At 36.2% G+C, this 72089-nt stretch overlaps 2 protein-coding genes, 1 long non-coding RNA gene, 1 other non-coding gene and 3 pseudogenes across 5 annotated transcripts; 4 read left to right on the plus strand and 3 right to left on the minus strand.

The window, feature by feature from the left end:
- Positions 1 to 6644: 6644 nt before the first annotated feature.
- Positions 6645 to 11167, minus strand: LOC113326816 (annotated as a pseudogene).
- A 17290-nt stretch (positions 11168 to 28457) lies between these two features.
- Positions 28458 to 33782, plus strand: LOC113326784 (3-oxoacyl-[acyl-carrier-protein] synthase II, chloroplastic-like). Of its 2 annotated transcripts, none has more exons than XM_026574436.1 (13): positions 28458 to 29364; positions 30237 to 30421; positions 30494 to 30697; positions 31087 to 31197; positions 31281 to 31376; positions 31510 to 31555; positions 31648 to 31727; positions 32024 to 32092; positions 32198 to 32282; positions 32477 to 32631; positions 32715 to 32795; positions 33210 to 33269; positions 33424 to 33782. In XM_026574436.1, exons 1-13 carry the CDS (start codon positions 29034 to 29036, stop codon positions 33538 to 33540), a joined length of 1620 nt encoding a protein of 539 aa, XP_026430221.1. In that variant the 5' UTR covers positions 28458 to 29033; the 3' UTR covers positions 33541 to 33782. The 2 variants fall into 2 exon arrangements, with proteins under 2 accessions (XP_026430221.1, XP_026430220.1); XM_026574435.1 differs by having other exon boundaries at positions 28459 to 29364; positions 30207 to 30421.
- Positions 33783 to 35175: 1393 nt separating this feature from the next.
- Positions 35176 to 36487, plus strand: LOC113326967. Its single transcript, XR_003348642.1, has 2 exons — positions 35176 to 35489; positions 35733 to 36487. It is a non-coding gene; the product is annotated as an uncharacterized LOC113326967 (long non-coding RNA).
- A 5430-nt stretch (positions 36488 to 41917) lies between these two features.
- On the plus strand, positions 41918 to 41990 carry TRNAK-CUU. The gene has a single exon. It is a non-coding gene; the product is annotated as a tRNA-Lys (tRNA).
- A 6280-nt stretch (positions 41991 to 48270) lies between these two features.
- Positions 48271 to 49132, plus strand: LOC113326529 (annotated as a pseudogene).
- A 738-nt stretch (positions 49133 to 49870) lies between these two features.
- LOC113326530 lies at positions 49871 to 52684 on the minus strand (annotated as a pseudogene).
- Positions 52685 to 69556: 16872 nt separating this feature from the next.
- LOC113326531 lies at positions 69557 to 70087 on the minus strand. The gene is made up of 2 exons (XM_026574242.1): positions 69856 to 70087; positions 69557 to 69741 (listed from the first exon to the last, which is right to left on the minus strand). The coding sequence occupies exons 1-2, from the start codon at positions 70085 to 70087 to the stop codon at positions 69557 to 69559; spliced, it is 417 nt and encodes a 138-aa protein (XP_026430027.1).
- Positions 70088 to 72089: the final 2002 nt, after the last annotated feature.

Below are 72089 nucleotides of genomic sequence, written 5' to 3' on the forward strand. Positions count from 1 at the left end.
TTTTTGATGATGAATATTGGTTAAAGAAAATGAAAAAAACAACAACTAGATGAGGCTGTAATTCAACTTGAGAACAAAGAACTGGATGAGTGCCATCCTGTAGAAGATCCTGAAGCTGCAGCTGCTTATAATAGTGATGAAGACAATGAAGATTCAAGTGATGCTGAAAGTGAAAATGCAGTTGAAGGTGCTTATAACCTAAACACTTGAGTTACTGTTTTGTACTTTAGTGCATTTAATATTTATTGATGCATTAGTTATTGTTGTACTAACTGATTCAAGTTATTCTTATGCAGATAATGATGATGCAAGTGATGATGGTGCAGAAGTAAATGACCAAGGTTGAAGACTGACATGGCACTTTAATGTTCTTGCTTTTATGGTTGTAGCATATTATTTTTGGGCTCCCATTATTGTTTTTGTTTTGTTATGGCTTGTTTATATGAGTGATGAAGGTGTAGAACTAACTAGAGATTTTTGTTTTGTACTTGTTTAGGTAAAGATGGTGAAGAAGACCCACAGTATTACAAGGATTTCCAAGATGATAACCCTGTATTTGAGGATGAACTTGGTGAGCTTTTTGATGAGTCGGATTTTGTTAAAACATTATATCCTTCACAAATGATAGTAGGTACTACCTTTCCTGATAAAGATGCAATCAAAAGACATCTTAAGTTATTCTGTGTTAAAAATGAATGTGAATTTAAGGCTCGAAAGAGTGACAAGAAAAGACTTAGGGTTTGGTGTGAAAATAGGTTTGACCATAGAGGAAAGGTTGAGTGTGAGTGGTTTGTGTTTGCTTCAATACTACCAAAGCAGTCTACATTTAAGGTTAGGTCTGTGAACTTAACCCATACTTGCAAGGGAAGGATTGTAGAAGACAAGATTCCCAATAGATCTTCAGACCCTCCATTAGTAGCTGAAGTTATACAAGAGCAGTTGAAGAATGGCTCTGGAAAAGTAATTCCAAGAGCAAGACAAATCATTTGTTGTGTTGAATCTCTAACTATCTCTTTTGCAGCAAGGAAGATAGCATTTGTAGCCCATCTAAATGCATCACATTTTTGGCAGGTAAGGTAAGCTATTCCCTTGTTGTGTTGATTGTTGCATATCTTCAGGTACATTCTGGAATTGCAGGCTAAAGAGAAGCAAAGTTGATGGTGCAGTGGACAACTTTCAAAGCAGTGATCATCTACTCCACAAGCTTGGCAGCTTTTATCTGAAGGTAACAACACCAACTTGGGTTTACAATGGTTAGAAGCATCATCAAACCATTCAAAATAATTGCAGGTAGGTATTGTGCACTTTAAGAACATTTTCCCATAGTTTTCCTTTGTTGTAGATTGAAGCAATGCTCTTACACCATTACAGGGAACATGCTTGCACCTAAAATATAGCCAAGGACACACTTTTGTGTCATGATTACCTTGTTCACACGTAGCACAATGAGTGATGATTTTTTTCATTCTCACCTTATGGTTGTTGTTGTTGCTGCTACTACTACTACCTGGAGAGTCTTTTGCACCTCCACCATTCATTGTTTCTGAGTTTTCTTACCTTATAGTGATCTTTTTTGAGTTGCAGAAACATATGGAAGATCATCTGTATATATACAGGTTGAAGAAGATGGAATTGGGAATAAGACCGTTGGGAGATAAGATCTTATTGTGGGACGCTGATTTTTCTTTTACATGGATGGTTAGATGGATGCCACGTGTTTCTTATTGGCTCGAGTTGAGTCGGTGTTTCAACTCGGCGATTCAAGTAGATTCAGCTCTATTTAGTTCAAAAGGCTTTTTAGACTTTTATTGCGCTGCCACCTAAGCAATAACGGCTGTTAACTGCCGTTTACCGTTTTTTTACCGTTTATTGTATAAAACGGTCAAACCAAGGCCATTTTAGAAAGTAAAAAAATAAACGGGGAAATTTTTTAGCGTAAAGTTAAAGGTAGGGATACTTTATCAAAAAAACCCTTTATAAATTAGGACAAGTAAATTAATAAACGACTGGGCTTTGTAATGAATATGACCAAAAATGAAGAGAAATGAAGAATCCATTTGTGTGTGTTTGAAAACAAAGTATTGTTTGGTTTACCTATATTTGACCTCTCATTGAAATTTTTGTTTCTCTCGTTTATAGTTTTTCTTATTTTCCACTTGCAACGAAATGGAAAGTCTTTGAAAGAGAGTTAATCTGATGAAATGCCTGTCTATGCAATTTATGAGAGAAATGTAGATGAGTCCGTCCTCGTTCCATTACTAGGGGCAGTTCTGCTGCACCATGAAGGGAAATTCTCCATTTAGAAAGCTAAGAAGCTCATGCATGAAACATATATGCTTGCAATAGCATGGATCTAGATAGAGGATGAACGCAGGCTATATAACCAAGTTCAGCCCTCTCATAAGTCTGCCAATGCATTTTACGAGGCTCTTTTGGTGGGTGATCAGAGGAATGCAACTAAGAACTAGATACTGTAATAGCAACGAGACAACAACACTTTGTAACAGACCTCCTCTTATACAAGTGATCAAAAAAAATAAATATAGACGATTCATTGTTTTTGGTTAATTAGCTTTTGAATTGCCTATTTTCCGTCTCGGACATGGTGCCTGGTTTTTGAGACCTACAATGTGTGTGTGCGTTTTTCTTAGAGTGTCTAAATGAACTGTTCTTTAAGAATTTTCAAAAGAAAAAAATGTTAGACGCAGTAAAAAACCTGGCTTGATTGGGGTATACCCAGATTACAATACTACCCTTACCTTTTATAATTCTTATTACCCTAAATTAGTTTTATTTTTTTCATTTCATATTTTCCTCCTCAAACACCTTAACGGCTCTCCTCCATCCCCATCACCGAAACTCGTCGATTAATCCGTCGTAATCGTCGATTCGAAAATTCCGATTAATCTTCAAACATGGAACCACCACGGTGGAAGGCTAGTCGTATGAAATAAGCTAATCGAAAACCCAATGAATATAACCCTGGGTTTGCAAATTTAGTTCAAAGGAAAGAGAAGAAAAAAACCGTCGAAGAAGAAGAAATCAACGCCGCTGAAACCCAAGAAATGGTGCGATTAAGAAAGTAAGGGCCTACTAAAACTCACTCCAGTACTTCAATTTCATTTTTGCATATCAAATTAAGTCAGAAAAATCGAATGTTTGAATTTGCAGTTATTTAGCCGGCAAGGTGTTTGTTCCACGACCTTGCCGACTTTTCATGTTTAGGATTGGTCGGCGAGCTCTTAGGTTGAAGATCTTTTCGTTTGTTTAGCATCTGTAACTTCTTTTACAGGGTCGGCAAGTTATTCAACCTAGGAGCTTGCCGGCGGTAGTTTTTTTTTTGTCGGTGGCTTATAATTCAAATACCATGTCGTTCGTATTTCAATTTTTGAGTATCTCCTGATGCCTTCAATTTTAAAAGTCGGAATGTTATTTCAATACCACCCTGCCGGCTTTATGTTAGCCGCTATTGTTTTGATTATAGACCCTGCCGACTATTGATGTTGAAAATCATGTGTTCATAGTTGTTATAAGCCGGCAGGTTATTTGAATAAGACCCTGTCAACCATTTTTCCGCCGACATGTATTTTAGATATCGAACCTTCCGACCATTGTTCCGCCGGATTGGTTATATATGTCGACCCTGCCGACTTATGAATTTTTTCTTAAATGTTCTTGTTCAGGTTGCAAAAGGCAAAGAAGAAAGATGTTACTCCTCCTTCAAAACCTACTCGTGTTGGTGAGAAACTCTTGATTGCAACACATCGAGGGTCATTCGTTGTGCCGGGGACGCTCAAGATCCGTGTACGGAATGATTCTCCAAAGGAATCCATCTGGTAGAAGAGATGATGATGACGTTGACGTTGATAGAACTCCGGCTGCTGGAGAAGGCAACAATGATGATGATGATGATGGTGATGAAGATATGCTACCTGTTGGAGGAGGTAATGATGGTGATGGTAACGGAGATAAAGATAAGGATAGAGAAGATGAAATTGTTGAAGAGGAAGCGGAAGAAGAAAAAGAAAAAGAAGAAGAAGAAGAAGAAGAAGAAGAAGAAGAAGATGGAGAAGAAACTCAAACTAATGATCAACAAACCCAAGATTCAACTGAAACCGGAAAGAAGAAGAGTGTTATCACTAAACCAGCTGATTCCCACATGCCTCCTAGTCACTTGATGGTTAAACTGAAACCAGGTGAGCCTTTAAAGGGGACCCCGGAATATGGTGGAGATGTTCTTTTTGGATACAAAGACAAGTGGGCATGTGAAATCCAAAATACTGTTGTAAGTAATCTCAAATTTGCTTCTTATTTAAGTGTATCTATCTTAAATTTTCTTCATGTATTTGTATTTCTTTTTTCATTTTGTGTTTTTGGTATTTAGGATCACAAGCATGCCATCTGTCTCTTGAGGAACCAAGCTTCATGTTCAGTGATTAAGAATTGGCCACTTGACAAGGAATGTGACGAGGTGCAAGCGATTGTCAAGAACTCCTGGTTGTGTCCTGCGGTGGAGAGCTCGAATGTTGAGTATGATAGAGCTTCCGTATCTTCATTATGTGAGAGGTTCTACAAAGAGACTGATACAATGTTATTCCCATTCGGAGACATGGAGATAACTCCCGATGATGCTCATCAAATTCTAGGCCTCGAGGTTGAGGGAAAAGCAATTAGTGAGGGGCTTCAATAATGACATTTATTGGGAGGAGATCTTCAAATTGACCAAAGATTTTTTCGGTTAGAATCAGGTTCAGACAGAGTCTATGCTTGTGATGAAGGAAGGTTATCTAAACAAGAAGTTTAATCTGAAGAAGTTGAGGGACACATTCTCTGGGACCAAGAAACTCTATGATAGGGAAGGAAGGGTGGACTTGGTCCGAATCAATGCTACCGCGTCATCTTAGTTTCTATACATTCTGGGAAAATGTATCTTCCCCGACATTTCCGGAAGCTTGGTCGACGCCAGGTATATTCAATTATTGCATCCCTTGGATCAGATGCATGAGTATTCTTGAGGTACTACGGTGGTCTCCTACTTGAACAATGAGTTTACAAAGGCTTCAAGGGCACTCACTGCGCAATTCAATGCAAATCTATGTCTCTTTCAGGTAATTTTAATGTATAAATCATTTATATTTGCAAAATGATCGTAATGTAAGATTCTTACTAAACATTGTGTTTCCATAAGTTTGGATATGTGAGCACTTCCCTGCTTTAATGAAAGCCAAACCCTACGTCAAAGTGAATGAGAATATTGTGATTGATAAGCCGAGAGGACAAAGATACAGTTTTAAGGGTCCTCAGGATAAGGATATGCAGCAGCTACTTATCAACGTGCGAATCACATTGGACAAATTGACTGCGAATGAGGTAACATTTGATCTGTATCGAGCTGCTAGAAATCAAGGTGTAATCCAAAAGAGAGATGATGTTGCATTATACTACGGTCCCTTGTTGTGGACCCAAGAATTTTCAATGTACAATCCACATCGGGTAATGCGGAAATTGGGTTACGTCCAAGAATAAACTCATTTCGGTGTTGAGCCGTTCTTTAAAGTGGTAAGGGATGAGTGCAACACGTCCCAAAAAAGTATTGACGTCCGTTACGCTCCAACGCAAGATAACAATCATTGGAATGGAAGACGTAGCCGTAAAGTCAATACGAGTATTTTCGACGAGGTGACCGAAGGTCATGAAGCTCATGAGAGATACATTCCGTGGTACTTGGGTTGGGCTCGTCCTACTGTGATTAGGTAAATGACTGCTGAACAATTGGCTCGTAAGAGTAAGATGGCAGCGAAAGACCCAACAACAAGTCTTAAGTTCTTTGTAAGTATATTAGAGTTGCTCTTACTGTTTAAGATTACATTATCGAATCATTCTATTAATTGTTTGTTGTTTAATTGAAAATAGAAGGAGCATTTGAAGAGCCTTGTGAGGGTGATGTGTTGCGCAAGAGAAAGATGAGAGCCTTTGTCGATTGAAGAGCAAAGTAAGCACATTGACTTTGCTAGCAATGTGGACAATGAGGATTCCACTGAATTGTTAAAGTAAGATGATGCTGAAATAAAGAGGGAATCACAAGCCAGGAGGGAAGCACAAGCCAGGATGAATGCTGACAAAAAGAGTGGTTGTTCCCGTGGTGGGGAATATATGTAGTATTAGTGGTGGTGCTCCTAAACAGGGACGTGGTCGTGGTGGTGAATGAATGCATTCCTAGTTTATTTCTTTATGTTGAGGTAGACAAATGTTAAGGTTAATGGTTGGAAAAATGTTTTTTAAGGTTTATGAGACATGTTTTTGTATTTTGAACATAAAAAGAATAGTGGTTTTGACTTGTCAAACCTTGGTTTTGACCTGGTCGAATCAAGTCAAAATCAGGTTTTGCACCGGTCAAAACCACTATTTATTTACTTTTTAATCAACTTTTAATTCTTCAGTTCCTCTGTTTTGGAAATCATTCCCCTGCAACAATTTCAGGCAGAATTACAGTGAAATTCTTCAGCTCTTCTTAGGTAAAAACATTCAATGCATATAACCATAAGTTTCTAAGAGACGTAACTTAGGCAATACGTAGTCATTTCATATATTGAATTATAAACACCAAGCATCATTGACAATTATATAAATGTTTCCTAAGTTTTCATAATATAGAAGTTTTGCAGTTGCAGTTGTAATGTGAAGTGTAATAGCAGTAGTAGAAACAATCTTAAAGACACAAGACTGTAGACAAGCTCAACATTCATTACCTACATGCTCAAACAAGTATAGCTTCTTGTTGCTTTATATCTAGCCTTGTAAATAGTGGCACTTACTGCTCATATCTGCGACCTGCAAAACCCATGTACACCATCAGAGAATCCATTGTCAAAAAGAATTGTCTAAGACTGGAGACAAGCTCAACATTCATTACCTACATGCTCAAACAAGTATAGCTTCTTGTTGCTTCATATCCAGCCTTGTAAATAGTGGCACTTACTGCTCATATCTGCGACCTGCAAAACCCATGTACACCATCAGAGAAGCCATTGTCAAAAAGAATTGTATAAGTGAATAACAGCTTTCACTGACACTTAAACTAAAAAAGGCTATCTAAAAAGATTAGTGGTAAAGAAATTTTTTTCCCACTTTCTAGGTGATTTCAGAACTCGAGGACTACTGTTTTTCTTCCATATCTAAGTTTAATAGATATGAAAAAGGTTAACTAAAACGAAAGCTAGCGTAAATTATTTGTTTGTCTGTTTCAAAGTAGCTTCAGAAATGCACATACCTATTTAGCCAAACCAATTGCTTTTAAGATGATAAGGTTCTCTCATTAGTCGTATCCCACTCTTCTTCATCTTCATTACTGTTTACAAGAACAACGCCATCTGTAGAATCAACATCGACCTCAACGCCAATTCCCATCACGGAATATATAAGAATAATAAAAGGGAGCACTTTACATAGAAGCAAAGAAATTGCATGCGATAAGTCTTACAGATGCACCTGTTCATCAAATAGATTTCGACTTCTCAAATAAGAATATCAATAGACCAATATCAAACGAGCGAGGAAACTTCATTTAAAGAAAAAAATCACTACTACTTACCAGAGTCTCCGCAAACTCTTCAACTTTGGCGAAAGATTTCATTCTCATGAAGTCAGCACCAAGCAAGGTGATAAAAACACCAACTGAAGAAAGAAAATGCCACTTATATCGGTTAGATAAACTTCACAAAAGCCTGCAATAAACATATGGATTCATGATATACACTCAGACAACTAAATACCATTGAATTCAGAAGCAACTTGTGGGTAAAATCCAGTTAAATCTCGGAATCAGAAACAAAAAACATTGGATTCAGAACCTTGCGCATGCATGTAGGTAAGAGAATTAATCAAATAATGTTAAGTAAAACTATAAACTACATTTGTACCCCTTCAACTGCAGAAACTGCATTTGTACCCCTTGTGATCTGTAGATATTGGCTTTGAATAACCTCTTTCCTTAGTTTTCTACTATTAGAATTGGGGTTGCTGCCAAAAAGAAATTTTACATCTCTCAAGTGTAAATTCACGAGGTCATTTGCACCAACACAGAATAGATAGTTTCTTTAGTATAAAATCTAAAAACTAAAGAACAATAGTATGTTGGATGCAATAAATCTTAGAGATGAAGTCCCATATAATGTTATGTATATATTGTTTTAAAAAGAAGTACCAAAACGTCAGGACATCGAATAGCTTGATGTCAGTATCCTCTACCAGCCATTTTGCGCCATTCTTCATAAATCCAACATAGCTTGTGTCAAAATCTGTTTTCCACATGAGCTTCCTGAGTTGCAAACAGTAATTGGTTATGAATTGACCTAATTATACAGATGTTACTAAATAAAGCAGGTCACTAAGATCTGAGGAGGATACAGAACGGTGCATGCATAATGTCACAAACTCTGAGGTTCATATTTCAATTGCCAGAAAATAATCCAAGTGAATTTTATCCAAAACTGAACATCTAAATGGAGATATGATAATCTTCTTGTGATCCAACCATGAATGTAACAATTAAACTAGCTCTTCCAATAAAAAGTTCTTGATTTGGGCACGTCAATTGTCTAAGTCATTCACTTTTTCTCGCTGAAGGGAGTACCGAAGTTTTACACCACTAGGTATGTGGATAGTCTTTATAGTTTATACTAAATCCTGGAAAGCAAATGTCATTGAAAACAGTAAGCAGGAAGATAGTAAAGCCTCTTAATCGACTAAAAGGTTTGATATATTACATTATGAATCATGATAGTCACTTTACCAAAATTACATCACAGAATTTTGTATGAAAATTAACATCTTCCAAAATGATGCAGATAATATCGGTAAGTTCCTAGACAACATTGTGATAAGAAAAACTATGAAGTACCTATCGGTGTATAATGTTCTGAAAAGCACGCGCCTAACTCCTTTAGGAATGTGTAAGGATTTCATAACTTCAGCTGTAACACGCAAGAAACTGTTATGAGCTAATTAACCATTGAACTATTAAGATTTCACCAACAATAAAGAAGTACATAAAACTTCACATTAAATGCAAAGAAAATACACTTACAGCTGGTTTAAATTTTTTTTTGCATTTGTTGGCGAACCAAGAAGGTGTCCAAGGTTAAACAACATTTTTAAACTACTAGTTAACAAACAAAAGATGCCGTTTGTAAACGATTTCAGCGTCCTGATTTTTAGGTAACTTTCCAGTTCTATTGTTTTGGATTTGCCACAGGATTTTGGGCTCCAAGGTTGAACAAGAAAGAGACAGTTTCTGCACCATATTCTTGCTAACTCTGGTTTTGATTCAAATCCTAAAGTAGTAGGATTCAAGTCAAAAATTGGCAAATTTTAAGTCAACCAAAGGATGCTTTATCTAATGTTCTGTAATCTAGCCTGCACCCAAAGAATTTTTTACTTTTCACAAACATGTAGAGTGACAATTAATCATGGTAAATTGAATTTACAGAAGTTGATTTGGGTGTCGAAAATTACCGGTTATATTACTGTTCCTTGGAACATCCACTAAGAATACTGGACCTGTGAAACCAACAAACAAGATTGTCAGCAGGGCCAATCAAAATTATCATGATGTTAAAAGCGGAACCCTTTATCAATTAAGTCAATAGCATCAATGATAACAATTTTGTCTCAAGAAAGTACATAAAGAGTGTGAGGGTGGGGTTTATACCATTGAGAACCTCAAGATCAAGTGTATCAACATCAAACCCAGCATCAAAATAATGATCAAAAATATGACCAGGTGCATCAACATGAGTACCTGTATGAGTAGGAAACTTAATCTCGGAATTATTAGCAAGAGATCCATTTTTGATACTAGGAGGTAACCATAAAAATTGACTTAATCCTTCTGTAGATCCCCAAAAAGGCATAGTAGTTCTATAAGTATGGCTAATATCAAGTATTCTTCCTCCTCCCATGTACTTCCCTTCTCCCTGGAACTAATTTTTCATCAACACTATTCCAAGTTTTACATGATTCTGATGGGTAAGCTTTGCAGGAGTCTGATGTTGCTACTACAAATGAAGTGATAAAGGTACATAGTGTACATGGTAACAGCAGAATCACCTGAGGATTGTTACTCTTCATCATTATCTTGTAATTTTGTCTTCGATTGAGCTGAAATATGTTTCACAATTTACACTACTGGCGTGAGAAATAAAATACAATAGTTTTTTTGTTTTTCTTTTGTTTTTTGTTTTTTGTGCGCGATAAAGCTTTATTTTTACCCTTGGAAATAGTCAGCAACACTCCACTTGTTAAGTACTAGACTAGATGGATAGGGATCCAAGGGCACAGCTCCATGATGCCCCCAAATCAAATCAATATATCTTAAATCCTATATAAATTTCAAAAATCTGCGATTCTTTTACAAACCAAAAAGAAATATTTCGAAGCAAATTGTAAGCAAGTTTCAGAAATAAAACATATCAATTATGTCTAATAAGGCTCATAGAGAATGCTCAACTCCAAGAGAATAAGAACCTGGATCTAAAAAAAACCCAGAGGAGAATCAAAATCAAAAAAACATTTTGATTTTGTGAAAGAGATAAGAAGATTAATTAAAGCACCACCAATTGTATACCTCATTATAACATATTCCATAAATCCTACCAAAAATCATCAATCTCATAAAACAACAAAAAAAATTAGAATTAAGTCATAAAAACAAAAGAAAAGCCCTAAAACATGCTAATAAACAATCTCCAAAACCAATAATCAAACATAAATACTCGAATTGAAACTTTGTTGTTTCTTACAAAGTATGATTTGATGAAGATGACTCCCCGAGAGATTCAAAACCCTAACCACACTGTAATAAAGAGGCATACACTAAATCAGTCAAATCAAACTAGGAATTTTAAGAAATATATCGGTTTTAAGAAAACCCTAACCTTATAGTATCGAATAACTCCTCAGCTGCACTTTTTTTGTGATTCAAATCGTCCTCAACAATGGTGTTAGGGTTTTCACTTGAGAAATATTAGATCTACAGATTCAGCATTCTTTTCGTATAGAGACAATAAAAGAAAAGAGATTCAATGGTGGTGGTGAATGAAGGCAGCTTCAGAGCTAGGGTTTGCTGGAGAAAGAACGAAGAAGAAGTGAAGTGAGGAACTGAGGATGAGATTTTATTCGATAATGAAGAAGTGAAGTGATAATAATGTTATGCCGAGTCAGTTTTGATCTGATTGGCTGAATATCTAACTAGACCGAGTTAGCTAAAAAGTGTAGGCAACCACACTAGTTTTCCACACGCGCACAACTGGATATAGTTGCGAATCACAACTGTAGGAAACTGTTGCGAATATTTTGCAACCAAGATTAGCAACAGAAAATTCGCAACAGCTGACAAGCTCTTGCGAATATAAGTTGCTAAACCCCATATTTGGTGTAGTGTAAAATTATGACCTAGCCGACGATAACAAAGACGGCACGCTAATGACCAAATACCGTTCCGAAGGTTATACATAAGAAAATGAACTCCTGATGCCTAAAATCATAATATGGTCGGCAGGGAAAGAAAATTACGACCCTGCCGGCTAAACTTGGTCGGCATATTGGTGAAACAAAAACCCAGCCGGCGTGTCCAAAATTCAAATTTTTGCAAGTACAATTGCATTGATAGACTACCATAACGACCAAATTTGGGTACCATCCTATAAATACGCTAGTTCTCTCTACAAAACACCACACACCTATTTGCATATACTCTCCAAAGCTCATATCATCATACACTTCATCTAACTCTCCCAATACCTCTACATACCACAATGGCATCATTTGATTCAAATGAAGATTTGGCAATCACCAAAGCATGGTACGCGGAAACTCGAGTTGGACATCAGTCCTCCTTAAGGGTGGATGTCGTAACCTTTTGGGATAGGGTACACAACAAATTTAGGCAAGAGTTTGGGAATCCTAATGGAAGAAGTATTCAACAAGTACATGATAGGCACCTAGTCATCGAAAATGCGATACTTTCTTTTTTAGCTATCCAAAAACGGATTTTGAACGCTACCCAGTTCAACTTGTCCATTGAACAATTTTTAAGTATTTTTGTGGTTTATTTTACGTAATCCATGTTGTATGATCTTCCTACTAAACATCACTAACAAAGTAAGTTTGTGTTTTGTTTTTGTAGCATGAAGTCGTAAAAGCGCGCTACTTGGAGGAAAAGACGGAACCATTCGCATTCGATGCAAGCTATCAATTCATGGTATCCAAAATCCTGGAGTATGCCCCGGACTTCATGCAGGACGAAGATGATTGGGATTCCTCCAACGAATATTGATGGTTTAGTGTAGGTTTTGTGGGTAGATCTCTATGTAAACCCTCACGAGACTATAACTCGTCCACTAGGGTCGCCTAGGGGTTCAAAGGCTTGATGCACATGCTAAGTGCATTCGTTGTTCCGTCGACAAGGAGTTATATTTTATGTTTCAATCAATGTAGTAACCAAAATTGCATGAATAAAGTGGACTACATCTTCCCATATTCTGTTTTCTGTTGGGTATAACTAAAGGTTGGCAAGGTTACATTGCCGACTTTTCAACAACCGGGAATGTTAGAAATTATTTGCATGCCGACTATAAGTCAGGCGGCAATGTTATAAATTATTTGCATGCTGACCGTAAGATTGCTGGCCCAAGATGGTCGTCATATTCTTCATTCAAAGACCCTTCCGGCATAAAAATGGTCGGTGTTTTCTTCATCCGCAGACCATGCCGGATGAGCTTAGGCCGCACCTTATTCAAACGTCGACCATGCCGACTAAACTTAGTCGACACCTTATTCAAACGTCGACCTTGCCGACTTGTCACATTTTCAAAACCAAAATTTTTGATCGAAATCGAACTCATAAGACTGATAAAAAGTTTAATCTACTGAATTCATAATTTCAAAATTCTAAGCTAAACTCAATTAATCAACCTAATCAAAAAATTTAGTGTTAATTAAACAAGGGTATATTAGCTATTTAGAAAATATATGGTTAAGGGGTGGCCTATTTCACTTCTAAATGTCTTGGGTTTTGTCTCATTAGGTATACCCAAATTAATCTTGGTATACCCCAATCAAGCCAGGGTAAAAAACTTACCAGGAAAATGAATATTTTTTTAACTTCCCGAGACAAGGGTTAAGCTAGGCCTGCACATCGGCCGGTCGGCCCGGTTTTTAGCATAAACCGAGCCGACCACAGGTCGGTTTTGGAATTTGAAACCGTCACCGAGCCGACCACCCCTCGGATCGGTCAGTCTCGGTTTTTCAGCCGGTTTTTGTCCAGCAGATTCAATTCAACATCTCTTGATTTCATCTCCTCAATTAGTTTACTTAATTTATCTCATCAAACAAACCCAATAGAGATTCATCAATCAATTTACATCTCAATACTTCAGCACACAGATTCATCTATCCAATTAGAAAACACGGTAAAATTAAATTTAAAAAAACATTATTTACTTAACAAACCTAAATCAACACAAAGAAAATCAATTTCATCTAAAGAATAGAGGTTCATTAATACAATTAGAAAAGAATGTAAGATTAAAAAATGAAGAATTTTCTGAACCCTAAAATTGCAGTATTCAAACAATCAATCTCCAACTTTGCCCAATCAAACGTGGCGGTGCTGATGATGGTGGTGTAGCAGGTGCTTGATAGACACATTTTTGTGTCTACTTTGTCCTCAATATCTGTATTGTTGGAACTCTATTTTTGTACTAATATTGTGTTTTTATGTATTTTTAGGAAATAAACATTTTTGGAAAATTCGGCTCGAAAAGTTGATTTTGGCACCCAGAGGAAAAGTGTTATTCGGACTTTCGCTTTTGGATAAGGGGTAACCTAATTACTAAGGGGCACCCCCATTTCACCCCAAGGTATCTGCTATTCGCACCCCATTTCAGGATAGGGGGCATATCATCTTCAACATTCGAATTCGTGTTTTGGCGGGAAAACCATTTTCACTCTTGACAGATTTTCAATCAACAAAATAAAGGTGTTCTAGTGCGATTCAATCGCTGAAAATTAGTGAGAAGTTGTGATTTAACATGGAAAAGATGTTGTGAGTTTTCTCTTAGCTCATATTTAGATAGAAATGGCTAGCCAATTCATGGGCTCAAAACAGGTAAAACACATGCAGAAGAGTTTCTCTACGACTTCTGGAAGATTTTGTGTGTGTTCTGCTCGTGTTTCATGCATCGAGCAACCTGTCGGAGCATGTGTAATCGAATTGGAGCATGCTATACCAGAGAAAACGTGTGAAAAGCTAAAACATGAAAGAAAATATCCGAAAATATTTTCTTTCACTGCCGAGGATTTGTGGAGTTATGGAGGAGATTCGATGCATGCTTAGGGTTTAAATAGAGTCCTTGGAGGTCAGAGAAAGGGTGTCGAGAGTTTTGGGAGCTAGGGAGAGCTAGAGAAGACGAAATCAGAGTTTAACAAAACTCTGTTTCTGCTGCTGCATGAAGATGAACACAAAAAACAATAGACTGTAAAAGACTGTCGTTCTTCAACAGTAACATCGACAGTGGAGTGTGGGTCGTAGTTTCCCAAAGACTACAACATTTCATATGTATCGTTCTTGTGTGACGCTTCCTGTGGGTCGCACATTAGCTGTTTACACCATTTTCTCTTCTTCTCATCATTTGTAAACCATTTTTGAGCCATAATAAATTATTTTGAGAGCATTTATACTATGATGAGCTAACTCCCTCGTAACCAAGGCAATGGAGGAAGCTATTCACGCAAAATAAATGGGTAACTATTTCATTTAATTATATAATTCACCTAATCGCTACTTTTGCAGAGTTTTAAATTGTTTGAATGATTGTCTTAATTATTTGTTATTCAGTTTGATAGGTTATGCTTGGTTTAATCTCTTGATAATCTATGCTTAAGGTTTACAAATAATGTTTGAGAATCTGTATGATTGATAGTGAATTAAATATAAAAGAGGACTTAAGAATTGAATAGAGTTTTGAAATATTTATCATTCAATTTTGCATAATAGTGGAATCTAGTGTCTTGGTTACCTCTCGCACCCATTGTTAATAATTTATGTATATATAATTTTATTAAATCCTTAAATTTAATCTTCACAAGTCCGAGAGTTTGAGCCTCATTACTACAACCCACGAAAAATCCTTAATCATTTTGGCGCCGCCGACGCGGATTTGTGCTTAGGTAGAATTTTTAGGTTATTATTATTTTTTATTATTCCATTTTTTCTTTTTACGTCTCTTTGGTTGTGTCTTTGTATTACAGGTTTGAAGTTGGATACTAAAGACCTTGGAATCAAAGCTTAAAGCTAAAAGAGAAGGAAAAAAGACAAAGCAAAAAAATAAAGAAAAAAGAGAGAAAAAAAAAGAGAATTATTTTTATTTATTTTTTAGAGACTTTCCATTTTTTTTTGTAATTATTATTATTATTTTTTGTATTTCTTTTCATTGGACTTGACTTTGGACAATTTATTTTAAACCCTACGGAAGGGTTATATAAAATTTTTTTCTTTAATATAAACTGTTTGCAGGGAAGGACGACGATTACAATATCGTCTCGGCCCCTCGGGTTCGTACACGACATAGGAGTCGTGGCTCGAGTTGACTTCAACGGTTCATCCCCCGTCTGGCACGCGAGGTAAGTCCATCGAAACACTCGTGAATCTCCTGTAAGCGAGTTACTGTATTCCTTAAGGTGATTCATTGATTGAGGACGAATTTGGACTGTTTTTAAATTCCTAGTAAAGGGCAAGGCCTGGCCAATACAAGATAAGGGTTCGGATTTCATCACCGCTCCCTTCTTGCCCGCTTTAGGAAAACGAAACCAAACGCGAACCTAAGCTTAAAATTTTGACTAGAACGAGACCTATAGGGTAACGAGCTTAGTAGGAAAGTCGTTAGAAAAATATTGGTTACTCTTTTAGCATACTTCGAATTTCATGATGGTTTTTGTAATGAGTTGAATGCATGATTGCGCCGCCTTGTGATAGCGGTGAGGCCTTGGGTATCAAAGCTCCACTGAGCTTCCCTCGCCTCGATTCAACTTACATTAGCTCGGATTGATTCCAGAGGGGTGTGTTCAAATTGTAACGAATTCCTTTTTGAAGGAATAGAAGCTGGTCTAGAAAACAATCTAAGTGGAGCCATCATGCTTTTTGTTTGCTAGATTCTATAGGTTTGATTTGGTCGAGTCAGCCTTGTTTTTGATTGTGTAGAATTCCCTTGCAATTAAGAATGTCGAACTGGTATAATAGAAGCCAATACAATGATTATCGACCTGAATTTGAATATGGACATCATCCTTTTTATGACCATGTTGGGAATAGTGGTTGGGAACGCCATCCTTTGGAAGGATATGGGTCATATCCTGGTGAGCACAATTACTATCCACACATGCATCAGTCTTACGAGCAAGAAGATTATAGTACTAGTTCTTCGTCTCTAGAGGATACAATCAAACTATTGAAAAATAGTCCTTTTTATGATCCCTCTGTTCCTATTCCTCCTTTAGAAGAGTCCCTCAGGAAGTTAGCTGAGATGAATAGTTTAATTATAGACGAAGGAACTACAATAATGAGTGAACCTTCTTTAGAAGACCACCTCAAGCGGATAGCTGAGACGAACGAAAGAATTGCTCGAAATTACTTGAATTGCCAATATAGTGTATCCAATAATACCCTTGAGAATAAAGATAGTTATTTACATAATTAAGATAACAAGGTTAGAATTGGTAGCACTACTTGTTTTGATGAGGTTCGATCTTTTTCATGTTATGATGATGAGGATAGTAGTAATGAAGAAATTTATAGGCATAGTAATGAGGAATCTGTTACTCCCAATGATTTTTTTAATGATAATATTATTTCTAGTTAAAATCCAAATAATTTTAATAATTATTCACCTATTCAAAAGGACGAGGATTTGACTAGAGATACAACCGTTTTAGACGAGGATTATGAAGCCGATAATGGTTTAGAGGAACGAGTTTATTCTGAGAATATTGTTTTAGAGTCTAGCGATTTAGAAATATTAGTCTTAGACGAAGAACATGAACTCGTAGAGATTTTAAATATGAGTGAGGATGCATCACCTGAGTATAATTTACAAGAAGCAATTGACCATTTTCAGGATTCTGATGATCTAGAAATTAGGGAAATTGTAGCTAGTCTATCTAGAGACACCCAAAATTCTAAGTTTGGGGGTGGTTATCATCCATGTGCTTTCACTCTTAGAAAGATCCCTCACTTGGGACTTGACATATGTGCCTCAACCGTTTTACAAGATTACCTTCATACTCGTTTTCCCGAACCTAATGATGTTCAGGAAGAAGTTCAGTCGTTAGAAACCCATCCTCTGGTTGATGTGGTTTTCCCAGGCTATGATACCCAGATTGACTTTGTTTTCCCACCAAATAGTTTTCTTCCAAATGTGGGAACGTTTATATTTCAAATGTGTCGAATATTAAGTTGTGAGACTAAACCTAAATGCTTTAGGAAATTAGAATCGACACATTTGCTTAAGAGTGACCACTACTCTCATTGTGGTCAATTTTGTAAGTCAAATCTTATTGACTTAGAGGATCCTCAGTTATTTAGGTTATTATTGTGCGCTTCTAAGATCATATTTGAGTTTTTCCAGACTCTAGGACCTAATGATTCAGATCCCACCTATGAAGAAACGCAGCCAATGAAAATTTTCTATATAGACCCTTTCGAAGAACCTGAACCTGAACCACAATTAGATATAAATTTCTTAATCAGGAAACTAAGTAAGAGAATGCTAGTCTTGTTCACTTTCTTGGTTCATTGCAGATTTCTTTGGTCAGCTCTATTTAGTTTTGAAGACCCACAGTTATTTCGACTGTTACTTTATGGTTCGAGTTGAATAATCCTTTCCTAAGTCTGGCTGAAGACTTTAAACTTAGCACTTCTTGGGAGGTATCCCATGCTCATGCAACACGGTAATATCTTTCCTTAAGTCTTTCGCTTCAAATGGTAACAGTTTCTCCTTGTTCGTGCTTTTAGTTTCATCTTTAGAACATTGAGGACAATGTTAGATTTAAGTTTGGGGGTATGGGAGAAACTTTTAATTGCAATTAGTAAACTCCAGAGCCTAGAAATTTATGCCTATTAAGGTTTGCACTAACCAATCTAAGTGGATGGGAACATCTTGGTTATAGGAGTTGAGGAACCAATCTGATTAGATGGAAACATCGAAAGAGTCTATTCATAAAAGCACAGAGCTCAGGTGTTAGTAATAACATGATAGTTTCACCATATCTCGTTGAGTCCTTTTCATTTTTTTTTCTTTTTAAACTATGTTTCTCTAAGTGATTAGGTGGGGCACATGATTTAAGTTGTTACCACTGCTAGGGTGAATTAGAGAGACTGAGTTACTAAAAAAAAAGAAAAAAAAGAGACCGGACCAGTTAGACCAATCGTAATAAGTATTAACACTTGGATAGCAATATGCGTGTGTTCTCCCTGTTTCCGTCGCCTAAGCAAGCGTGAAATGCAGGACCCGTGGGAACTATCGTGTAATATGCTGACAAGAAGCATGCGCTTGGATCAAAAAGATCTATTCATGTCGTTAAGTTAAAAAAAAAATGGTTATTGTTATGTGTAGTCAACTGCTGGTTCCCTTGTATTTGCCAGTTTGTTGATCTAGATTTAAGTTATTGACCACTGGTTCCCTTGTATATGCCAGTTGTGTTGATATTAGTCAGACCGGTATCTCAGTCCATTAGGATAGGTTCATTCTGGCAGTGGCCTTCAGACAGATATGTGAAACATCGATCATTTGGTTAACATCAAAACCATCTACATTTTTCTATTTCCATCTCCTTTTTCTATCCATATGATTAGTTTGACTCCGAATATGATGTCCATAGTGCAACTGTCTGAGTAGAGCTCTGTCACTTTATATGAATTTTAGTATGCTTGAGTGTAAACTCGTGTACAACAATTGGAATTTCGCATCAGGGTACTTCCTCCTGTAGTCAGTGATTGTAAGCCAACCAAGGAGATTCTTTAGTGCCTTCCAAGGTTCGTTGTAGATAGCTAGGGTCTGGAGTAAAGGTTTTGTGGGTACACCTCTGGTAAACCCTCCGGAGACAACACTCCGCCACTAGGGCCACCTAGTGGTTTAACGGCTTGCTGCACGTGCTAAGTGTAGCCATTTTACTTTCTAGATTATATTTTCTCGAGGACTAGCAAATAATAAGTTTGTGGGTATTTGATAGACACATTTTTGTGTCTACTTTGTCCTGAATGTCTGTATTGTTAGAACTCTATTTTTGTACTAATATTGTGTTTTTATGTATTTTTAGGAAATAAACATTTTTGGAAAATTCGGCTCGAAAAGTTGATTTTGGCACCCGGAGGAAAAGTGTTATTCGGACTCTCGCTTTTGGATAAGGGGTAACCTAATTACTAAGGGGCACCCCCAGTTCACCCCCAAGGCATCTGCTATTCGCACCTCAGTTCAGGATAGGGGGCATATCATCTTCAACATTCGAATTCGTGTTTTGGCGGGAAAACCATTTTCACTCCTGACAGATTTTCAATCAACAAAATGAAGGTGTTCTAGTGCGATTCAATCGCTGAAAATTGGTGAGAAGTTGTGATTTAACATGGAAAAGCTGTTGTGAGTGTTCTATTAGCTCAAATTTGGATAGAATTGGCTAGCCAATTCACGGGCTCAAAACAGGTAAAACACATGCAGAAGAGTTTCTCTACGACTTCTGGAAGATTTTGTGTGTGTTCTGCTCGTGTTTCATGCATCGAGCAACCTGTTGGAGCATGTGTAATCGAATTGGAGCGTCCTGGACCAGAGGAAACGCGTGAAAAGCTAAAACAGGAAAGAAAATATCCGAAAATATTTTCTTTCACTGTCGAGGATTTGTGGAGTTATGGAGGAGATTCGATGCATGCTTAGGGTTTAAATAGAGTCCTTGGAAGTCAGAGAAAGGGTGTCGAGAGTTTTGGGAGCTAGGGAGAGCTAGAGAAGACGAAATCAGAGTTTAACAAAACTCTGTTTCTGCTGCTGCATGAAGATGAACACGAAGAACAATAGACTGTAAGAGACTGTCGTTCTTCAACAGTAATAGCGGCAGTGGAGTGCGGGTCGTAGTTTCCCAAAAACTACAACATTTCATATGTATCGTTCTTGTGTGACGCTTCCTGTGGGTCGCACATTAGCTGTTTACACCATTTTCTCTTCTTCTCATCATTTGTAAACCATTTTTGAGCCATAATAAATTATTTTGAGAGCATTTATACTATGATGAGCTAACTCCCTCGTAACCAAGGCAATGGAGGAATCTATTCACGCAACATAAATGGGTAACTATTTCATTTAATTATATAATTCACCTAATCGCTGCTTTTGCAGAGTTTTAAATTATTTGAATGATTGTCCTAATTATTTGTTATTCAGTTTGATAGGTTATGCTTGGTTTAATCTCTTGATAATCTATGCTTAAGGTTTACAAATAATGTTTGAGAATCTGTATGATTGATAGTGAATTAAAGATAAAAGAGGACTTAAGAATTGAATAGAGTTTGAAATATTTATCATTCAATTTTGCATAATAGTGGAATCTAGTGTCTTGGTTACCTCTCGCACCCATTGTTAATAATTTTTGTATATATAATTTTATTAAATCTTTAAATTTTAATCTTCACAAGTCCGAAAGTTTGAACCTCATTACTACAACCCACGAAAAATCCTTAATCAGTATTGGTGCTCGCGATGGCGGTGTAACAGGTATTGTTGGTGTAAAAGGTGGTGGTGCATACGTTGTTGATGTTAGGAAACATGAAGAAGAAAAAGCAGTAACTGAAGAAGGAGAAGGTGGTGTGGTGACAGTAAAAAAGAAGAAAAAAAGTAAAAAAGAGGCAGTGAGTGCCGCTTAGACTCTAGGGTTTCTAGTGTTTATACATATATATATATATATATATATATATATATGATAAAATGGAGGGCAGTGATTAAAACATATTATGAAATCAATGGTCAATACTACATACGATTATTTTGGCTCGGCTTGGCCGGCCTTTTGAGTGATACCGTGTGCCGAGCCGAAAATCCAACGGTTCTTACTTCCAATACCGTTGCCGGCCGTTGGATTTTCAGTACACCTCGCTTCGGCACCAGTTTCGGCACGATTGCTCGGCCCGATCGGTTTCCTGTACAGGCCTAGGTTAAGCTGATTACTGTTCAAGAAGAATTTTTTGATAAGTACCTTTTCAGGTTTTACTCCTTCCGTAGTCACAGGTAGTCACACGTAGTCACGTGCTAGTTGTAATAAGTCCAACAAAAGTGGAGAGACAAGCAGCTGAACTTGTTGAGATTTTTGTTTTTTGTTATGTATTTTTCAATAGTTTTTTATCATCACGAATTATATATTTGTTTAGTATCTTTGAGGATCCATTGACGCTATTCTATGATTCTCAATATATTTGTTTATTAATGCAAAATTCAAACTTTAGCTTTAGTGTTTTCATCGTTAATCCTTTGGTTTATATATGAAAATACAGAAATCTATACATATTTCAAATATTTTTACAAATCTATCAAAACTAAGAAATTTGTCCAGTTAACTGTTGGGTGGAGAAGGGGTTTTATCTATTTTGAATTAATAAGGAAGTAACACAAATTAGTATATTATCGAGTTCAAAACTCGTCAGTACCAAATTTTTTACAAATCAAAATAAATAAATAAAATAATTATGAACATTTATGTATGTTCAACGAATTTTTAATGTGGTTTTTCCAAATAGCCAAATAGAATTAGTTACCACTACAAAACAAATTTATCTTCAAACAAATAAAAATATTTATTATTAATTATAAGTGAGATAAATAAGTTACTAGTTCTATCACACACTCGAGTGCTCAAAGAAGATGCACCGTCAATTGGCAGGTTACTATTACGAAGATGTGTAGAAATTATTGTATTGTTTTGTATTTGTTGATAGTGATCCAAGATACTCAGTTTATCTGTACTCCTGGTGTCAGTTTTGCATCTGATGATACATAATGCATATGTGTTGTATCGACATATATTCGCTCTGAAACATACAAATACATCCCGATAATGTTTGATACATAATAGAAAAAAAAATATACAGTCTTCAAAGGCTTAAAGCAAGCTCCAACTTTTAAACCAATTTGGAAAAATAGACTAAGTAATCAAAAAAAAATTTGAATGCAAAATCAATGAAATTTCAATCGACAATCTCAGTTTACAATGCATGAGTATTGTGATAGATAATAGGGATCCTCTAAATATTCATCTAGCTCCTACACATATCTTCTACAGATTAACGGGATATGGGATAGAAGAGAAAGTCAACCATCTAATTGTTATCCAAATTACTAGAACTTTAATATCTTTTCACATTTTGATATAATCAATCATCTCTGACGTAATAATTTATTTGAATTACAATAGTTTTTGGATTCAATGATTCAACCATCATTATCTAACTATGTATTATACTTAAAACTGCATTTAAACATCCGACTATATGCAAATTTCTGTGATGGAGGACAACAATATCAAAATCTTAGTGTTGGTCGATTTTACCTAGTATCGGTCAGTATTACCGACAATGAAGTATAATATGTATCTATGAGGATCGATACCACTGTACAACAAACGACGATATAAGTGTGCACGTGACATTTTAATCTCTACCACTGATTTAATTTGAGAGTTATGTATTGAGGGTAGAGATCTAAACATGGATGATAATAGGTCATACGTTAACTAATCAACCAACCAAATTAACGCAGGGACAAACTGTAATGGCCTAACCCTCCACCGATATTCTCCCCACTTAGACACTACGACTATTCAAAAGTGTGGGTCGGGGTTTTTATGGGAGTCACTATGGTCATTTTGCAATACAACTTTCCAAGAGGTCTCCCATCCCTGGATTAATCCCGTCAGAGCATGCTTAACTGCTGATTTTCTTGCCAACTTTGGAGCAATTATGATGAAAAGTCCTCTGAGTCAAATTGGACCATTCCCCGGCACCAAAATATATTCAAGACCAGATCTCCGACTGAAAAGACCAGTTCTTGACCTAATCCGTACAGCGTACTCTCTCATCACGTTAAATTGGAGTCGACCCTTCTACTAATGAGACCTGTACCTGACCCAACCCGTCCAACGTACTCTTTCACCCTCAAGAGGTGACCAATCATTGGATGTGATACTATTTGTACGCGACCCTCCATCGATACTGTATTTACTTAGCCATTGCGGTTGTTCGACATTGTGGGTCGGGTTTTCAACGCGCATCGCTGCGGTCATCCGAAATTAGCTTCTCAGAAGGTCACTCATCCATGGATTATTTTCGCCCGAGCATGCCTAACTGCAGAGCTTTTTACTAACTCTGGAGCCAATTATGTTATAAATGCCTCAGTGTTATACAAATACAAACCGTTACCAGGGTCGGCCCTGAGATTTTTTTGGTTCAAAGAAGATCCAAAGAATGTTTCCCCTTCATATAAAAGAACTATATGATCAACAATCATGCTTCAAAAAAAAAAACGATCCACAGACAACATCTTTTTTTTTTGCTTAACAATATAAATTTTATTGAAACAAAAAGAGGTTACAAAAATATAGAATTGTTACTTGAAAAGAAAAAACAAAAAGAAACTAAAATAGAAAAGGCATAATTTTTTTGGAGATACACAGAATGGACTCTTATCCAAATCTATAATAAGGCTTATTTGCAACTTCCATATTGTATAAAAATGGTGGTCTTCTTGTGAAAGTAACATATTCTCCTCTTGCCATATCTGCACCTTTCTTAACCATAGAATCTGCAGAGAAATTAACTTCTATGTGGCTGTGTACAAAGTTAATAAATAACAACTTTTCAATAATTTTACTCCATCTTGTGATTGCAAGCCATGGTATATGCCCTGCAGTAAAAGTTGTAATCACTGCTTTTGAGTCTATTCTGAAAATGACTTCCAATTTACCATTCTTGATATCCCATTCTCCAGCACACATTAAAGGCATCAGTTCTGCATAATAGTTAGTTTCCACTCCTAGACCTTCTGCGATAGCCACTATACATTCTCCTTCTGAGTTTCTTCCAACAAAACCATACCCTGAATTACCAGGGTTCCCTTTTGATGCATCATCACAGCATAGAAGAATCTGAGAATTCACTGGGAGATGAAAATAAATTTCTTGGAATTGAAGCAGTTCTTCTAGAGGACATGTTAAAGTGTTTCAGAATCTGCAAGTCATAAGATGAATTTCACATTCTTCCTTTCATTCTTACTTCATTCTCGTGTGTAAGTTTTAGAATTTTAGTCTTGAGTATTTGAACATTGAAGCTTCCATTTTCTTATACACAATTATTTCTCAGAAACCAGAGTTCTCTCAATGTAATGAAGGAAGAAGTCATCCAAATTTCTTTAACTGCAGGACTTTTTTGCTTTGCAAATTTAAAGATATCCTCAAATGATATTGGATTCTTAAAAAAAAACATATCTCCCAACCATTTCCACACAATCTCACTGTAGTTACAGTTCCACAAAATATGTTCTAAGTTTTCTTCAGAATTTCTACAAAAGGGACATCTTGATGCAAGGCTAAAGTTTCTCTTTTTCATGTTATCATCATTGGAGCATATATTCCTTTTTAGTTTCCACACATTACTAGAAATATATGGACGGATAGAATGATTCCATACCTTCTGTGTCCACTGAAGTTTTAGATATTTCCTCCTGATAGACTCTACTGCAGAAGCAACTGTGAATTCACCAGTTATGGTAGGACTCCAAATTCTTCTATCTTCTTGATTATCAGCAACTGTCAGTTCACTTATATCAAACATCACCAATATTTCAGTTAGAATTACCCATTCACCCTCTAGTAAAATGTCTGAGACTTTCATATCTGGAAATTAGATCAAAAAGGAATTTTCAGGGAACAATTCTAACAGAGTTTTATCTTTAATCCATTTTTCTTTCCAAACTGAATATTTTCTCCCTTCCCCACTAACCATCTGGAATGATATAGAACTTCATTTGCTACCCATTGCATACCTGGCCATACAAAGGATTTTTTATAATACTGAATCCAATCACCATTTCTGTCTTGATACTTAGCTTGAAAATATCTTGACATTTCATCATCTCCTTTTAGAATTTTCCAATACAACATCATTAAAAGATCTTTATTAATAATTTCCACTCTTCTCAGACCTAGACCACCTTCATCCATAGGAGAGAAAACAGAATCCCATTTTGATGTAATAACTTTTCTTGAAGAAGGATCACCAGTCCGTAGAAAATTTCTGATGATTCTTTCACATTCCTTGATTATTGTTCTAGGCCACTTATATACTGCCATTGTATATATGGGAAAACTGCATAAAACAAATTTTACAAGAATCAGTCTTTCTTGAAATGAAAGTAATCTTCTTTTCTATCCAGCCAAATTTTCTTGCATCATCTCAACTATACTCCATAAATGAGCTGATTTTATTCTTCCTGTTCCAGCATAACTCCCAAGTACTTGTATGGAAATTTTGAGAGAGGCATGTTACATATTTCTGCCATTTCAAGTTTTCTTGAATCACTTGTACCACCAATAAAGCATTTTCTTTTTTCTAAGCTAATAACTTGACCAGAAGCAGCTTGGTATTCTTGTAAAATCTTCAAAAGTTTTCTCACATTTCTCTTATCAGCATTGCAGAATATAAAAATATCATCTGCAAAAAATATATATGATAAGGATGAATATTCTTTCTTGTAATCATTGGCTGAATTTGATTATCTTGCACCATTCTTGTAAGTGTTCTACTTAGGATATCTTCAGCTATAACAAATAAGAGTGGAGACAAAAGGGTCATCTTGACTCAACCCTCTACTAAATTGGAAATAACCCACATGCCCTCTATCTAATAGAACAGATCTCTTAGATGATTTTAGAAGAGTATGTAGCCATCTAGTAACATTACTTGAGAACCCAAACTTTTGCATTACTTGGAACATGAATTCCCATCTCAGAGAGTCATATGCCTGAGTGATGTCTAGCTTCAAACCCATGTTACCACCTCTTCTCTTGTATTCAAAATCAGTTACTAACTCAGATGCCAAAGCAATCTTTTCTTGAATATTCCCCATTTAATGAAAGCTCCCTGTTGAGGAGGTACCATTTTTGTAATGATTTCAGTTAACCTTTTTGTAATAATTTTTGTGATAGCTTTAAAGCTGAAATTCATCAGTCCAATTGGCCTAAATTGATTAGCTCTTGTAACATTTTTAACCTTTGGAAGAAGTAATAAGAAACTTCAATTTAAACCATTAGGAATGAATCCTCTACTCCACCAAAACTGGATTGCTTTTATGAAATCTTTCCCAATTATCTCCCATACTTCCCCAATCTACAGACAACATCATAGCTGCATAAAGCTGTGTGTGTTAGTTGTTCCATTTTCACTTCCATACTAAAAGGCCAACATACTACTTAACCTTTGATCATTAATGATCCATTGTTTATTATCGCAATCATAAAGGGAAATACATGGATGGTGTCCAAATACTCACATAAGAAGGTGAAGAAAGAAGCCTAAAATTTCAAAACGATACGAATAGTTTTTAGTCCCATATCCATTTTCTAGTCTTGAAGTACATGTAACATGTTGTGTGTCTTTAGAGAAAAAATTCCAGGTCAATTTTTAACTATGTATAGATCTTATCATAACAACAAAATGCTTTATGTCAGCGTGTAGGCAAAGTAGAAATTGATTTATGAGTAACTAAATAGAATAAAAATCCTGAAAAATTGAATGGAATTACGTGCATCAACAAAACCCCTGAAAAATATAATTGTAACCGAGTGTATACCGCAATCCAAAACATTAAATAAATCGCATATACACACTTGTATCTTTTATTACCCTAAAACTTACCTTGAAAGATAAGGAAATCAATTTTTTTAAAACAATCAAGTAGCACCACTGAAATCGATTTTTATCAATCGAATGGAAGATTACCTCTTCATTATCTTCGATTTTCATATTCGTCCCAATTCTTTTCACAGTTGGAAGGTTAAATAAGACATAACGCTCCTATTTTGTTTCCCCTAGACCTGCTTCCCGGAAATGGAGCTTTCCCTGCTTCCCCTTTGGGACCGGACTTGTCGTCACTTACATTCTATTTGGTGAAGGACCGGACTTGTCGTCACTTACATTCTATTTGGTGAACCCTGCCTGCAGATTCGGGGTATTACACAAGAAGAACGAGCTCAGGCAAGCTCGGGTCTCCTCCGGGTCAACAAGCTTATTTTCTTTTATCCTTTTCGCCAAATGTTGGGCTTGACCATAGCTTCTACTCCAGGCTGAATTTTGTTTTCTCAACCCCTTAGTTTGTCCTTGAATTAACATGTTAAATATTCACAATTCAAAAGAGTATGTAAAATATAAAATGATATGTCATTATTATGGACTGGATTTTTTAATTTTTTATTAATAAATGAAACTCTTAAGTTACTCAAAGAAGGGGTACACACTCATGAATCAACCAAGGGACATTTCATGAAGCTTTAAAGCCTATGTGACATGTAATATCTTGTGCGTATGTGTTTGGAATCACATTTTCACGACCAGCGTATTTCACAGGGCCGTATACTAAAAATCATGGCTATAAATTCCTTGTAGACCAAGAGCTGAGTTCACCTATGAAAGCTGAATTCATCTTCTGGCAACGAGGGATGAACTGTGGCTAAGCTTTGGCAATGAGGGCTCACCTTCATCTTCAGATCTCCTTTTCAAGTATCACTCTTTCGACGTCTTTGATTTTAATTTGAGTGATCCTCAAAAATGATTACTTTCCCCTTAGTTCGAGATGCCTTGAGAATAATAATTCATCCCCAATAATAAAATGACTATTTTACTCTTTGTATGAATTTCACCAGCTACATCAGCATATCGATTATAAATAAAATATAATCCGACGGTTTAAAAGTATATGCTCATTATATTGTTATGTCTCGATTGCTTGATAACAAGACTTAGAAAAGAAATGAATAATGAATTATCTCTTCTTTTTTTTCTAATGAACTTATTTATTAATTTTCATTTTTAATCCATTGGATAGTTTTACATCTCAAAAAGACTATCATCCGGCAGGAAATTAGTTGGAAGCCTAGCAACAAGCTGAGCTCTAACCCCTTTTGAATGACCACACTAATTTATGGAAAACAAATTCACCGGCAATTATGCAAGCGCTTCAGAAATTGTGTGGTTTCATCCCAAGCTCTCCCAAGATGGTGAAGGCAAGTGTCCCAAAACCGGATCCTCGTGTAGTGCATTTATATATTATTCTACCACTATAAATGAATTTTCCAATTCTGTGACTAATAAATGAAAGTCTAATTTACACAAAGGAGGGATGCAATACAACAAACATATTGGGTGCCATTGTCAAACAAAACCAATCAAAGTGATTGCTTGTTCCTCCTCTAAATTGCATTTTCTATTTCCATTTCTCTTCCCCCCTGCAAAATTCACTTTTCCTCTCTCTCCAGGAAAGATAAAAATTGATAGTTTCTCTCTCTGGAAAAAACAAAACCCTCCATTGAGCACTTGGCTTTCTCTATGACAAGGAACTCAGATTCGCAATTACTTGGCATCAACAACAACTACAACTTTGGTGGTTTCTCCCTGATTCAAGATTGGGTTCTTCTTTTTCATTTCAATTTCAATATAAAGGATACATTTTTACATCTCTAAAAATCACCATTTCTCTCTTGATTCTCTCTGGGTTTTTCATTTTCCAATCTGGGTTTCTCTTAGATTCAACAATTATCAAAACCCATTTCTTTTGGATTCATAAAAATCCCATTTTTCTTCTTTTTGTGTATCATGTTATTCTTCTCACTCTAGAGTACTGTACTTCACAAGCAAAAGAAACCCTTTCTTTTCTTTCTTTCAAATCTGTGTGATTTTAATGGCAACTTCATCAATGGCTGCTTCACCTCTATGTACGTGGTTAGTTGCAGCTTGCATGTCTGTTTCTCACGAAGAAAATTCATCAAAAATGTTACAATCTCATAAAAGACTAAGTAAAGGAGCTGCAAGAAGGAAAAGGGTTGTTATGTCAAAATGTAATGGTGGTGATAATAAGGGTTTGATGAGTGGATCATCAAGTTTTCATGGATTGATGAGTTCTTGTTTTGAACCTTGTGAGGAGTTTAATGGATTCTTCTTTGGTGGTGCTTCTAGTAGAAATCTCAGTGGTGGAAGTAGACAAAGAAGGAGTAATCAAGCTGCTTATGCTGGTAATTTTACATTTATTGAATTTCAGATTCATGTTTTTGATTTTTTTTTAATTTAATTTATTGGAAATTGATATAAAAAATTTGTTTGTATCTAAGGGTTTGTTCTCAATCATTAACTTATTTAGATCACCAATTTCTTTTTCTTTTTCTTTTTTGCATCATTTTTTAATAGTCTTATTTGCAGATAGTTGTATTGTTCAACCACTACCTAACAATTCATGTCTACTTTTGTCTTCACTGTTTTGTGTGTTTCAGAATTCAGATTAGTGTAATTTTTTTAGTGTTAATCTCTCATATTAGCTTCGTAAGCTTGATTAATTAGTGAGTTTAATCCAGATTAGTGATGTTAATCACTTGTTAGTGTTGATTGGTTCAGTAGTTAGTACTATTGAATCCACTGAGATCTACTAGTTAAGTTAGAGATTAGAGAATAATGTGGAGAAAATTTTGAGTAATTTGATTAGGACGTTAATTAGTGTGATGATAGGTCAGGAAACTTTAATCTGGAACCGTAGTTTCAAAACATAATAATAGTTCATTTCCATGTGTTCTAATTTTTCTGTTTATCAATTCAATTTAATTCAGAGTTACATGTGTTATTGAACTTCAGTGTTGAGGGTGTGGGTTGATTGGTGATGCTATTGTTTGACCTTTATGAGGTCCAATTGGAACTAACATTTAGATCTTCCAGTGTATTGCCGAGTATAAACATGAGTTTCCTGCTAGCTTCTAAGCCACTATTTGAGCTTCCAGAATGCGTCGAATAAGCACCCTTTCATTAGGTGTTGCAGATAATCACAGTTCCAAATAACTATGTGTGCGATTTCGTTGGAAATTTGCAGTTGATTCCGTATCTAAAACCATGTCTGTAGCTGTGCAGCCTACGAAAGAAACAACAAAAAAGAAATCTGTTACAAAGCAACGGCGAGTTGTTGTTACAGGGACCGGTGTGGTTTCGTCAGTTGGTCATGATTCGGATGTGTTTTATAATAACCTGCTTGAGGGTGTCAGTGGAATAAGTGAAATCGAGGCTTTTGATTGTGCTCAGTTCCCAACGGTATATCCTCTTGGCTTACTTCTATTGTGATACGTGCCTGGTATTGATTTTGTGCACCTTATGCTTTGGCAGAGGATTGCAGGAGAAATCAAGGATTTCTCGACAGAGGGATGGGTAGCACCAAAACTCTCAAAGAGAGCGGACAAGTTCATGCTTTACATGCTTACTGCTGGTAAAAAAGCCTTGGCAGATGCTGGGATGACAGAAGATGTCATGAATGAGTTAGATCGAGCTAAATGTGGTGTATTGATTGGATCTGCAATGGGTGGCATGAAGGTGAGCTTAACGCTTTCTGTACATTGAATTGCTGTAATTTAAGATCAAATAGCTTTAGTCATAGATGACTAAGTTATGGCATACATCTGCTCTCTGATTCTTCATGGTTCTTCTGGGGATGTGCTACTGTATGTGTATAACTAGGAGTTAGGCATCCATCTCATGGAAATCCAATTATGACCCACAATTTTCCAATTAGCTGGAGTTAGTGCTTTCCAAAAGTTGCCTGAAACTGCCCTGCCTTTAACCTGGCATAAGACTTTGTGACTTACCTAAAATTATAGCTCAAACTTATGTCGATTTATCCTATGGGTAGCAAAAACCTGCTTTCTTGTGTTACTACTTATGACTCTGGAGTTAATTTGTGTAGTTGCTTGTATTATGAGCAGGTTTTCCATGACGCAATTGAAGCTCTAAGGGTGTCGTATAAGAAAATGAACCCATTTTGTGTACCTTTTGCCACCACCAATATGGGTTCTGCCATGCTTGCAATGGACCTGGTAAGTGTAGATTGACTATTGGATGCTATTTCTTTTAGAAATTCGTTAGTTTCTTAAGTGATGTTCTCTGCATTTTTCTAAAGGGATGGATGGGTCCAAACTATTCAATCTCTACTGCTTGTGCCACTAGCAACTTCTGTATATTGAATGCAGCCAACCATATCATCAGAGGCGAAGCCGTAAGTGACTCATTATTAGTTTTCCCAATCATAGCCTAGAGCTGGTTTTAGTAGTTCCAAAATTGAAATGGTGAACCAGAATTATCTTTACCTGTTGACTGCATATCTTTTCTAATTTTTGGAGATGCTGCAGGATGTGATGCTTTGTGGGGGTTCAGATGCTGCAATCATTCCAATAGGTACACTTAAAACCCAAAATCTAGATAACTAGCATATCTTATCAACTTCCGAGCATGACTTTTTTTTGTTTCGTATTGGATGTTCCATGTAGGCTTGGGAGGTTTCGTAGCATGCCGTGCACTTTCTCAGAGAAATGGTGATCCAACAAAAGCTTCACGCCCTTGGGATGTTGTAATATGCTAAACCTTTCTTGTTTCATTTTCAATTGTAAATAGCTTTAAGTCCAAATTAGCTTTTGAGGGCCCTTACTTTAACGGAGTCCTATTGGCTGGAAGTTTTGTGATGGTATTAATGTTGTTACCAATAATGTCTGTGTTAGGTGGTTTCGAAATCTGTCATGCTTGTCATACAATAATTGGGAACTAGAGAAACTATACCTGCTTGTTTGTAACTGTAAATTATTGCGGTTTGATATAACTGTGTGTAAAATGCTTAACATGACATGATGCAAATTTGTAATTGAACAGAATCGTGATGGTTTCGTTATGGGTGAAGGTGCTGGGGTTCTTGTTCTAGAAGAACTTGAACATGCTCAGGTAAAGTTGCACCAAATGGTTTTTGAAATTAAGAATTTAAAGGCAAGTAATCTTCAAATGACATAAATTTTACCCATTTTAAACTATTTCCCCTTGAATTTACAGAAAAGAGGAGCAACTATATATGCTGAATTTCTAGGTGGAAGCTTCACTTCCGATGCTTATCACATGACTGAGCCTCATCCAGATGGTATATAGTGAAATCCATATCGTATCTTCAACTCTCTCTTTGATAACTACCTCTTTTTTGTCACACTCCTGGTATTACATTCTCATTGGCTTATGGGTTGTTTCAATGAACTTGTATTTCTTTTGTTCGTACTTTATTTGATTATGTATTTGAATTGGACTGATTACTCTTATTTATTTCCGTTGGTGAATTAGGGACTGGAGTTATACTTTGCATAGAGAGGGCCTTAGCTTCAGCTGGGGTATCAAAGGAAGATGTTAATTATGTGAATGCACATGCTACATCAACACCAGCAGGAGACTTGAAAGAATACCAAGCTCTTATTCATTGTTTTGGTCAGAATCCTGAGGTAATGCGAACATGATTTGGTTGACATTTGTTCCTTCTCTTGGAATCAGCCCTTACGATTTTTGAATTGTCGAAATCTTGCAGCTAAGAGTAAACTCTACGAAATCTATGATTGGTCACCTTCTAGGAGCAGCTGGTGCTGTGGAAGCTGTTGCAACAGTACAGGTACCTTTAACTTCATTTGTTGTATTGAATTATAAATCTTTTTATGTTCTCTAAAAAATTTCAAATTTAGCTTTTAAAATGGAAAGCGCTCTAGTGCTTGATTCCTTTAATTTACCATGATGAATCGCGAACAATTTATTCAATCATCATATGAGTTTTAACCCAACGGAAATTCCCAAAATGAGACTGGCTGTGATCTTCAATGAGTTTCATTTTATGGTTATGACAATTAACAAGGGTGCTTAAACGTGTTTAAGCAGGGGCAGTGGCACTGTACGTGTGAATGATTTGAAATTGGTTCATTTTGAAATCTGATTGGCATTGTAAACAAAGACATGAAACATCATTTACTTTCTTACTGTTTTGCTTTTTTTCTGCTAAAATTCTGATCATGGATGTTGTTCTTGCTTTTAGGCGATAAAGACGGGTTGGGTACATCCGAATATCAATCTAGAAGAACCTGAGAAAGGCGTGGTATGTTTTCTCTTTTCTGTTCTTTTGTCTTTGGTCATGTTTTTCGCCATTCATTTCATTCAGTTGGTCATCTTATTGTTGTTTCTACATTCTGTTACAAACACACAATGCTTTAGTTGTTGTGTCTAACAGTTTACTGACTTTGTTGAATCAGGACACATCTCTGTTAGTGGGTCCAAAGAAGGAACGTCTAGACATAAAGGTCGGTTTATCGAACTCGTTCGGTTTTGGTGGACACAACTCATGTATTCTGTTTGCTCCATTCAAGTGATAAACACTTTCACGAATCCAAGCTAGACTGAAGAGTTTATATTAGTCTGTTGTATTTCCATGTGAACGTTCCAAGCTTTTACTCTCGCCCTTTTCTCTTGTTTGATAGATTTTGTGAACTTCTTTCTGGTTAGATTCACTTTTAGTTTGAAATGGGCAACAGAATTTTGTATAAAACACTTTTTAGCTCTGAGAATATTTTGTGTACAACGATTGATCCTTTTTAGGTGTTTTTCCTTGCTCAAGTACAACGATAGTCAACAGTCCAACTATTCACTCTTCCCGTTCCTCAGACTATTTAAGTTGCACATTCGCACAGAAGTTTTACTTGTAGCACAGCGTAACGTCGCCAGGACCAAATACAGGTTTCACACATCATATCAGTTCATTTCCGCAACTTAATGTTCAACTGGACCTCGTTTTAATATAAAACCAGAAGGGCTAGCCAGTATCAAAGCGTGTGGAACCAGAACCCGGGGGTCCTATATTTCAACAAGCTTTCAATGAGGAATGGAGGACGGACTTTCCAGTGGTTTGTTGGAAACTTGTTTTGAGGCATACTCATATGTTTTGAGGCATACATCTGTCTAAGTTCGGCTGAAAAATTATCAGCCGAATCTTGAATTACATCAAAAAATTTAAGTATGTCTCAAAATATGTTTTGTTTGTTGTGTGACCGGATGGAGTACAAATCTCTAATCCATTAAAGAACAAGTATTAAGGTTGTCATGTCGGCCCATGTGAGGGTTAAGGGAAACCCCAGACAATAGAAAACTACAAAAAGAGATTAAAAATTGTAAAAGGAGATATGAGAGGTTCAGTGATTCTTTAATCAAGAAAAAAAAGTTTAGTGAATTAAGCTTTAGAATAATCCATAAAACCTGGCGGAAAAAAATTACATCAAAATTAAATTTGATTTAAATTATTATATTACGTAGATTACAAATACAAGTAAAGATCAGTAATGAAAAAATTAAAAACAGAAAAGACGAGAAACGGCTGGTCAACTAACTAAGGTGCATCAATGAGTCAACAATCTTTGGTTTTCATGTCATAAGTGTTCTAATTATAGATGCTAGAATTAAATATGGGATTTTCAAAATCAGAGATCAAGATTTTCTAATATCATGACATTAATTTACTGTATTTCCAAAAATAAATGACAGGAAAATTAATATTTTATGCTTAAAATAATCTTTTTTCTTAATTAATCAAATTAGGTACAATATTTAATTACATTGTTTTTATCAATACAGTCTAATCTAAACAAGTTGGGAGTTTTTTTGTTTTGCACATTAAACTCATTCTCATCTTGAAAGTCTTCTCATCTCATTAAGAAATTATGAAGAGTTTTTTGTTAATCCTTTTTGTAGTTTTTGTTGGAACATGTAATTTGTAATAGTCAACAATGGTCTAGATAATTATAAAGAAGTGTAGAAAAAAAGGTACTCTAGAATATACTAGAGTTAGAGTTTCCAAAAATCAGTTAAGACTTGGCTAGAATTTGCTAGGACAAGTAAGGTCAAATGAATGTTCTAGATAAGAAAAACCTAGAGAGAACTAGAGAACATACGGTTGTACAAGAAAGTGTACTTTGGGATTGTAAAGAACATTCTAGATAAGAAAAGTCTAGATTAAACTTGAGTATCCAATGACGTTTATGTAAGCCTATAAATAGGCATTTCATGTATCATTTGTAAGCAAGCGAGAAGATTAAATTCAATAGAAGAGAAAATTCGAAGTTACAAATCCTTGCTTCCACCTTCACTACTAGAGTTCCAGGAGCTCTATACGAGAAACACCACTATGTTCGTATATCTCCGTAAATATTATTCAACGTTAAAATTATTTCAATTTCTAACATGGTATCAGAGCGGGTTCGATCCAAATGGGCGCTAAAGTTTCCGCTACAAGTTGAAGGTGATAATTCTGCACAATAGAAGACGCAAGGTACGTCTCAACTATCCAAGTTCACTACTTATTTTACAACCCCCAATATAATCTAGTTATCACCCAATTCTAAATTTAGAAAAATATAAAAAGAACATAGCAGCTCGTGAAGTTGAAGTAGTTCTTAGAAATGATAAGTCTCCATATAACATAAAATACAAGTAAGAAATGTATAAGTTTCACCTCCTTCCATTAAAGAAAAATAAATAACAAAAATAACAAGAGAAGTTTCCATCCTCGCAGGAGATGCACCAAAGAGTGCACTTCTAAAGAAAATTTGAGGGAAGAGCATCAAAGAAATGCCTCCTCAAATAACAGAGATGGCAAAAATGAGAGTCATCCTGTAAAAATATTCTACTCATAAAGTTGAGTGGGCGGAACCTCTGAACCTACGATGGTCAAGTTTCGTGAAAGGCGAGGAACATCAACAGAAGGAAAAAGCCTCTGAATTTAAGACTGTCAAGTTCGGTCTAAACCGTGAAGGAGAAGGAGATAATTGGCACAAGACAGAGGCTCTGAATCTACAAGGAACATACTGCGAAAATGCCAGGTCAACAAAGAAGATCTAAAACAAGATATGGAGACACTACGAAGGCGAGCTGGTTTCAATGTGACTACAAGTCCGAAATGAATACACTACGAGCAAGAGAAGCCAAGAGCTATCAAGAGATTGGGTGAAGAACAAATTGGACGCTAAGCCAATTACAAATTAAGAGGGGGTGTTGGAACATGTAATTTGTAATAGTCAACAATGATCTAGATAATTATAAAGAAGTGTAGAAAAAAAGTACTCTAGAACATACTAGAGTTAGAGTTTCCAAAAATCAGTTAAGACTTGGCTAGAATTTGCTAGGACAAGTAAGGTCAAATGAATGTTCTAGATAAGAAAAACCTAGAGAGAACTAGAGAACATACGGTTGTACAAGAAAGTGTACTTAGAGATATGTTGTAAAGAACATTCTAGATAAGAAAAGTCTAGATTAAACTTGAGTATCCAATGACGTTTATGTAAGCCTATAAATAGGCATTTCATGTATCATTTGTAAGCAAGCAGGAAGATTAAATTCAATAGAATAGAAAATTCGAAGTTACAAATCCTTGCTTCCACCTTCACTACTAGAGTTCTAGGAGCTCTATACGAACAACACCACTATGCTCGTATATTTCCGTAAATATTATTCAACGTTAAAATTATTTCAATTTCTAACAGTTTTAGCAGTAAGTGATAGTGGTTTATTCTGAAGTGTCCATGGATTAAGTCTGCATGGAATTCATGTCAATACAGTGAGTTTGAACGGATCGATTTCATGCGCGGCGCATCACGGCGGCAATGGCCGTGAGAGGATATGTGAACATCGGTTTGATTGCGGCGTTGAAATTCGATGTGGCGGTGACCGGACAATGATGGTTGCAAGTAGGAAGACGGATATTTTGGGTCGTTTTGGCTTTTACTTCAAGATGGTCGATGAGCCTGAGTTTAATCCAAATTTGTGTGATGTTTTTGGTGTTTGTGATGGATTCGGGCAACATAGAGAAGTGGAGGAGGCCGTGTTTACTGTCAAGTCACATATTGTGGAAGAAACTATAGCTAGAACAAGTGATGGAGCTCAAGCATTTCTTCATGCAAATTCATTTTCTTTGTGGAGTACTGCTGTAACTAATTCAGAATTTTGAATGTATGAACGATTCATCAAATGAAAATACATCGATCTAGAGGTCCGTACTCCGATATTGATTCTGATTCAGTTTTTTTTTTGTAAAAAATTGTTATCATTCAAAGTGCTTGCAACTCGCTAAGCTGAATACAGGTGGCATACTGAGTTTTATTATTCCTTTCAATATTAATTGGACTAAATTGCAAAAACCTCCGGTACGTACACAGCTGTTAAATGTAGACTGGCAAAGATTCATGTATATAGTGATGAATCACAGTTTATTAACACCAATAAATTAATCAAACCATTATTGAAATTGCCAAAAGAATTAGACATGATAAGGCGTGTACGCATTTGTATCACACTGTTACAGGATTGAATGTGCTGATTTGGCTTAATTACAGGTTTACTGATTTGTTTTTTTACCAGGAAAACAAAAGGGTTTAGTGATTAAACAATGTGATTTAGTTCATATAACCAGCCTAGAGTTAGATGGGAAATGTGTCCAACCAACAACTATTAAAAGTGAAGTTAATTAGGTCAATTCCTATGGTAATGTTCAAACTCAAAATTTTGTTGAGCCACGTGATGGTTAAACGGGTTTCTTCATTACGATAAGCAGGGTAAAATGCACAGATTTGATTTTCTAGGGTCCCATTAATATTTTTTTAATATAAAATGTTTTGTAGGATAAAGATGAAAAATAAAATATAATATTTAGGTGAGATAAAATAGGATGGAGTGAGATAAAATAGGATTAAAAATTAGTAAAATAATCAGGGATTGTACTTGCGTGAATCCAAGAGTCACGGATGTTAATGAGAATGTCGCTGGCGGATTTGGCATGGTCGTGCGTTGTTGCTTCTAACACCCGCGTTTTTGACAAGAACGCTCATCCTTACCACAGACGCGCGCTGGTTATTCCATCTCGATGTTCAAATCAACAGATTTGTTGATTTGAACATCCATTTTTCATGTTTGTTCGTTTCATAGTGGGAGCAAAATGAACAAACTCCAAATTTGTTCATTCCATATGAAATGCTCCTGGTCCTTCAATGACTCATGTTCCTAGACTCGTAACTGCTTCTCATACCAAAGGGTCAACTATCTAAACGTGCATAACTCATAGCTAGGTTGAAACAAAAGAAGAAACGTTTAAAAATGGTGTTCCACTAGTAGTTGTGTTAGTTGAAGTTCCACAACTCTGTTCCCAATCCCATATGATGACTATAAGGTCCTAGTCTGGAGCAGCAGCATTTTTTTTTTTTTACTTTTTTTATTTCACGGGAAAGATGAATAAAATAACGAAGAGACCAACAGTTTCTAATTTCAAATATGAGAGTCAGGCCCCAACTAATTGATTAGGTTGGTTATATCTAGTTTCAAATATGATATTGTCAATGAGACCAGCTGCCCGTCTAGCTCATGGTGGGCGTTTAAAGTTGTGGTCATGGGTTCGAGCCCCACCATGGGCGTTTAAAGTGGTTTTTCTGATGCCTTAGAGCGTCCACAGTGGTGCGAGTATAACCAAAGACTAAAAAAAAGATCAAATTTGGGTTTAGTCCATCATGTGGCGTAGTGGGAAAAGAGTATATTTGGTCGCGCGTTGATAATAATTACGCCCGGGATCAGGCGTTGGTAAAGATAGCGCCCGAGTGGGGCGTTGGTAAAGATAACGCGCGAGTGGGGCGTTGGTATAGTATACGCTTCAGAAACAAAAAAAAAATAAATGGGGCGGAGGTATAAAGCCCGCCCCATGCAAGTTGAGTAAATTGTGAAAGTGGGGCGTTAAGTATATGAACGCCCCATTTCGCGCGTTATCTTTACCAACGCCCCATCGGGCGTACATTATATCAACGCCCCGTTTCAGGCGTACATTATATCAACGCCCCTTGTGTAGCGGACATTATATCAACGCCCGATGAATGGCGGAGATTATATCAACGCCCGATGTGTAGCGGAGATTATATCAACGCCCGACTATATTTGGATTTGGTCTTGATCGCAGACCAAATTTGGTCTGGATTTTACTCTTTGATCAAATTTTGATCGATGGTCCGTCCCACAACGCCAGCCCACTCGACTGAAAATTTGGGTTTACTCGTCCATTGCAGTTGCTCTTAAGAGAAGATATCCTCAAAATAGTGGTCTCAAATCCTTTATCGTGTAGATTTTGTCCAACAAACGGCTTCTAAAGTGTGAGATAGTGTAAAAATTAGCCCTCCTTCATTTTTACACCTTTTTAAATACTTAATAGTCTTGACTACTTATTAAATAAAATTAATAACATTGTTGAAGTAGAAATTGAATATGGAAGACAAAAGAATATGAACTCTTACTGTTCCCATATGTTGCCTCGTTAAAACCTTGGAAACAAAAATTCCAGTGCGAATGATGAAGGGAAAAGAGTACAATACGATAAGTTCAAAAATATGTCTTTCATATTTTCTACGTTTTATAGGTGATTGAAGAAAACCCAGTATTGATACGCAATAGTAGTATCAATGCTAGCTAGTTGACTTGTGCTGAAAACTGTTGCGATGCAATCCTTGCTTTCTTTTGTTGATTCTGACAGTGGTTTCTTGACAATTATATCAATACTATCTTTAGGTCTTCATCGTTTATCATATAGTTGGTGTGGTAATGGTTGCCTCACTAAAAACCTTGTCGAGTTACAAAAACTCCGGGAAAAAATAATCTCAATCGAAAGGAAGAATAGTACAATACAACTTCACATTTCGGAGTCAAATATGTCGACATCATATCTTTGGATCCTCCCCCTTCTTTCGGCATCTCCCCCTGATTCCATTCAAAGGAGTTTCAGACAGTTTCTTTTGTCATATACTTGCCGAAAGTGAATTTAGTCAATGACTTAATAAATAAGTCACTCATGTCCCCCCTGAAGATTATTGTACCTTCATAATCCAGAACTTTTAGATTGCACTTTCTTTAGAAGTCCTCTTTATGTCTTTGCAGGGATAAAACAAACTCATGTCAATTGTTCCTTTAAAGTATATGATTACATTCATTATACCGTTTCAAAGACACTGTGTTAGCGCTAAACTATATCTAGCTAATAAGTTCATCGAGGATGAAATATTTGGTCGAGTACATTATGCTAAGTACGACAATGCGTCCATTGCACTTAGATAGGAGAATATCATCTTCTAACACATCTTCACCATCTTCCTTTAGATGAAGTGGTCATTTACTTACAGTTGAACCTTAACTTATCATGTGAGTGCTAGCAGGATGCATGTCCTTGTTAAATTGCCTGACAACTTTGGACATATGCAAACTGGTGAATAATATACCACAAGCTCGGTGTCTGATCGAGTTTTTCTCATATTTTCATCTCAAATTCGAATTTCATAAAACTTGTAAAAATGGAAAGATTTTTTTGACTCATATCACCTTTTGTAAATTCTTTCCACAAAAGCTGAGGTGCTAATTTGCAACATGTCATTGTTGAAGTTATTGACTGTTTTATAGTCTAACAAGTAGAGTCTATACCACGGAACATTCAAACTTGGGGAAAAATATCATGAATGCTTCAAATAATTTTATTCAGAGCATTACATAATATAAATAGTTAATATGTCGCCTTCGAAACATAGTGCCTTCATCTTTTGAACAATGCATCGTCATTGGTTGAATGTTTTTATGATTAAAATATAGCCTTTGTAGACAAAAATGACTTCTGTATCAGAGATTCTTTAATGATGTTCAAGTACTTGTGAGTCCAAAAAATCAAATTCAAACCTAATTGGTTTAGTCAAAACCCGGTTAACTGTTTGGTCAAGGCCCAATCGTTTGAGTTGACTAGGTCATGGTTAATAAAATGACGCATATATGATCCATTATATATGAACTACTCAGGCCCGTTGAAAATATACTTGAAATTATTAGCGTACAGGCCCAAATACATTATTAACCCTAAAATTGGGTTTTTTTGGTTTGGTTATATGCAAAGTCAGGATCATGAGGTAAATTTTACGCCACAGTGAAAGCTGCCGTACACAATTTGAACAACAAATACAAATGTTCAGCAGTAAAGGAGATTTTGAGTTCGAGATTTTCTTTGTGGGTCATATGCAAATTATAGGTCACAGTGACTGATTTTAGATTAAGATTTGGAGCACAAAGCAGAATTCAAGCTACATGCATAACCAAAAGTGGGGTTGTGAGCCAAGACCTGAAACAGGTTCCTCAGTTTCAGATCACCGGCTTCGTATCTCTGTTCAATGACTGCCTTGTGACTTTTGCCTCTTAATGCAAAGCATGTGGAACCAGACCCAATTAGCTCTCAGTAGGTGTATGTGAGGGTAGATCTAGTAGGTTTATTGATTTTTACCAGGAAAACAAAAGGGTTTAGTGATTAAACAATTTGAATTAGCCCATGGAACCAGGCTGGTTAGATGGGAAATATGTCCACCCAACAACTATTAAAAGTAAAGTTAGTCCTTCAGTGACTCATGTTCCTAGACTTGTAACTGCTTCTCATACCCAAGTGTCAATTATCTAAACGTGCATAGCTCATAGCTAGGTTCAAACAAAAGAAGAAACACTTAAAAATGGTGTTCCACTAGTAGTTGCATGTGTTAGTTGAAGTTCCACAACTCTGTTCCCTATCCCATTATGATGACTATGAGGTCCTAGTCTGGAGTAGCAGCATATTATTTTACTTTTTTTCTCCCATGCGAAAGGTGAGTAAAATCATTAAGAGATCAACAATTTCTAATTTCAGATATGATGTTGCCTATGATACCAGTTGCCCGTCTAGCTCAGTTGGTAGAGCGCAAGGCTCTTAACCTTGTGGTCGTGGGTTCGAGCCCCACGGTGGGCGTTCGAAGTTGTTTTTTTTGTGTGCCTTGAGTGTCCAAGATTCGAGTCTCACCTGTGTTGCATGGAATGATGATACATCATACACATTATCAAAATGATTGTTCTTATTTTTAAATTAAAGAGAGCGGGTCTATTCGCATGTTAATTCTTACCGTATTTTAGGATGCAATCCTTGCTTTGTTGTGCTGATTCTGACAGTGATTTCACTTGACAAACTATCGAGGTTCATTAGTTGAACAATTACTAGTTTTTCACCCGTACGATGTATTGGTCGGTTTCTCTCTTATGAAATATAAGATTCATGCTGGGAATTTCTTTTTTTAGATCTTTCTCCAAGGCTATTGCAGATGTTGCAGCTCACAATTTAAACTAATCACACGGAAAAAACGAAGATAATTTCACATCATATTGAGATTGTGGGGAGAATGTACAGGGGGAAAATAATATGTTGCCAAAGTCAGAATTCAAAATTCTTAAAAGGTTAACCAATTTTTCATAAAGATTTCATGCAAAACTGAAATTAGGGTAATACATGTAACCAAATTAGAGGGCTTACAGCAACTGTGAGTGTAGGAACCAAAACACAAACCTTCAAAAGATTTGATTATTTATTCTCATGTATGTATTACATAGAGTATCATCTGATTTATCCTGATATTTCATACGTGGTTGTTTCATTCTTAACAAAATTAGCTTAAAAAAATTTAAACTCACTCTTACTTTAAGAAATACAAATTCACCTAACAAAATTGTAAGATTAGTGTGAAACAACGCCAATATTTGTTGTTACGTTGTTACTGTACAACGCCAATAATTGTTGTTACGTTGTTACTGTTTTCTCCAAGTAAAAAACTTGGTAATAATATGGTTACCATACTTATTAACTTGGTAACAATTAATATTTAGTTGATATGTCGACTTAGTAATAATATGTATATTATGTGCTTATAATCAGCACATAATTACTATACTTTCTCCACCTTTTCCGGGTTTCATCGACAGGCTCTGTCAATACCCCATGCCTTCCCATACTGTTTAATGTAAAATTAAAGCAAACAATGTCGAACCGGTGGGGAAATGATTTTTTTTCTTTGTTTTCGAAGCATATTATGTAAAATTTTAATTTATCTGGATCCAATGGGTAATTGACTACCAAAATTGAAAATTTAATGTGGTCAAAATTTTAACTTGGTGGCAAAAACGAATTTACAGTAGCATATAAGGGTGTAAATCTTTTGCACACCATGCGTGAAGACGATGCACAAGGGTGTAAAGCTTCTACACACCACATGTGAAGACGATGATATATATGCTTAAGATGAGCCTCCAAGAGTGAGCAAGCCAATATAACTTGCATTTGTGGCTGATGATGCAGACAAAAGCTCCTGGCCCGTGGAGTAGCTTTTGATTACTATAACCATTGGTTCATTTTATAATGGACCTTTGGAGTGATCGTGCTAAATAAATAGGAAGCACCTCAAGGTATGTTGCTTACTTCTCAAAAAAGTCTCTTCAAGTTTTAAACTTTGAAATGGACCGACAACCGTCCAAATGATTTCATCGCAATGATTACTGGATAGTACTACTTGTATATATAGGACTCTTCATGCTACAAAATGAGGCAAATTAATATACTAATCCCATTCGTGTTCCAATCCCATTCGTCACTTTTTTCGGTTATCATTACAGGTGCAAGGTTAATAACCAAAGAGATTGAAAGTTCAACTTTTTTTTTGTCTTTTGAACCAATGGTAATTCGAGGTTATTGCAGCGCGAATGATGCCACTTCCCCCACCAATTCTGTCTTTCCTGCACCAAAAAAAAGAAAAAGGTTATGGACAATAAAAACATAATAAACATTTAATAACACAATTAGGCGCTACAGATTAGACATGTTTTGTTGTTCTTTATTTTAATTGTTGTTGGTCTTTCTAACTGAAACCGATGTGGTATTTACATGTCTAATCACAAACGCCTCTTAGAACACTAAAGATTAGACATAAAAACAATAACACAATTCAATTATGACTGGTCATATGAATGATAACAGCGCAAGGAAATGGAACCTTAGCTAGAAACATATAATGGACTCAATTTTGAGAGATTATAGAGAACGGAACTGTGAACCTAATACCCGCATTAACTTCTCTATCAGCACGACTTTTTCAACCAAAAAATAAATACTGCTGTAGAGTCTCTGTGTATAAAAAGAAATCAATCCTTACGATTAATGGATTTCGAAAACTAATCCCTTAAAATAAGAGATAAAAATGCTAAAAAGAAATCAATCCTTGCAATTGACGTCACAATGAGCAGTAGTAATACCGTTGTTTAGGTTCTTTCTATGACAATGATATACCCTTCACCAAAGAAATACTTATCATCTTGCATATATTCACATACCACACTACCATAACAAACCAATATATCAAAAAAAAAAATTGATATTGAATCCGCGTATTGCACCAACAAAAACTAAACAATGAATATAATAAAAAATAAAATTCTGAAAATCAAAACTGTGTTAGCTATGTTAGTATTAGTTACCTTCTTTTTTATCCGAAGCTGCAAAAAATAACAAATAAATCGTGCACCACTAAGAAAATAAGAAAAAATGATATACAGTGACACACACCGTAGGCATCACTAAGAAAATCAAAACTAAAAACCACAAAAATCAAAATACGGAGTTAGTATTACGTTATTGTTATGATGACCGCCATCAACCAAAACTAACCATTTGATATAGCACTATTTGATATCACAACAATGTTGGCACAATGAGTTTTTTATACCTTTATTGCTTGCTATGTTTGATATGCAGATCTGCAAGGGTACCTACAAAACAAACAGTGAAAGTAGATCGGACGGACAAATCGCAAGTAAGAAAAAACCCAACAAAGCAAAACGGCAGACACATCATTAAAACTATAGGATTTGGCTTCTCTTAGCTTTATATATAGACACCAAACTGGGAAACCTACATATATGCCATAATAGAAATAATATTAAATCTAGATATATGTGATTTTATATTTTTGGAAAACCACTATTATCTGTTACCATATTATTATGAAAAAGAACAAAATCTTCATATAAGACTATCAATTATCTAAAAGCATTTTAGAGTCTCAAATTCGGCTAAATTTAGTTGTTAATAAATCCAATCCCATATTTGCTATAAGATTTGGCAAGAAAAATGCAGGGTATTTATATCATAACATTAGAAATTTCATAAATAAACAATTTTTATTTCTGACAGTGGTTTCACTTGACAAACTATCGAGTTTCATTTTTTGAACAATTATATCAATGTGATCTTTAGGTCTTCATCATTTATCATGTATTTGGTGCGTTAATGGTTGCCTCACTAAACTTGTCCAGTTACAAAAACCTTAGGGAAAAATAATCTGAATCGAAATGAAAAATAGTAGAACACAACTTCACATTTCGAGTCAAATATGTCGACATCATATCCTTGGATCCCCTCCCCCCCTGTTTTCTGCATCTCCTCATGATTCCATTCAGAGGAGTTTCCAGACAATTTCTTTAGCCATGTGCCTTCCGAAAGTGAATATAATCGGGTGACTTAATAAATAAGTCAGTCATGTCTTCCCCTGAAGATTATTGTACCTTCATAATCAACAACTTTTAGATTTCACTTCCTTTAAAAGTCTTCTTTATATCTTTGCAGGGATAAAAAAAAACTCATGTTTATTGTTCCTTTTTAAGTATATGATTACATTCATTGTATCGTTTTAAAGACACTGCATCAGTGCTAAGATATATCTAGATAATAAGTTCACCGAGGATGAAATATTTGGTCGAGTACATTATGCTAAGTACAAAAATGCGTCTATTGCACTTAGATATGGGAATATCATCTCCTAGCACATCTTCAAATTATTCCTTTAGATAAAATGGTCATTTTCTAACATTTGAACTTTAACTTATCATGGGAGTGCTAGTAGGATGCATATCCTTGTTAAATTGCCTGACAACTTTGGACATATGTAAACTGGTGGAATAATATACCACAAGCTCGGTGTCTGATCGAGCTTTTCCTATATTTTCATCTCGAATTCGAATTTCAAGCAACTTGTAAAAATAGAAAGATTTTTCTGACTCATATCACCTTTTATAAATTTCTTTCCACAAATGTTGAGGTGCTAATTTGCAACATATCATTGTTGAAGTTATTGACTATTTTATAGTCTAACAAGTAGATCCCATACCAATGAACATTCTAACTTGAGGAAAATTATCATGAACGCTTCAAATAATTTCATTCAGAGCATTACATAATCTGAAAAGTCAATATGTCGCCTTTGAAACGTAGTGCCTTCGTGTTTTGAACAACGCATCGTCATTGGATGAAGGTTTTTATGATTGAAATATAGCCTTTATAGACAAAAATGACTTCTGTATCAGAAACTCTTTAATGACGTTCAAGTACTTGTCAGTACAAAAGATCAAATTCAGATCTAGTTGGTTTAGTCAAATCCCGGTTAACTGTTTGGTCAAGGCCAGATCCATTGGGTTGACTAGGTCATGATTAATAAAAATGCACATATATGGTCCATTATATATGAAATACTGAGGCCCATTGATAACATACTTGAAATTGTTAGCATATAGGCCCAAAGACAATATTATCCCTAAAATTGGAAATTTTATCATTCAACAGTAGTGATCAGGAAATAATCGTGACAATGCGCGACGATGATGAAAATTTCACAGAGGATTCACCAATAGGTTTCTCCAAACATAATAAAATTTGAAGGTAATCCAACGACTATGTGAAAAGATATTCATGAAGCCGTACGACTTTGGTGTAAACACGACGTAAGGAAATTAATTAGATTAAAACTCTCACGGAAGTGTTGTCCACTTTCCTTTTTATAGACGACGTTATTAACGGACACTTAAATACTTGTTGTAAACAAAGTGTAACCAATTTTTAATATACCGACTAATAGAGTTAAGCCAAGTGTCCTCACCATATATAGCTTCTAGATTAGAAAACGGAAAATGGGTCATTTGTCCAAAACATGGTTCTAATGGAAGATTAAAAATTGTTACGGGTGAAATGGACAAAAAAACGATAACAAGGATGAAACTGGATTCATCCTGGCTTAAACTTAAAAAATAGCGAGGATGAAACTGGATGCATCCTGATGTAATTTAAAATAAGAAAAAGTATTTGAAAATGGGTAGGATGAAACTATTTACATCCTGGCTATTTTAACATTTTTGTCCATTTAAACAGTATCAAAACCTAGATGTATTTTTCACCCATGAATTATTGATTTTGGTCTTTTTAACCAATTTTGTGATTAGAAAAGGCATATTCCAACCAATAGAAAACGAGGGTTTCATCATTGTTCAACGTAAGAGCTTATTTTATCAAGATATCTAAAAGGGAAGTTGTAATAAATTAGCATTACATTTAGTTTATTTAGATTTTCAAACAAATGTGAATCATTTATAGTGTGCCCAAAGATGTCTAACCAATGTTCATGAAACGTCTTACTAAACAAGTGATGTAGGATGCCCATCACGTATCGGATAAGTGTCTGGAAGGTGTCTTATTCGATCGTGTGTCAGATGCTATCAAAACATCTTTCTCGACGTGTCCATGCACCCTAGAGTCTCACTTACCTAGATTCCTTGGCAAATTCTATAGGGCGGAGGAGGTATTTCTTTTGTCGGTTAGCTACTTGTAATTATTTTAGATTCATTCTCGAAAATTGGGCAAGAAAAAAGAATCCAATCTATCTCGTGGGATGGGATATATGCACTTTGTTTGATAACTCAAGAAAACAGAAATCATAATTTAGCAGTTTGACCTTTCTATTCATTCAGTATACATATTCTTACTAATGGCAACTGCAAGATGAAACTTAGCTTATATAAAGACAATTCTCTTTATTGATGTTTAGAAAATCTCTCAAAACTAAACACAAGCTCTAATCTTGCTCATATGATCAACCACAACTTTGGTGATCATATATATATAGAACTATGAATTCTTTTTCCTAGTCCTATTACCTTATTACATGTCTTTCCTTTTCTTAGAACTAGATGACTTCTAATTCCCTTAGGATTACATCAACTTCCTAATCTTGTCCTAACCAGCTTGTTAGTGACTTCTATGTTGAAGTTTAACCAACACTTACTTTGAATCATGTTAACTGTGAAATTGGATCTTAGATTCTTAGATCATTGATCAATCACTAACTGCATAAATCTGCATTAGATCTCTCTCCTTCTGTTAGAAGATGGATGGTTCCACATCTGAAGTGATCCCCTTGGGTAAGAGGTTACAAGATAAGGTAGAAATCATAATGGGTGGTTCCATTGGTATCGGTGGTGATACTGGAATCGGAACAACTACCGCGAAATTGTTCGGTCGCCATGGAGCTAAGGTTGTCATTGCGGACATTCAAAATGCTCTCGGTCTATCCGATTTATCTCAAGATTCTGTTGACATGATGTCATATTATGTCTACTGCGACGTCACAAAAGAGACGGACATACAAAATGCGGTAGATAAAACGATTGAGAAGTACGACAAGCTTGATATTATGTACAGCAACGCTGGGATCCTTGGTGACGGACATGGTAAATCCGTAGTAGATGGTACTCTGGAGGATCTACAGAGAGTGTTTAATGTCAATGTTTTTGGTGCATTCTTGGCTGCTAAACATGCTGCAAAAGTTATGGTTCCATCTAAGAAAGGTTGCATAATCTTCACTTGCTATTCTTGCTTCGGTTGTCGCTGGAGAAACTTCGAATGCTTACACAATGTCCAAACATGCAGTGTTGGGTCTAACTAAGAATTTGTGTGTTGAATTAGGAGAATCTGGGATCAGAGTCAATTGTATTACTCCATTTGTGATTGTCACTCCAATGGTGAGTGGTGGTGGTGGAATAGAAGCAGACAATTTGGAGAAGGTGGTTCATGAGTCGGCGAACTTGAAAGGGAGGATCCTGAAAACAGACGATGTGGCGGAAGCAGCGGTGTATTTGAGCAGTGATGAGTCTAAGTATGTAAGCGGTCTTAACCTTGTAATTGATGGTGGATATAGCACAACAAATCCTACTTTTAGCAAGAATTTGAAATCACTAATCAGTGACTGATTGAAAGTTATTATCTACTATTAAGTTGTTGGATGTTGATCCTACTGTTGCATATTATTTTAGGCTTATTTTATGGCGTTTTATTCAAGAAATATGGAACAAAGTAAAGATGTTTTTGTCCCGAGAATCAGATTCCATAGTAGCTATTTTAAGCCCGTGGATGTGGTGTGACCTGTGGCCGAACAGTTGCCCGTCTAGCTCAGTTGGTAGAGCCCAAGGCTCTTAACCTGATTGGTCTGGTCATGAGTTCAAGCACCATGGAGGGGTGAACTTTACAGTTTCCTTTTGACGGTGTTGTTGGTGCATTATCGGCTGCTAAACATGGTGCAAGGGTTATGGTTTCAGTTAAGAAAGGTTGCATAATCTTCACTCATATTCTTGCTTCGTTTTTCGCTGGAGAAATTTCGAATCGAATGCTTAAACAATGTCCAAAAATGCAGTGTTGGAATTACCCTTGTTATTGATGGTGGATATAGCACACAACAAATACCACTTTTATGCGGACTGTGAAATCACTAATTAGTGATTAATAGTAAGTTATTATCATCTGTACTTTGCAGTCCTTGTAGTTTGAGGAAAAAGGTAGAACAATTTGAAAAGCTTTCGCAATCTATTACATATCTAATCTCTCGATAATCCATAGGGATCGAAATACCATGTTGTACTGCAGCTTAGAAATGATTTAGCCAAGTGATTGGGCTAGATCATGCCGAGTTTTGGGGGAGGGGGGTGCGCGACCTAGGGAGGGAAAAAAGGCCCTAGGAGAGCCGGCCTTGCGCGGTCCCACACGTCGCACTGCCTCAGGATCAGCTCCACTCGTATACTACTTATTGTAGCTTTTTGGTTAATTAAGAGTTCATTGTTCTTCATGAAACCAAGTTGTTTCTCAAAGTTGCAAAGCCTGTTGTCAGCCAATCTTGATTTATAAGCAGAGCTTTTGTATTCAGACCATGTGAACTCTTTATACAAACTGTCTTCTCCTTCTGCCAACAGTGATGGTAATGGTGCTATTCCCTCCAAAATATATCATTGACACCCTAGATTCCATACTATTCTGGATCACCCTATGTTTCACACTTTTGAATCTCCCATCACTCATTACCTGCACACAAAGATAAATAAAAAACTCGCATAAAATTACCAAAACATGCTCTTAGTACAACTTCAAAATAATAAAAAATAAAAATTTACTCAACATTGCTGCCACAGGTGTACCAAAATTTTGTGTGGTGTTAACAATCCCGTGGATCTAATGGTGACGATTGTTTTCTTTTAAATAGATTCAGTTACATTTCATGAAATTTGGTACCCTGTAGTTTTTTTTTACCTGTAACATATCACCAAAAATAATGAAAAAGGAATTTTGATCAGGTGGAACAAGAATCCAGGACCCATTTGTATTAGCAATTTGAAGGCCAGTTATGTTGTTTGATCTCAACAATGATATTACTTGAGGTCTGTATGTGCTCCAAATCCAACCATATCTCTTGTATGATTTGGACATGGAGGGTAATGATTTATACGAAAAATAGAGTCACTTTCTTCATCTTCTAGTAGTCTGCTAAATATATTTCTTTGTTTTATCATTAAACCATCAGCTAGTAATCTAAGGGTCTGTTTGGCAACTTGGATATGAAAAACGTTATCCAGGTTAGGTATTCCTAGGTTTGTCCAAGACTATCATGGCAATGATTATTTTAAATGGTGCTTGTTTTCCACATTAGGTTAATGCAGTATGTTGTTTGTCAACAGACTTGTATGCAAGCTAAATTAATTAATTAAAAAATAAATAAATAACTACACCATATAAATTTAAGGTTTTGAACATAAGAAAAATTTAAATAAAAAAAGTATTTATAAAAATAACTGTTTAATCCACGAAAGGATTAAGGTATTCCAGGTTTTACATGGAACACCAAAACCCCACCTTTTTAGCCTCCTAAAATCTAGGTAGGATACACTATTCTTATCTTGACATGGAATAAACACCTACACAAACACAATATACGGTTATTTAAGGGATAACCCAACCTAGATTAGGACATCAAGGCTACCAAACACGACCTAAGAACTTGGAATGCCAGGTTCTTCACTGATGCTAAAAATACCACTCATTGTATGGAATTCTTAAAAATATTCCTATAAAGGTACTATATTATTTATAAGTGTTATTTTCGAATTTTCAATACACATAGTAATAGCACAATAAATCTGTTAGGGCATCGGTCGGTTAATTAAACTTACAAGTTTTGGTATGCCAAATTTGTTGTCAATAACCTTACTTTTTCAAAGTCAGTTCAACATGGGGCACAGGTTTTTCCCGCTTTGAGAAAGTGCTAGTTATTAAGCTTCATGCTTTAAAGGAATACTAATTAAGTTTCACTAAACCTTGAAACATATCCCTCGGTGATACTTTTAGTGAAGAAGAAAAATTAAGAGGTATTTAGATAATAATCTGGAAACTTTTAACAGTAAATACACATAATTTGAAAGTTAGTGGACAATTTGTTACCTGGAAGAATCCAGATTTTCTCTTGATGAACCGAATACTACAGAAGAGTGTTAGAATATGGGCGGAAACTAGTGATGTGGGACTATTGTTATTTCACACCCTCCCTCACATGTAAAGCTAGTCATTTGGCCTAACACATGTAGAGAAGAAAAATTAAAAGGTATTTAGATAATAGTTCGGAAACTTCTAACAGTGGATATATATAATTTGAAAGTTAGTGGACAATTTGTTACCTGGAAGAATCCAGATTTTCTCTTGATGAACTGAATACTATAGAAGAGTGTTAGAATATGGACGAAAACTAGTGATGTGAGACTATTGTCCTTTCACATCCTCCCTCACGTGTAAAGATAGTCATTCGGCCTAACACGTGGACCTACGCACGTGTGGGTCATGGATGTGCAGGTGACATTCGGTCACGGTCCACTCCACGTATAGGTCATACGAGTGACCAGTTATTCGGTCATGGGTGCACACGTGACAAATTCGGTCACGACCAAAATTGGATCTGCACCCCGCGTACGGGCCTAGCTCTGATACCATGTTAGAATATGGGCATCCAACTCAAAACCAATTGGCAATGAGTGAAGCGGCCCTTCCATATTATATTTAAATTAATTATGCGGAAACTAGTGATGTGGGACTACTGTGCTTTGGCAAAGTGAGGTAGAATCAAGATTTGTTGTAAAGAGAAGGTATTCAATCCAGCCCATATCACTATTTGGACCAATATTTTTTCTCCCGTAACCAAATGGATTAGCCGGACCAGCTTTGTCTTTCTCTAATTGAGGTAAAGAGAAAAACTTAACAGCTTCAGATTCTAGTATACTCATTAGTTCGGTGAGTATGCCATGGTTAACGACTTTAAAGAACCCGTGTTCTTCACAAGCTTTGACAATAAAGGTTTTCGCATTAGGATTTGACATATCAACTACTGGAATACCACTGGAAATGCAAATCTTTTGTCTATGTTGGTGTTTGAAAGTTCTTATGGCTGAAGAGTTTTGTTCTAATAGGAATGGTTTTGAGTAGATCACCATGGTTGTGATATATATTTCTTTGGTTTTAGTTTGACAGAGAGAGGTAAAAACTATTATGAAGCTCAGTTTGCAACTTCTTGACACACATTTATACTGGATGTCGGGGTCGGGTTACCTTAAATTTTGTTTTCCATGTTTTTAGTTTAATTTAACCCATATATATCAAGTTGGTGTCTTCTAATGAGTAAAAATAAAGTGATCACTCAGTTGGTGTCTTCTAATGTGTAAAAATCAAGTGATCACTCAGTTGGTGTCGATACGACACCCCTGTACGAATTTCTAGATACTTTGTAACTCCTATGATCAAATGACTCAAGTTCGTGTCGACCTATATATACTGAACCATGGTTTGATGTATCGGCGTTGTATTTGGCACATGCATATCTGTATCAGTTAGTACTGACACAAAATTCTTAGTTTATCTATTTTCATTTGTACCAGCTTTGTAACAATCCATATTGGCGGATATCTGTATTTTATCAGTTTATCTATTTTCATCTGCTGATATCAGTTTTATTATTAGCCCAGTTTCTTGATACGAGCTGATATGCACTGATAGGGTTAAGTTTTTAGAAAAACGAACCTACCATAATGGTATATGGTCAGTATCTCAAAGATCCCTTGAACTAGAAGTTTTTAAAGAGTTGACAGCAGAGATTTCATGGTTAAACTTTGATATATAGGAATCAAAAATGAAACGAAAATGAAATTCCCACAAAAAAATCTCTACTTTTACTCAGAAAACTAAATCCCCACGTACAAAAGATAACTAAATTCATTTTAAACTATTAGTGATCGCTAGACAACAGAATCTATGAGGAAATAGGAAATGGGGTGTGTTTTTTCAACATGTGTATATACAGGATTCGGGTAAGGTTTTCGAGGTTGTAATTTGATGATGTGGTTACTCCCTGTACGTTTCAGTTAAATTTGTAATAAACATTGAAACACATGTTGAGACGTACAAATTGTACATCTTATATTCTGAGTTTCAACTTTCATAGACTAAATTCCAAGGACATAGTATTTTTCCATGTTACTCGATGAGATACGACAATATACTAGAACACTCTGTGGGTGCCAAAAAAAAAAACGTCACTCGAGTCGACAAAGGGTAAGGGTTTGGGCTAACAGGGTAAAAAAAGGACAGTACAATCTATGGCAGGTTGAGAGACAATCTGGCATACTGAAACATCTTGCTAGCCCGAGGAAAAGTGTTAGAACAAGCATCCGCATCTTAGATTTTCCAACAATGCGGGATTAATAATCTCAACACGCCCCCTCACGTGTAGTCTCGTTGGGTCTAACACGTGGACAATTAGCCTACTCTGATTCCATGTTAGGATACGGGCATCCAATTCAAAACCAATTGGCAATGAATGGAGAGGCCCTAAGAGATTATAAACCGCGGGATTTTAGGTAACTCAACAACGTGGGACTCATAATCTCAACAAAAAGAAAGAAAAAGCGATTCCCGTAGTAACCACGAGCGATAGGGGAAATCTAAACCATAAAAATCGGGTTGTTGGTGATTAACACAAGTGAGCCTATATGGAGAGAGTCTAGTATCACTCATTCTTTAAACCAATGTTCTTAAGATCAAAGACATGCAAGTTTTAATGACAACTATTCTTGAGTTTCAAGACATAGGTAAAACTGATAGACCACATATGTTTCAAGACATATAGGTAAAACTGATAGACCACATATTACATAATGCTATACTAGTTATATACTGTTTTGCCAAGGAGTACATTGAGTGTGTCAAAAGACTCCTGGGAAGTTGGTATGTTAACCTAGAGGTGTAAAACGTGTTTTGTTGTGATGGCGCAACAAACAAACAAACAAACAAGCGTTTCTAGCATGCTGTTTGTCGTGCTATGTTGTTTTTTGTCGTGCTGTGCTGTTTAGTCAAAAGAAAAGCACAACATATATATATGGCACACAAAGTGAGTAGTAGGATAGTCATTTCGATACCCCTACAACATCCCTTATCTCACTAACCTAAACGGGAGTAACAAATGGTGTAGGATCAGACAAGAGAGAGGAGAGAATAAACGCGGAAGCAATAAACGACTACATTGATAATAATTCGATGTATCCTACAAAGATGATAACCGACGCTTTTTATAGGCATCACAACCTTAGACTAATTTCTTAAAACTCTACGAATCTTATAATATGAAACTACTTCCAAATCTAATCAAATGCCATAATAAACTCTTCTAAAATAATCAAACTCTAAAACTTGTATCTCAAGTTAACTTCATCTTCACACTTACTGTCGAGCCAACAAGCCGTGTCAACTAGTGCTAGTTTCTTCAATGACCACTTCACCATATCTTGGTTTAACTTTCCTACACTGTTCAAGCCTCATACCTTAATTGTTTTAATGTTCACAAGCCTTACACTTGAATTGCTTTACTATTTAGTTCCCCTTGATTTCTTCAGTAGAATGTGATCGTCCTAGATAACATGCACTCTTGCACATCCTCCGTCTTCCTCAGACCGATGATGGGAATATACATCCCGTCGTCTCTTCGAGATTCCTTATGATACCGCAGATTCATATAAACATTCCCTAACAAGCCCCGCCTTGCTAGTCAAACAAGCTCCAGAATCACTAGTAATTTTTTTGTGATCTATCCACTTGCTCATACATGAAGAAACCAAGTCCTTTCTCTTTAATAACCTACTTCACTTGTAGGATTTCACCACCGAGCATTGTAGGTTTACCTCATCACCTTATCTTCACATGTTACTTTATCAAGAGTCACAACTCACTGTTGTGATGTCTGTTACGACTGATCTTTTCATAGTTCACAAACCTTTCTTCTCTTTTCAAGTACACATGTTGCCTTACTTCCACAACTCGTAGGTTTTCTAACCTCCTCTTGTTGTTCTCTACAACTCATAGGTTTTTAAATCTCCTCTTGTTGTCTTCTCTCTCTCATCACAACCTTGTTGTTGTTTCTTCTCTCTTCACCACTGTTCTAGTCACATCTTTTTTGCGAAAACTGTCACACTTCTTTGTTTTTCAAGATGCTCTCACAATCTTTCCGTCACGCTTCTACCACAAGCTCTAATTGTTCTTCTGTTATATTACTGTGTTACACTTGTGTTTCTTCCTTGGATTTACCTCAAAACAAACTTGTACTACAACCTTCTCTTGTTTGAGCCTAAACTCCAACATGCCTTCCTCCCTTAAGCTCAAACTACTATAGAGGCACACCAATCCGCAATCACCATATCCCTGTTCTTACCTTATTTTTGGTCGTGAAACCCCAAATCATTTTATAGGCATAACAACCTTAGACTAATTTCCTAAAATTCTACGTATCCTATAATAGGATACTTCTTCCAAATCTAATCAAATATCATAATAAACTCTTTTAGAATATCTAACTCTAAAACATGTATCTCAAGTTGACTTCATCTTTACACTTACTGTCGAGCCAACAAGCCGTGTCAACTTGTGATAGTTGCTTCAATGATCACTTCACCATAGCTTGGTTTAACCTTCAATAAATAGTTCCACAAATAATACTTACCAGTTACCAGTCCAAAATATCTTTCAAAATATACATTCTACCAAGTTTTGTATGGTCTGGAATCCAGTTTTGATCGATTTTATTCTCATCCACGTCCAATCCAATACATGGTGGATTTCAAGTTTGATATTCTCATATAATAGGTTTGTATACGGTGAATGCATGGATGCAGATGAATCCGATGGATTTTTATTTATTTTCCATTATTCACATTTAAAATGCATAAAGAGGAAAGTAAAATACATAAAAAAGAAAGTAAGAAAAATGACTTAAATTCAAATAGGATATAAAGTAAACCAGAAACGGTACATATTCCTTTCGTGCCAAGTACGATTACACATTAAGCACACGCCAAGTCCAATACACCACAAGGGTTCATTATGATTTATGACGCTAAAAGCTTATTAAACCGAACTCACCGATAAAAAAAAGAAAACCCAAAGTTACAGTGCTATATTCGGTTACCTAGTATAAAATGGTAGGTAACCGAACTTTGAACTTAACAATTTATATGGGTACATCTTGTGTGTTCGGTTACATATAAAATTGCTCTACCAACCGAACTTAAAGTTCGGTGATATCTTTATTTTGCGAAGGAACCGAACTTATGGACTTGTGTTGTTCTAATATAAGGAGTTCGGTTAAAAATATTTTTTGCGAATCAACCGAACTCCGACTTCGGTTAAGAAAAAATTAATTCGTGATAACCGAACGTTTTGCAAAAAAACCGAACTAAAAGTTCGGCTGAGACTTGTTTTTTGCGACGTAACCAACTTTTTTGTGAAAAAAAACCTCCATTAATCCTCTATGCAACTTCCATTTTCAACTCATTTTGATGATTACTTCTCATTTATTCCACCAAAAACGAATGACAAGTAATGGATTTGTGAGAATATCTTTGTTAATGTTTTAAATCAAGCTATATATAGAGGTGGTGGTGGTCGGTGGTGGTGGTAATCGGCAGTGGTGGTTGGTGGTGGTGGTAATCGGAGGTGGTGATAGTAATCGGTGGTTGGTGGTGGTGATAATCGGAGGTGGTGGTGGTGGTAATCGGCGGTGGTGGGGGGAGGAGGTGGTGGTAGATATATATATAAATTAAATTAAGGATAAAATAGTCATTTCAACATTTTAGGACACCCCATATAATTATAGGGAAAGTGGTCTAATAAAACGGTGGTCCCTGGAAAATCATTCTTCTACGATCTCTATCTTTGTTCTTTGATGTAATTGGGTCTGGATGTGCCCATACTTCAACTTGAAAATGAAATCCTCCCACCAAGTTGTACATGTGCATCACAATAGTGCTCACCAGACTTACCACTATGCTAGGAATGGTGGGAGCTAGGCAGCTAGCTAGCTAAGGTACTTCACTGATTGAAATATCAAGTTGGTGTAGGGCAGTAATAAAAACCTATGCATGATACTGCGATACTGGTGATGCAGATTCTACCTCTTTTCTTGGGATATTCATTATGTGCATAACTCAAATGTTACTCATGCCTTTTTTGTTTAGATTTGACTTAGGGATCCGTGTTTTACTCGGCCCGTATCAGATGTCGGATCCTTTCTGCTTCCGTATTCTTAGTGTCTGGCTCGAAATCTAATCTAACTCGGCTCATACATCTGGCTTGTTTCAATCAGATGTAATAATAAGTCAAATTCATTCGAATTAGTTAAGTTAGAAAATCACAAACCACCAGTAACAGACTATATTATATTTTTCTTGTTGAAGTAGCCCGGTAAAACACAATATTCATTGAAGTAGCCCGGTTTATGAAGCATGACGATGGGCCCTGAATTATATTGCTTGTTGAAAATTCATGGATTCGTAGAATATGCTCTTCGGTTTGATCAGTAGTTTTATAACTAATATATTACAGATTCTCACTAACCGCCTGAAAGGGTGTTAATTTACGTTAAACTTGAATGATTAACATCACATGGCACGATAGTTTGGTGATTAATGGATGAGCGATGCATTTACAGCGACGCTGACGTCCCATATGCAAGCCTGGCTTTTTAGTTAGTATTATCGAATTAGTTATTATAACCGAAAGAAGATGATAAAATGACGCATAATCCGCCAGCATTTTGTTGCATCAATAGTGGTGCATTCAAGGTCAATGCGCAGCAGCGCGCTTGGCTTCCCAAATGGTCGGACACTGAGTTGCTGGACTGAAAGCTCGACTGAACCGTCCAACTATACCAGTGCGTTGGAGTTTGATTGCCACAAATATCCGAGATGTTCCTGGCCCTAAATCGGAATCAGTTTTTCTAGAGAGTTTTGCAAGGTATTGAAAACTTCAGAAGATCTTCGGATATTTTTTGGTTGAGTTGATCATTTTTCTATCTAGGCTTCCACTTACCGTTACCATCGAAATCTCAATTTTATTGACTAAGATCTTTTACTAAAAATAATAAAACCCTGAATCCACTATTATTGGATTTTAGAACATTCCTGGAAGATTCAAAAATTACATAAAATATACATTAGCAAAACAAGGTGTACTTAATTGTTGTATTATTGCTTCATTAGAAAAAAAAAATGTATTATTGATAAGCTAGCTACCTTACATATGGTTGTGCTATAAATAGATTCCCCATGGATCTCATAAACCAGAACTAGCAAGCATTTCAATCCCTGTAACTAAATCCATTCATATATATAATCATGGAGTCGTCTCAAAGCAATAATTTCTCATTTGTTGTTTTATTTTCCCTGATATTAGGCTCATCACTGTTGTTTCGTAAGTACAATGAAGCTATTTTTTTTGATATTCTTTCCTCTGTGCAATATATGTATATTTGTACAAATTTCCTATTATACTGTTGTCAGTGTTAGTTAATCACATATGTTGTTTTTGTGAATGTAGAGGTGCCATCCGCAGAAGCTCTAACATGTGGTGCTGGCGAAACTTATGTGCTTAATAGAACTGTACATGTCAGTTCCGATCAGTTTTGCAGGAGTTTCCCTGTCGAAGTCGAAGAATTATGTAGACAGCAAGGCAGACCTATGTCCACAGTAGAGTGCAACTGGTGGAATTCTCCTCCACAGCTAAGGGAATCCGTGTGCGAAGGTTGTTGTGGTAAACCTTCCGCAACACCAGCACGTCCAAAATCGAATACTGAATGTCAAGCAGGAGATATTGAGACATCTTTCCCCTTGTATACTGAGTTCCCTTGGGATTGTGGCCTATGTCAAGAAGGTTGCCAAAAGAAATGTGCACATGAAAGTAAATGCAGGAACACTGGACGTGCCAAGGTGTCTAGACAAATGTGCACATACTTGCAATATTGGGGGGAAGCGATTTTTGTTTGCAACTGTTGTTGCAGAAAGACAAGTGGGCCATTAATATCAATTGGATTGTAAGATTTTTAGCCTTTGTCGTGCACCTTGTTTGTGTGTTTTCTCCGTGAGCTAGCGGCTGTGGTTCATTAAGAATATCGATCTAATATGGTAAGTTCGATAGGACTTTATACATATTTCTTTGATATGATTGCTGAACCATAAAAGAATTGAATAAACCAGCAGCATGCACGTATCTTTTTTTTTTTTTTTTTTTTTTTTCTGTTCGTGTATGTTTATCTATGTTAGAGCCTCTCCAATGGCATGTGTGTGGAGGTAAATGTCAAAATCCACCTAAGATGCACATCCATTTTCTCTAAAATCATTCTCCAACCTAAATATCATAAATCAATGTATGCATGATATTCGGTAGAAAATGTCAAGGGAAATGTCTAATTTCCCACATTTCCCTTGACATTGTCTGCCATCTTAGTCATCTTTTTTTAATTAAAAATATATTTATTTACTAAAATTAATTCTAATACAATAAATAATCATTTTTAGTTCTAATAAAATCATTCTTAGATCTAATAAAATCATTTTTAGTCAGTTTTCTTTAATCATTTTTAGATCTAAAATCATTCTCCAACCCGGATGTCATAAATCAATGTATACATGACTTTAGGTAGAAAATGTCAAGGGGAATGTCTAGTTTTCCACATTCCCCTTGACATTGTCTACCATCCTAGTCAGCTTTTTTTAATTAAAAATATATTTTATTTACTAAAATTAATTCTAATACAATAAATAATCATTTTTAAATCTAATAAAATCTTAAAATTACTAAACATAAAATTTACATTTAATAAGAAAATGATTACAAACAACACCGTTGGAGATGAATAACTTTTTCACACAAACTTAACGAAAATTTAGAATAAAGATGTCTTGTTTGTGTTGCCACATAGGAAATACATACAACAACCATTGGAGAAGCTCTTATATTCTGAATGAATAAATATCTTCTTATTGCGATTATGTTTTATTTTACACAAAATTGGTTAAAACGACCAAAATCAACAATTCCTGGTGAAAAAGACATGTAAAATTTGATACTGTTTAAATGGACGAGAATGTAAAAATAGTCAGGATGTAAACAGTTTCATCCTACCCATTTTCAAATGCTTTTTCTTATTTTTAATTTACATTAGGATGCATCCAGTTTCAACCTCGCTCTTTTTTAAGTTTAAGCCACGATGAATCTAGTTTCATTCTTGCTATTTTTTTGGTGTCCATTTCACCCACATTAATTTTTACTCGTTCATTAGAACCATGTTTTAAAAATATTTGGACAAAGGACCCATTTTTCGTTTTATTTAACGGCGAATAGCGATCTACTTAGGTCCTGTTACAGAGCAGCACGACCCTCGATTCGACACCCCTGCTCACAAGTTATATTATATGATTTTCTTAATGTAAGTGCCTCCATGACACAACAATGTTCTCCATGACTCGTGAGACATGAGCAGTGGGAGGCTATGTCAATTGTCACCATGAACCTTGAGTGGGTATGCGTATGCCACTTTTTAGGTCCTCAAATTTCATTGTCAAATGGATTTTTCGTTTATCAGTTGTCTCCTTGATTTAGAAAAAATGTCGATTGATCTCTAAACCTTTTTTGTTAGTTCTTTTGTTTTACTTCTTTTCATACGGTCGACGAATAATCAAAAGAAAAATGGTTTATTTTCAATCACAAGAATGAAAAATCAAAATGCAGTGTCTAAGCTGTATTTATATATTAGTATTTTGGTCAATGGTCAACTGCATAAACATATTTGTTCATCAGACAACAACCTCTTAAACAGATGGCGAAACATTAAAAATTTTCAGCCAAACTTGTGAGTAATGTACGGACCTACTGAAGCCGCCCCCTTGGTAGATTAGATGAATCATAAGAGTTAGCTTTTGGACGTTAAATGAGATGTGAAACACCAATTATTTGTATCTCTTAAAATCAGTATCCACCAACATCTCATTCAAACCAATTAAACTAGGCTGATCTATTACCGATCAAAAAAAAAAAAAAACTAGGCTGACCTATTGGAGCCCTATAGGAGTTTGCAACATTCTTTTGTGTAACAAAATTCAAACAAAGTATGTTATAAACCATTTAACCATCAGAAATATATGGAATCTTTAATTAACTACATAAAGAACATGATGGATCACACGATATGATATGAGCATGCCGAACTGATTAATCATTCAATTCGTGTCTCAATGAAACAAAAATACCGGTACTGCCGGCGATCAAACCCAGGTGACTCATGTAACATGCTCACACCATACAGACAAACAAAAAAGAAACACCGTTGCCGGGATCGAAACCGGATACCACTATACTAGCTAAAAAAATAGGTAGTATAGTGGTATCCGGGTTTGTTGGAACAAAGGAGAATATTTTGTTTCTCTATTTATGATTGGTTTACACTGCAAGAAAATATTCTCTAAATATGTTGTTATCTATACGAATATGTGGCATGTATAGGATATATATATACACTTCTTGTAAAACCTCCGTCGATAATAAGAAACCCTAATCATTCTTCTCCCGTGGACGTAGGCTATAGCCGAACCACATTAAACTGTGTTTCTTCTTTAATCTGTTTTAGTTAACTGCATAACATCTTATGCAGATCCAATATTGACTGCATAACATTTTATGCATACCAACATGGTATCAGGGGATCGTTAACGATCCTGGCCGTTTCTCTGTAATCAAGTTTTTGTTTCTCTGTGTATTTACTATGGCACAATCAGATCATAATACTAGTTTGCGTTTAACCTCTGTCTTGCTGAATGATGTCAATTATGTAAGCTGGTCTAGGGCTGCTGCTCTTGCTCTTGGGGGGTAAAAGAAAATCTGGGAATATTGGTGAGAATAGTACCTGTCCAGATGCTAAGGATCCAATGTATGAAGATTGGATTGCTGATGATCAACTTGTTCGCACGTGGCTTCTTCAGTCGATGGAACCACATATTTCGGAAATCTTCTCGTTCTCAGAATCTGCAAAGGATTTGTGGAAGTATGTTGCTAGTCTGTATGGCTTACAGAATAATGATGCTCGGGTGTTTGAGCTGAAACGTGAGATTGCTGAGGCTGAACAAGGTACGAAAAGTTTTACTGAGCATTTTGGTTATTTAAAAAAGAAGTGGGATGAACTGGATACGTATCGTCCTCATACAACTGATGCCAAAATTCTCTTGAAGATGGTTGAGGAGGATAAAATCTTTGATGTGCTCAGTAGCCTCAAACCAGAGTATGAATCTCTTAGAAGCACTATTCTCATGAGTGCTGAACTGCCAAGTCTGTCTAATGTTTGTGCGACTGTGTAGCGTGAAGAGACGCGTAAGAAAGTTATGAATCTTAATTCTAAAAGCATTGAAGACCTGGATGCAACTGAATCAAGTGCTCTTGTGAGCTCCAAAGATGATAAACGACGAGCCATGCCATTTGATAAGGACAAGAATTCTCGTGCTAAGGGTAAGAGAGAAGTTTTTCATTGTGATCATTGTAATAAAACTGGTCACACCAAGGATCGCTGTTGGGATATTTATCCTCATCTTAAAGCTACTTTTGACAAAAATAAGCTTGCTCGAGCTGTTGTAGCTGACAATTCATCCTTTACCATAGACCAATTGAAGGATTTCTTTAACCAGTTGGGTAATAAGACTGAGCGCAAGGCCAACCATACTTCAGGTAACCTACTAGCCTTTCTTACTACGCCTGTTTCCAACCGCCAAGTTTGGATTATTGATTCAGGAGCTACAGATCATATGGCAAATGATCCTTCGTCAGTTCATGCATTTATTCGCAGCTCTCATAAAAATGTGTCAGTTGCTAATGGCTCTACTGCTCCTGTGATGGGCAGTGGGAAAGTGCATTCTTTTCCAGATTTTCCGCCATCTAATGCACTTGTTGTTGCATCGTTTCCTACTCAGTTGTTATCTGTTGGTCAAATCACTAATTCTCTGAATTGTGATGTTACATTTACCCCTACCTCGGTCATCTTTCAGGATCGAAAGACGAAGAAGACGATTGGTAGAGGCGTCTTTTCTCATGGATTGTACCTGTTACGTTCTAGTGACATGGCATGTCTCACTCAAAGATCTACTCCGAAGTTCCTTTATCATAAAAGACTTGGACATCCTTCTAGTCGTGTTTTGTCTAGGATTTTTCCCACATTTTCTGTCCAGACTCAAGTCTGTGATGTTTGTCAGTTTTCTAAACAATCTTGTTTTCCATTTCCTAATTCTGTGACTCGTGCTACGATTTGAATTAATTCATTCTGATTTATGGGGCCTGCTCCAATTGATGCTTATGATGGGTATAAGTATTTTGTTATCTTTATAGATGATTGGTCACGTGCTACATGGATCTATTTACTCAAATCCAAAACTGAAGTTTCATCTGTATTTGCGGATTTTCATTGTATGATACGCAACCAATTTGATGCACAGGTTAAAATCTTTAGATCAGATAATGGCACTGAGTTTGTCAAAGGCACTCTTCCAGGTTATTTGCGTAGTCATGGTATTATCCATCAAACTAGCTGTGTTGGTACTTCACAGCAAAATGGTGTTGTGAACGGAAACTACGTCATATTCTGGAAACTCGTGCTCTTATGATTCAGATGCATGTTCCAAAGAAATTTGGTCTCATGGTTCTCTGACGGCCACTTATTTGATCAATCGTCTGCCTAGTCGTGTGCTTGAGTTCAAATCTCCATTAGAGGTTTTGAAACGTCATCAGCCTGGCATTTCTCATCTCAGAGTTTTCGGTTGTGTCTGTTATACATTTACAGGCAAAGCATCGTGATAAACTGGATTCACGGGCAACTAAATGTGTGTTCTTTGGTTATTCATCTACAAAGAAAGGTTATATTTGTTATCATCCACCCACTAGAAAGCTACAGATTTCTCGTGATGTTGTATTTGATGAAGCAGTGGCTTACTTTCAGTGTGATTCTGGCAGTCGGTCTCAGGGGGAGTGTTACACAGATTTGGCACCACTTCCAGTATTACTGAGATACCTACTGCAACAGATTCCCACAGAGATAATGGTGGTGGGGTAGAGTTGGTGGACTTACCTAATGCAGTGTTGGATGTGCATAATGAAGCAGTTCATGAAGAAGCTTCAGACAATAGTGTTACTGATGATAATACAGGATTACAAGATGTGCCGCATCAAGTTCCAGAATCTGAGGTTATGGTTCCACAAGATCATCAACCAGTGGTACCAATTGTCAGAACCTCAAGTCGTGAGAAGAAGGCTCCAGAGAAATACAAAGATTCTTTACATATCATTCCGCTGTGTATCCTATACAAGCACATTTAACTTATGATCATGTAGGTTCTTCACACTCATTTCTAAGTGCTATATCTAGTCATCAAGAACCTAAAACTACAATGAAGCAAAGTCTAATCCAAAATGGAGGGCACCAATGGAGAATGAGTTACGGCCTTAGATGTAAATAATACATACATATTGTCAAGTTGCCTCCCGGGAAGAAGACTGTTGGATGTAGATGGGTGTACAAAATTAAATACAGAAGTGATGGAACTGTTGAGCGTTATAAGGCAAGATTAGTGGCAAGAGGTTTTACTCAGAGATATGGAGAAGACTACACAGAAACTTTGCACCAGTTGCAAAGATGAATACTTTTCGTGTTCTTATGTCTCTTGCAGTTAATAAAGATTGGAAATTGTTTCAAATGGATGTGAAGAATGCATTCTTACAAGGTGATCTAGAAGAAGAGGTGTATATGAGTATACCACCTGGACACCCTCGAGAAGGAGAGAGCAATATGGTTTGCAAACTTAAGAAGGCAATATATGGTTTAAAGCAATCACCACGTGCATGGTATGCAAAGCTAAGTTCAGTACTCATCCAGAATAAGTTCAAAAGGAGTCTGCCGATTCTTCCTTGTTTATTAAAAGAAGTAATCTTGGTAAACTATAGTTCTAGTGTATGTTGATGACCTTGTGATTACAGGAGACAATCAACAAGAAATTAGAAATCTTAAAGCAATGCTTCATTCCAGATTTGACATCAAGGATTTAGGGATACTGAAGTATTTCCTAGGATTAGAAGTTGCTTACTCAAAGAAGGGTATTTTTCTGAATCAAAGAAAATATGTGTTGTACCTGCTGAAGGCTACAGGAAAAATGGGTGTAAAGCCTTGTGATACTCGTACAGAAATTGGCAACAAACTTGATAATGATGGTGATGTGGTAAGTGATATTGGGTCATATCAAAGGTTAGTAGGCAAGTTAATTTATCTCACTGTTACCAGACCTGACATATCACATGCAGTAAGACTAGTCAGTCGTTATATGCATACACCTCGTGTTAAACATCTAAATGCAGTAACTAGGATTCTACAGTATTTAAAAGGATCACCAGGAACAGGAGTTTTGATGACAAAGAATGAAGCCTATTCAATTTCTAGCTACTGTATAACAGCATATTCAGATGCTGATTATGCTGGATGTCCAGTTGATCGTAAATCAACAACAGGGTACTGCATATTCTTTGGTGGTAATCTGGTTACATGGAGAAGAAAGAAACAAAATGTTGTTTCTCGATCAAGTGCTGAAGCAGAATACAGAACCATGGCTTCAATAACTTGTGAGATTGTTTGGCTGCGAGCATTACATAAAGATTTGGATTTTCTGTCACCTCAGCCAGCTAAGATGTTTTGTGACAATCAAGCAGCGATACAAATCGCATCAAATCCCACCTTTCATAAGCGTACAAAGCACATATAAGTGGATTGTCATTTTGTTAGAGAGAAGGTATTGGCCAAAGTAATATGCACTCCCTTCGTTCGTAGTCATCAACAACTGGCAGATGTTTTTACTAAGGGTTTACCTGTCAAGCAATTCAATGGAATTCTATCCAAGTTGGGCTCCATTCATATCTTCGCACCAACTTGAGGGGGAGTGTTGGAACAAAGGAGAATATTTGGTTTCTCTATTTATGATTGGCTTACACTGCAAGAAAATATTCTCTAGATATGTTGCTATCTATACAAATATGTGGCATGTATATGATATATATATACAATTCTTGTAAAACCTCCATCGATAATAAGAAACCCTAATCATTCTTCTCCCGTGGACGTAGGCTATAGCCGAACCACGTTAAACTGTGTTTCTTCTTTAATCTGTTTTAGTTAACTGCATAACTTCTTATGCAGATCCAATATTGACTGCATAACATCTTATGCATACTGCATAACATCTTACGCATACCAACAGGGTTCGATCCCCGGAATCCAAAACCCCACTTTTTTAGCCTCCTAAAATCTAGGTAGGATACACTATTCTTATCTTGACATGGAATAAGCACTTATACAAACACAATATACGGTTATTTAAGGGATAACCCAACCTAGATTAGGATATCAAGGCTACCAAACACGACCTAAGAACTTGGGATGCCAGGTTCTTCGCTGATGCTAAAAATACCACTCATCATATGGAATTCTTAAAAATATTCCTAAATAGGTACTATATTATTTATAAGTGTTATTTTCAAGTTTTCAATACACATAGTAATAGCACAATAAATATGTTAGGACATCGCTCGGTTAATTAAACTTACAAGTTTTGGTATGCCAAATTTAATGTCAATAACCTCACTTTTTCAAAATCAATTCAACGTGGGCACAGGTTTTCCCCGCTTTGAGAAAGTGCTAGTTATTAAGTTTAATGCTTTAAAAGAATACTAATTAAGTTTCACTAAACCTTGAAATATATCCCTCGGTGATACTTTTAGTGAAGAAGAAAAATTAAGAGGTATTTAGATAATAATCTGGAAATTTCTAACTGTAGATACATATAATTTGAAAGTTAGTGGACAATTTTTTATCCGGAAGAATCCGTATTTTCTCTTGATGAACTGAATACTATAGAAGAGTGTTAGAATATGGGAGGAAACTAGTGATGTGGGACTATTGTCCTTTCACACCCTCCCTCACGTGTAAAGCTAGTCATTCGGCCTAACACGTGGACCTACGCACGTGTAGGTCATGGATGTGCAGGTGACATTCGGTCACGGTCCACCCCACGTATAGGTAATACGAGTGACCAATCATTCGGTCACGGGTGCACATGTCACAAATTCGGTCACGGCCAAAATTGGATCTGCACCCCGCGTACGGGCCTAGTTCTGATACCATGTTAGAATATGGACATCCAACTCAAAACCAATTGGCAATGAGTTAAGCGGCCCTTCCATATTATATTTAAGTTAATTATGCGAAAACTAGTGACGTGGGACTATTGTGCTTTCGCAAAGAGAGGTAGAATCAAGATTTGTTGTAAAGGGAAGGTATTCAATCCAGCCCACATCACCATTTGGACCAATATTTTTTCTCCCGTAACCAAATGGATTAGCCGGACCATCTTTGTCTTTCTCTAATTCAGGTAAAGAGAAAAACTTAACAGCTTCAGATTTTAATATACTCATTAGTTCGGTGAGTATTCCATGGTTAACGACTTTAAAGAACCCATGTTCTTCACAAGCTTTGACAATAAGGGTTTTCGCATTAGGATTTGACATATTTTTTATAAGAAGAGAAGATGTATTAAGAGAAAAGGAAGTACAATGAAGATCTACGAGCGGTAGAAAAATAGAAAGTAAAAACAACTGAATTACATGAGGAGAGCATCCCAATTATTAAAAATGGTGCTAGAGAAATTCTGGATACGTTGTCCTGAAGCACTCGCCCAAGCAAGGATCAATGACTTTGCTTCTATACAAAGATCGGAGTCTGTCTTGAAGTTGTAGTTCATCTCAAAGATGCGCCTGTTACGTTCTGACCAAATGGTACAGATTACTGCTGCTGGAATTAGATCCCAGAGAAATTTTCCTGCAGTGGTGAAATGAACTTGGTTCCAGCCTAGAGAAAGCATCTGCATATTTCTTGGAATTTCCCAAGACCAACCCTCTTTTGGTAACACCGAAGACCAAACCCTATGAGCTATCTTACAATGCAGGAAGATGTGTTCCTGGGATTCAGTGTCGTCGCCGCATAGAAGACAGGAGTTATAAATATCAATGCCTTTTATCTGCATCACATCCAGGGTGTTTAGCTTGTCATGGATTAAACACCACACTAGGAAATTGATCTTAGGAGGTATAGAACTATTCCATACAAAATTGTGTGGGAAATCAGGGATGCCAAAGTCTGAGGTGAGATTAGAATAAAGAGATTTTACTGTGAAAATACCAGAGTTGTTTAACGTCCAACTCCTTGTATCTGGAAGTTCATCAAGAGCTGGTGGGTTATTTCCAATCAGCACCAACAATTCTGCCAAAGAGTTAACTTATGCACTCACGAGATTACGTTTAAAATTGAACATCCAACTGCCATCTGTAGAGATCATATCAACCATCTTTGCATCTCTGTTGATTGAAAGTTTGTAGAGAGCTGGGAAAGATATAGACAATGGAGAATTTCCTTTCCAGATATCATTCCATAATGTAATCACTGTACCAGAGTGAAGAATTAGTCTTGAATTTGTACTCACCAAGGAGGATGTGGATGCAATTGTTTTCCAACAGGAGACGCCGTGTGCATACTTGACTTGATCTGGAATCCAGTTAGACAAATTACAACCATATTTATCATCTATAATTTTATACCACAATCTATTTTTCTCTTGGCCAAACCTCCAACACCATTTTGCAAGCATTGCTAGATTCATCTTCCTCAGATTACAAACTCCTAAACCACCATTGTTCTTGTTAGCACAAACTAAATCCCAACTAACCAGATGAGAAATCCTTGCCGAACTATTATACTCCCAAAGAAAGTTTCGCATTTTACGCTCTAAGAGTTTTAGAATAGAAACTGGGGCCTTGAACAAAGAGAAGTAATAAATAGGAATTGAGCTCAAAATGAATTTTAGGAGCGTTAGTTTACCTCCCTTTGACAGTGAGATTTGCCTCCATGCAGACAATCTCTATTCAAACTTCTCAATAATGGTATTCCAAATTTGCTTAGAATTTGTTTTTGCTCCCAATGGCATGCCCAAGTACATGAATGGTAGATTGTCAGTGGCGCATCCTAATTCTGAAGCCCAAAGTGATATCTCAGGTACATCTCCAATTGCTATAAGCCGTGTTTTCGAATTGGTAACCTTTAAGCCTGCAGTTTATTCAAAACACCTGGGGGCAGAAAAAAGATTCTGGAGCTCGTCCCTGCTATTATCAAGGAAGAATATAGTGTCATCAGCATAGTGTAAATGATTTACAGTAATACCAGTAGGAGACACTGAGAAACCACTGAAAAGACGAATATTTGACGCTCTATCCATATATCTAGAAAAACCTTCCATGGCTATATTGAAGAGTAGCGGCGAGACTGTACAACCTGGTCTTACTCCACGAGAACTAGAAAAGTATCCAAATGGTGAGCCATTAATTAACACAGAAAAGGTTGAGGTTGAGTAACAGAACCTAAGCCATTTACACAGCTTTGTGCCGAAACCCATTTTTCCTAGAACAAACTCCAAGTACTTCCAATTAATCCTATCGAAATCATTTTCGAGGTCTATTTTGAAAATTATTCCTTCCTTTCCCGATTTCAATCTTGAGTCCACTAACTCATTTGCAATTAAAGTTCCATCAATGATTTGCCTTCCTTCAATATGAGCTTGTCCATTACTAACTTTAACCTAGTAGCCAACACTTTTGATATGATTTTATAAACACTTTTAAGTAGGCAAATTGGCCTACAGTCTTTAATGGTTTCCACATAATCTCTTTTCGGAACAAGCGTGATGAATGTAGAGTTATGCCTGACATCAATTTTTCCAGTAGGGCAAAACTCATTTACTGTATTCATAATATCTACTTTCAAAAATCTCCAGCAATTTTTGAAGAATATGATTGGAAAACCATCCGGACCAGGCGCTTTGTCACTCCCAAGATCTTGAATAGCCTGCCAAACTTCATTTTCGCTGAAAACAGACTCTAAAATTTCACCTTCTTGAGAATTTATCGAGTCAAACAATATAGCTTCAAGTTCCGGTGTGATTACCTCTTCCCCTGTGAATAAAATTCTGTAGTAGTCTACAATATGTTGTTGTAGAATATTCTTGTCATCCACCAGTTCTCCGTTGATATAAAGTTGTTTTATCCTATTATTTCTCCTTCTTGCCGAAGCTTTGCTCATGAAAAAAGAAGTATTTCTGTCCCCTTCTTTCAGCCATTGAGTTTTGGATTTGATTTTCCACATTATCTCCTCCATACGTGTTGGTGTGTTTGAAGACCTCTTTATTCCATAAGCGCAACCTTTCCTTGAGAGCCTTTAGCTTTAGCCATAGAACCGTGCTTGGAGAACCTGCAAAAACAAAAGACGACCACCAGTCTTTCAAAAGATTTAGAAAGCCACTCTCTAGGAACCACATTGCTTCAAACCTAAAAGGACTAGTACCCCAACTAGGTTCTGAGATATCTAAAAGAATTGGGATATGATCAGAGGTTGGACGGGCTTTAGCAAGCTGGGAAATGTGTTTCGAATGAAGGGGAGACCAAAAATGTATCCTGTCTGCACATTACTGGATTTGTTTGACCATTGGACCAAGTGTACCGTGCCCCCTTAAGTGGAAGATCGATAAGATTATGCTGCTCAATAAACTCGTTTAATTGAATCATACTCCTTGTAATCCTGGTACAATTCTTCTTTTCATCACATTTTTTAATTGTGTTGAAATCTCCACCTATGCACCAAGGGAGATCCCATAATCAGCAAGCTGTATCTAATTCAACCCAAAAGTCAGCTCTTTTCACTGTGTTGTTAGGACCATACACGTTAGTCAACATCCAGCTAAAATTGTCTGCCTTGTTACTGCAAGAAATTGATAATGTATATTCCCCCATTAAAGAGTCGTTAATATGTCAAATCTTTAGGATTTGACATGTCAACTACCGGAATACCACTGGAAATGCAAATCTTTTGTCTATGTTGGTGTTTGAAAGTTCTTATGGCTGAAGAGTTTCGTTCTAGTAGGAATGGTTTTGAGTAGATCACCATGGTTGTGATATATATTTCTTTGGTTTTAGTTTGACAGAGAGAGGTAAAAACTATTATGAAGCTCAGTTTGCAACTTCTTGACACACATTTATACTGGTTGTCGGGGTCGGGTTACCTTAAATTTTGTTTTCCATGTTTTTAGTTTAATTTAACCCATATATATCAAGTTGGTGTCTTCTAATGAGTAAAAATAAAGTGATCACTCAGTTGGTGTCTTCTAATGTGTAAAAATCAAGTGATCACTCAGTTGGTGTCGATACGACACCCCTGTCCGAATTGCTAGATACTTTGTAACTCCTATGATCAAATGACTCAAGTTCGTGTCGACCTATATATACTGAACTATGGTTTGATGTATCGGCGTTGTATTTGGCACATGCATATCTGTATCAGTTGGTACTGACACAAAATTCTTAGTTTATCTATTTTCATTTGTACCAGCTTTGTAACAATCCATA

The sequence above is a fragment of the Papaver somniferum genome, unplaced genomic scaffold, assembly GCF_003573695.1.
Source record: "Papaver somniferum cultivar HN1 unplaced genomic scaffold, ASM357369v1 unplaced-scaffold_10, whole genome shotgun sequence".
Classification (NCBI taxonomy): Eukaryota; Viridiplantae; Streptophyta; class Magnoliopsida; order Ranunculales; family Papaveraceae; genus Papaver; species Papaver somniferum.

Bases quoted from the DNA above. Each gene is read 5' to 3' on its own strand.
- LOC113326784 (XM_026574435.1), top strand. From the start codon at position 29,034: ATGGCAACTTCATCAATGGCTGCTTCACCTCTATGTACGTGGTTAGTT. The intron at 32,093-32,197 runs GTAAAGTTGCAC...TTGAATTTACAG, and splicing joins AAGAACTTGAACATGCTCAG to AAAAGAGGAGCAACTATATA. The intron at 32,632-32,714 runs GTAATGCGAACA...GAAATCTTGCAG, and splicing joins GTTTTGGTCAGAATCCTGAG to CTAAGAGTAAACTCTACGAA.
- LOC113326531 (XM_026574242.1), bottom strand. From the start codon at position 70,087: ATGGGTTTCGGCACAAAGCTGTGTAAATGGCTTAGGTTCTGTTACTCA. The intron at 69,742-69,855 runs GTATTACTGTAA...AATAAACTGCAG, and splicing joins TTTCTCAGTGTCTCCTACTG to GCTTAAAGGTTACCAATTCG.